Source organism: Oncorhynchus keta, chromosome 5, assembly GCF_023373465.1.
Source record: "Oncorhynchus keta strain PuntledgeMale-10-30-2019 chromosome 5, Oket_V2, whole genome shotgun sequence".
NCBI classification, from domain to species: domain Eukaryota; kingdom Metazoa; phylum Chordata; class Actinopteri; order Salmoniformes; family Salmonidae; genus Oncorhynchus; species Oncorhynchus keta.
In genome coordinates this window covers 18,571,507-18,636,735 of record NC_068425.1, presented here as the reverse complement: position 1 = coordinate 18,636,735, position 65,229 = coordinate 18,571,507, and the positions used below count along the sequence as shown (strand labels likewise).

The window sequence follows — 65,229 nt, the reverse complement described above, 5'->3', positions numbered from 1 at the left end:
ACTCGTTTTACTGTGGATAATTTTGTACCTGTTTCCTCCAGCATCTTCACAAGGTCCTTTGCTGTTGTTCTGGGATTGATTTGCACTTTTCACACCAAAGTATGTTAATCTCTAGGAGACAGAACGCGTCCACTTCCTGAGCGGTATGAATGCTGCATGGTCTCATGGTGTTTATATTTGTGTACTATTGTTTGTACATATAAATGTGGTACCTTCAGGCGTTTGGAAATTGCTACCAAGAATGGACCAGACTTGCGGTCTACAATTTCTTTTGAGGTCTTGGCTGATTTCTTTTGATTTCCCCATGATGTCAAGCAAAGAGGCACTGAGTTTGAAGGCTATGCCTTGAAATACATCCACGGGTACACCTCCAATTGACTCAAATGATGTCAATTAGCCTATCAGAAGATATTAAAGTCATGACATAATTTTCTGTTATTTTCCAAGCTGTTTAAAGGCACAGTCAACTAAGTGTATGAAACTTCTCACCCACTGGAAGTGTGATACAGTGAATTATAAATGAAATAATCTGTAAACAATTGTTGGAAATATTACTTGTGTCATGCACAAAGTAGATGTTATAACCGCCAAAACTATAGTTTGTTAACAATACATTTTTGGAGTAGTTGAAAAATGAGTTTTAATGACTCCAACCTAGTGCATGTAAACTTCCGACTTCAACTGTATATCATTGAAAGAACAGCTCAGCATAGCTCATTCTGCAGAAGGTGATGGAGTTCTAAGGCATCTCCATACCTCTCCCAGTCCCAATGCTGGCTCTGCGTCAGGTGCTTATTCACCTACTCATCTGGCTAGGAACCATTATGATCCAAGAAGCATCCATTGTCCTTGGCACCAGCATGACTGACTTTGTCTTGGCATTGTCCCAACAGGACTTTACATAAAACGTAAACTGGCAGCACCATAGACTACATTTTTCACAGTCACTACAATTGAGTCATTGTATAACATATTAGAGATGACTCGATCAGGCTTTCGGGCATATGTTCAGTGACCTCAAATAGGCTTGTGATTATTTAGGTCATAACCTATGGAGGTCTGTGGTTCCTTCGTGGGACTCTATGATTGAACTGTGGATGTGCCCTGGGTCAAATACGATTCTGTGAGGTGCTGACAGAGCCAATGCACCTTCTCAGCTCACTCAATTTAGGAAATAACTTGATCCTATCCACTCTAGAAAGAAGGGTTCCAAAAGGTTTCTTCTGCTTTCTTCATAGGAGAACCCTTTCTGGTTCCATGTAGAACCATCTGTAGTAAGGGTTCTACATGGGACCCAAAATGGTTATACCTAGAACCTTTTAGGTTCTGGATACCACCTTTTCCCCCCCTAAACGTGTAGCCTAAAATATGCATTCATAAATGCCTGAATAATGCAAAACTGAATCTAATAGGTCGGCCATTTATTGTGCCGTCTATTGAAGTCTTTCATGAAAAGGTCTTTGTGTAACAATATTTTGTAACCTACTATGAAAGGTCATCCCTTTTCAGTCCCTTTAGTCCCACATTGTGCTCTTTTACCATGGAAACAAAACACTTCCCCCAGAGGCAACTCGGCTTAATAGGGACAAAACTCCATTGTATATAAGTGGTGCTATTCTTTTTCTCAAACCCTTTAGCAAAAACGTAATCAAGTTGTCCAGTTTATATTGGCTGGCAGGACCACATGATCATATCACAGTGGCTTTTATGTAACAACTAAGTGTGTATCTTGTTTGGAATCAAACAGGGTAACAATGGCGAAGGGATGCTGGTGGCTTGGTGGCGGTGTGTGTCAGCATTGCAGAGGTCTGAGTCAATCACAGTATTATGGATTCCTCTCATTCTTGTCCCAGTGGTCCTAGAGGGCTCAATGTCATTATTATTATAGGTACAGGCCTTGAGACAGTCTGGCATGCACTGGATGTGGTGGCATCATGGTCTGGCTGCTTCAGAAATGTCAAGTACTTGATGATGCTATTTAGGATTATAAATGAAGGATTATTACATGCAAACATGCCACTGTTGACCAGCACTTCTGTATACAAAATGCTAAGAGATTTATGCCAACAGTGAGAAGAGAAAGGATTCACCTTCTGCGTAATCATGAGGAACGTTTGGACCGGTATTCAGCACGCAGTGTAACTCCAGCAGGCATGCCACTGTTTACATGCAAAAGAAAGTTGGCCTCATTCAGCAAGAATTTACCTAATACACGCTCAACTTGCTGTCATTGTCACGTGTAGAGCTTCATCTGCACTATGGGTTAAGGACTCATCTCTACATTAGATCACTGAAACCTCTTGATTTTAGGGAGAGTGAACTATCCTAAAATTCCTCTTTTTACGAATTGTACTGTTTTGGATTGTTACATGATGTAAGTAAAAGGTTCCCCATCCAACCATACAGTACACTCCCCCTATTGGGGGTTAGGGCACTGCTTAAACTGCTGCCAATTGCAGAACTTAGTGACTGAAACGGAATTAGGCCATACACAAGAATCATGGGAAAACATTGCAAAAATATTTGTAACCTTTATTTAAGTAGGCATGTCAGTTAAGAATAAATTCTTATTTTCAATGACGGCCTAGGAACAACAACTGCCTTGTTCAGGGGCAGAACGACAGATTTTTACCTTGTCAGTTTGGGGATTCGATTTTGCAACCTTTCGGTTACAAGTACAACGCTCTAACCACTAGGCTACCTGCCACCCTGTATGCAGGGGCCATGTGTTCTCAGCCACACAGGTCAACCACAATGGTCAACCCTCAGTCACGACTCATGAGCCTCAGCTGTGGCAGCACTTTCTCTCCACAGGTAGGAATGTGGACTGTAAACTCCACCTAACGCTCAACCACATTCCACTTAACATCAAATGTCAAAATTATGTCTAGCCCTCTACAAACACCATCCTACATTCTAAGAAAATACATTGACGTCATCTGATGTCAGGTGCCCATCGAACATCCGACTGCTAAAACTGCAAATAAGGTTTAGAGGAAGACATTGTAATGGAGCCAAGACAGTCCCCCTTGGGAGACTGAAAAGATATGGCATGGGTCCCCAGATCCTCAAAAACTTCTACAGCAGCACCAACAAGAACATCCAGACGAGTTGCCTCACCGCCTGGTAGTGCAACTGCTCGGCATCTGACCATAAGGCGCTACAGAGGGTAGTACGTATGGCCCAGTACATCACTGGGGTCAAGCTTCCTGCCATCCAGGACCTATATACTAGGCAGTGTCAGAGAAAGGCCAAAAATGGCTCCTTAACAGCTTCTACCTCCAAGCCATAAGACTGCTGAACAATTAATCAAATGCCCCCCAACCTCCACTAACCTGTACCCCGCACATTGACTCGGTACTGGTACCCCCTGTATATAGCCTTGTTATTTGATTGTGTTACTTTTTATTTAAATGTTATTTTATTTAGTAAATATTTTCTTAGCTCTAATTCTTGAACAGCATTGTTGGTAAAGGGCATGTAAGTAAGCATTTCACAGTAAGGTCTACTACACCTGTTGTATTTGGTGCAGATGGCAAATAAAATTTGATTGGATGTAGGAGTGGCTAATGTAATCAATGTACAACCCTTAATCGTAATTTCAACAGCAGAACAGAGACGATTGAAAACAATCTGAGAGCTGAAGTGTTTTATAAACAGGTTTGTGTGATTACATCAATTACATATCATCTGATTACATCAGGTACATGTAATCTGGTTACAAATAAAACTACCTGTAATCACTTACCAGAAAAAATATTGTAATCAGATTACAGATACTTTTGAATAACTAGATAATTACTTCTTGGATTACTTTTACATTCAGAAAGGATATTGGTGGAAAAAAATGCAGTGATACCTTTGTTTTCTTAATGACATTGATGACAAGTTTAAGTTTGTTCCACCTGAGTGAGTCTGACCACAAGTCAGAGAACACGATGATGACACACGTTTGATGGATCATTTTTGTTTTCTTCTAATGCCTCTTAAAGTACTACTGCACTTCCTGATTTGGTCTTGTTATTAAGAAATGCTAACGGTCATGACTAAAGGCAAATGAGAGTTGTCTTGGGGGTGTGGTTTGATGTGAGTGTTTCTTGGGTGTGTCTTTGCCATTCAATCACAACAAACAAGGACATTAGTTAGCCAGTTCGAGTTGAAACATTATTGAAAGCAAGCTGGCAACATACTTGCATCAAACATGTCATCAGGTTTGCTTGATTATGAGCTAGCTAGCTAATGTTAGCAAGGAGGGATCAAACCCAAAGTTATGCAAATCTTCCTCTCACATTACACGTTAGGGAGAGGCTGTATGTTTAGCTAGTTACATCACAGTATCATGGGCTATGCCGCTATGATACTAGGCTATCACATAATGACAAAACTTAGCTACTTAGCAACAATAAACCAGACTCAGGTTTGACGGTTGACAGCCCAAGTAGAAACTAGTTGGATGTAATCAATATCCAGGCCATTCCATTAACAACTTTATGGAAGCCCATTTTCACTAGAGTAGCTATTTCCCAAACAAGGGCAAGAAGTAACCACACGTCTTGTCTGGGGAAGAGGTTCCAGTGGGCGAGTTCATTTTGTGTGACCCGGTGCCCCGGGTGGGTGGGGTTTAGTCATTTTTGACCATTCCATTGGTCCTCCTTAGGAGAGGTTTCCTGCAGCTCGGGGCACCGGGTCATGTAAGTGAACTCCTCCAGTCTTTTCCCAGAGAACATGGTGCCACCACGTGTTAATAGGCAAAAGGGAGAATGAATTGTTGACATAATTGTAATCCAAACCAAAACCTCAAGTAAGTCATGACATAGTCATTTACCAAACTCCGTTTTGAACAAGACTGACTTTATGACCAAATGATCCTATTTATACTTTAAAATCCATTTTGACACTAGAGTTACTGTTTCTGACTCATATAGATGCCACATAGACTGCTTAAAACCAGAGAAGTTGGTTCTAAGGGGCAGTTGACCTTTAAAGGGAAAGTCATCCAAAAGTAAGTAATCAGAGTAATCCGATTACATTACTGAGTTTGGGTAATACAAAAGTTACGTTACTGATTACAATTTAGGACAGGTAACTAGTAACTGTAACCGATTACATTTAGAAAGTACTACCCAACCCTTACACAACCAGCTTAGTGAGGCACTTGTATATTAATAGGAGAAGAATCAAGTTCAAGTTTCCACTTTATTTGTCCCAGAGGTAATACATACAATGCAAGTGCATCAGTCATGGGCTGACAGCCATCAATATAAATATAAACAATACTAATGATCAACATTAGCAGCAGCAGTAGTACAACCTACAACATCTAAAGTATCATACTGTGTAATGACCTATACAATCAGTAATAACAATTACTGTGTAATATACAATCAGTTATAATAATTACTGTATAATAACATCAAATCAGTAATAATTATTACTGTGTAATAACCATACAATCAGTCGGAATAATGTCTTACTTTTCCTTCAAAACAAACTATTAGATGTCTGTTCCGGACAGAACAGTTATTTGATAGGTTACCAAACCATACCTACCGAGAACAATGTTGTAATTTCTTTAACTTCCCATAACCTAATTTGTAGATGACACATTAATAACAGATAAATGTAAGGTCCTGACGACAACAGGTACAGGTTTAGAGCCCTAGGCTGATATATGGTGGCATATTAAATAGTTAATCAGATACAGTATGGATGTAATACCTCTCCGACAAACGTCATTGATTTTAAAGCTCTATTTGTCAGATATGGATTGGGTGGGTAACAAGTTTTTTTGTGAAAGTTCTCTGGAAAGGTGAGCATCTGTGCAAATATCTGTTATTGAAACTCACTGAGAAATATTCTCTTTCCATTCCATGACACACATGTTACACTAGTAGCCCTACATTGTTGGATTTGTTGGCATAGTCTTTCTGGGGTGACCAGCTCTTTAGCTTATGGGCATTGAAAGAAAATGTGTAAATTTGACGTGCCATGTCTATGCAGTGTAATCGCAATTCTATCCATGGAGGGAGACTCAGACTGGAAGTCAGACTTCAAAGGCCCGTTGAAGGAACTAGTTGGGTCAATCTAATTCATCTTTCACTCCTGAGATGAGTGTCTGATCTTGTGTGTGAAAGGAATAGCTGGAACGGAGTCAAACACATTGTTTCCATGTGTTTGATGTGTTTGGTATCATTCCAATGAGCCCGTCCTCCCATTGCTCTTCCCACCAGCCTCTTCTGGTCTTCACATACACGACAGCCTTGGTAAAAGAGACCCAACAGATTTACTTGAACATTTAGTGAAGAAGAAATGTTGTCCACTGAACCTGTTTTTGCTGTTATTCACTGAGTGTACGAAACATTAGGAACACCTTTCTAATATTTAGTTGCACCCCCTTTTGCCCTCAGAACAGCCTCAATTAGCTGAGGCATGGACTCTACAACATGTCGAAAATGTTCCACAGGGATGTTGGCCCATGCTGACTCCAATGCTTCCCGCAGTTGGGTCAAATTGGCTGGATGTCCTTTGGGTGGTGTTCCATTCTTAATACACACAGGAAACTGTTGAGCGTGAAAAACCCAGCACCTCAACCATGCCCTGTTCAAAACACTTCAATCTTTTGCCTCTCTCATTAACTCTCTGAATGGCACACATACACAATACATGTCTCAATTGTCTCAAGGGTTAAAAATACTTTAACCTGTCTCCTCCCCTTCACAAACACAGGTGACATCAACAAAGGACCATAGCTTTCACCTGGATTCACTTGGTCAGTCTATGTCATGGAAAGAACAGTTGTTCATAATGTTTTGTGCACTCAGTATATTACAGTGTTATTCCCCATTTGAGCTGTCTGGATGAGATGTAAAACAGTCCCATCCCAAAAGCTACACATGTACTGAATATAAGATTATATTGTACTGAATATAAGATTGTAACATGACATTATATTGAATGACTGGAAGAATTAATTCTTTCTAATAGTTTCTACAATTATAGAAAAAAGACTAACTCCCTTCATCCTAAACTGAATGTACAGTCTTGGGCTCCCGAGTGGCACAGTGGTCTACTGCATGTCAGTGCTAAAGGCATCACTACAGACCCTGGTTCGATTCCAGGCTGTATCACAACCAGCCGTGATTGGGAGTCCCATAGGGCGGCACACAATTGGCCCAGTGTCGTCCGGGTTAGTGTTTGGCCGGGGTAGGTCGTCATTGTAAATAAGAATTTGTTCTTAACTGGCTTGCCTAGTTAAATAAAAAAAAGAAAGTATCTACCCTGGAAATATAAGACAGTCATCAAAGGCAATTATGTCATTGCTGTCAAATTGTAAAATTGAATTCCAGATTAGGATTGGAATTGATTGAGCATGTTTGATTTGTTGTCTATCTAAGTCAGGGATAGGAAACTCCAGTCCTTGGGCTTGATTGGGGACACACTTTTGCCCCATCCCCAACCGACACACCTGACTTCAATTATCAACTAATCATGGTCTTGCAATTAGTTTAATCAAGCATGATAGCAAAAGTTCTGGGAGAAAGTGTGACACCAATCAGAACCCAGAGGACGGGAGTTGGTCATCCCTGATCTTGGTCTACATGTGAGCTGGTGTCCTTCCAGAACCACATACGTGCGTGGTTTGCTTTCCTTACTCCAGTCTATGAGACAGGAACCCCACTGGCAGCACTTGTAACCATTATAACCATCGTCCAGACTTGGAGAATGTGGAAGGCAACAAGATCTAAGTGTTAGTCATCCTACCGGTTGTGAAAAACATTTGTATGATGTAAAACCAAAATAAAATCCATTATTAGAACTACAAATATAATACATTTACTGTTATTTTCAGCAGATGTCAACACTACAGTTCTGCACTGATAGTAATTAAATTATGTAGACAAAATACTCACCAAATATTATTATATCTTTCAGCTACAGGAGGCTCTAATAACAAGTCTCTAAAGTGGAGTCTCTATGCTTAGAAAACTGCACCTACATCCCAGAACTTCAGAGAGCAGTGTTGAGAAGACTGGACCCTCAATTGGTGCTACTAAGGAGAACGATCCTGAGATCAGATGAACCAAGACTCCCTGAAGTGCCACCACCAACAATGGCTGAGCTGCTACAACTTTGAGGAGATGTCACCACGCAACACAGGACGCAGTTAGCACACCTTTGAGCGGAGAAGGAGCTTTCCCTTATGTCAGACTTGGTGGTTCCCGGGAAAGTGTGAAAACCTACAGAGTACTCAGAAATGCTGTTGAAAGAGGGTGGAGTACAACCAAACATAAATCATATGTAAATAAGGGAAGTCTGTGTGGGCAAAAAAATTGTGTGGGAAACAATATGTGTGCAATCTTTGTCTAGCATATATGCATCATTATTGTAATTTTGAAATGGTTTTAGAATGATTTACTAAACTGTTCTCTTTTCCTGGATATCTATGCTCATATGCACCCTCTTGTAGCAGACCTACAGGAGGGTACATATCCAGAAAGACAGATGGACTACCTTGGTGGAAATACAGTTCAAATTACACAGATGAGGTCAAATAAAGTTGTATTAGGGAGATAAACAGCAATACAAGGTAGTCTCTGTAACCTTCTCAAAATAACAAAAGCACAGTGTAAAGAAAACATTCTGATAAAGTACTGAACTGATATCACCCAGACCGAGGAAGAAATCGCAAAAGAACTACTTCAAATAAAATGGTACTTGTCACATGCTTCGTAAACAAAAGATGTAGACTAACAGTGAAATGCCTACTTACGGGCCATTCCCAACCATGCAGAGAGAAAATAGATATAATAGAAAAATAATATGAGGAATAAATCCACAATGAGTGGATAACAACTACTTTACCGTGAATGTTTGCAATTAAAATGGTTAGAAAAAGACACAAAAATAGCCTCTTAGCAAAAATAAGTTTCTCAAGCAAGAATTTTGCTAGGATTATCTGGGAGTGGTCTGAGTGGGGAGGGGAAAACAGAAAACTAGCTGTTATTGGCAGAGAGGTTTGGAGCATACGTTCTTATTGGTCTAACTAATTTACCACATAGGGACATCACCAGACAGGTCAAAACCCCATCCCACCATAACAGGTTGAAATTTCAGGCGGTCATTTCAAACAGCTCTTACACTAAAAGAGCATTATCATAATTTTCACAAGATCACAGTACTATTCCAACCTCATAGTTTGGAAATAATAATAAAACCCAGGAAAACACATTTTTGGCTGCACAGGAGCTTTAACAAAGATGTTGCTAAATTTAGGTCGGAATTCTGCCAAATTACCCAGATTGGCTACACATACAGTAACTACACTGAACAAAAATATGAACGCAACATGCAAGAATTTTAAAGATTTTTCTGAGTTACAGTTCATACAAGGAAATCAGTCAACTGAAATACATCCATTAGGCCCTAATCTATGGATTTCAAATGACTTGGAATACAGATATGCATACCAGTCAGTATCTGGTGTGACCAACCTCATGCAGCGTGACACATCTTCTTCGCATAAAGTTGATCAGGCTGTTGATTGTGGCCTGTGGAATGTTGTCCTATTCCTCTTAATGGCTGTGTGAAGTTACTGGATATTGGCGGGAACTGGAACACGATGTCGTACACGTCAATCCAGAGCACCCCAAACATGCTCAATGGGTGACATGTCTGGTGAGTATGCAGGCCATGGAAGAACTGGGACATTTTCAGCTTCCTGGAATTGTGTACAGATCCTTGCATTATCATGCTGAAACATGAGGTGATGGCGGCGGATGAATGTCACGACAATGGGCCTCAGGATCACGTCACGGTATCTCTGTGCAGTCAAATTGTTATTGATAAAATGCAATTGTGTTCATTGTCCGTAGCTTACGCCTGCCCATACCATAACCGCACAGCCACTATGGAGCACTCTGTTCACAATGTTGACTTCAGCAAACTGCCCACCCCCCCCCACACAACGCCATACATGTGGTCTGCGGTTCTGGAGGCTTATGGTAGAGAAATTAATAAATTCTCTGGCAACAGCTCTGGTGGGCATTCCTGTAGTCAGCATGCCAATTGCACCCTCCCTCAAAACTTGAGACATCTGTGGCATTATGTTGTGTAACAAAACGGCACATTTTAGAGTGGCCTTTTATTGCCCCCAGCACAGGGTTCACCTGTGTAAGGATCATTCTGTTAAATCAACTTCTTGATATGCCACACCTGTCAGGTGAATGGATTATCTTGGCAAAAGAGAAATGCTCACTAACAGGGATGTAAACAAATTTGTGCACAAATTTTGAGAGAAATAAACTCTGTTTGGAAAATGTTAAGGATCTTTTAGTTCAGCTCATGAAACATGGGATCAAGACTTTACATTGTGTTTACGTTGCGTTTAAATTTTTGTTCAGTATAAATCAAAAACGAGTTTTAGAAGATGCAAAATAGATAGTTGAATTAACTAATTTGAGATTTACAAAAAAATAGACCTTTCTTTTAAGAAATTTGAAATCAGGATTTGTTTCCAACACATGCTTTATCAAATCAACCAAATCAATGCTCTCTGTATGTCCATCTGTCTTCCAGACTGTCAACTCGCTGTGAAGAATGAAAAAGGGGCACTAGCCAATGGAGGAAGCAGACTCTGGGCCCGTGTGGGTGTGTTCAGGGAGAGAAATAAAACATTTTTGTGTGCTGTCCTTATTTGCAATAGGGGATAGTGGGGTATGTTTAGCCAAATTAGTATTATTTCTAATAATTATATCTACATATATTTCAGGATGATGTGTATCCCTGGAAAAAAAATCAGAATTCATGTAAACATTAGTTTTGAAAACACAGCATGTCCAAAACAAATGTATCTCTTGGCACAACTTACCCCAGGAATGGGTGAGTTAAGCCACCTACAAATGTATGTACTGAATGAAATACACTACCTTTTTAAAACCATGTCCATCTATTTCCCAAACACAATACAACACAATCCCTTTTGTATTATAATAATTTTAAGTATCCTTTTTAACATAGGCTTAACATCTGACAAAGACGTTGTACTTTATCGTAGGCCAGGCCCTGTTCTTACCTCATATCCCAACAATAATACCTTGCATAACACATGGGAAACACTTACATTTGCTCATCTTGTCATTGGTTCAACTTACACCATGACCACTGGCTCAATTTACCCCAAGGCAAGCATTTGAACTATATTAGCCCACACAGCTACAACGATGCACTTTCATGCTAGGTTTAGGGCCTCATATTGAAGCTTATAGAGACCCCAACTGATGTACAGAACTCTCTTAAAACGATCTACTTTGGTTACGATACCAGCGTTATGAAACCTCTAACACAAATGCATTTGACTTGCTGAAAATCTTTTGGACCTAACTTGCTTACCATTTTTCCATGTGGATTCTTTCTTCACAGACTCCATGAAATGACCTATTCCTAAATATTTGGTCAAATTATCAATTTTGTCTATGGTTCCTATAAACAAGAGAGGCTCAACTTACCCCACTCACCCCTAATTATCATTGTGCTCATTATGCCACCCTTGTTTACCATAGAATGCATAGGTTGTGGAGCTGCCAACAGCGTACAACAGATTTTACTTTCAGCATCTAGGTTTTTTCTTTATCATCACAAAAAACTCACCAGAAGATGAACTTGCAGAAGCAATGAGCTCGAGTTTCGATCAGATGATTATCCCCTATGTAGTTTTTGTAGGAAATATGCAAATACTTACAGAAGAGTAGACCAGAAAGCACACCCCTTTCATCAAGACCGCCCTCAAATGAAAAGCCTGTTCTTCCCATAGCCGCCACCCACTGCATAAAAGCTGGGAGATTCAAGCAAGAACGCCAAACTTCGATTTGAAGAATTTAGCGATAGAGGCATTAGGTAGCTATGGGAAGCGCTTGACAAGTGATAGCGTGTTACTTGTATGCGGCCGCAAAATGTGACGAATAGTACGCAGATAAAAAAAAAAAATACATGATATATATATATTTTTTTTAAATATGTAGTTTAAAGAAATACGTTTCGTAAAATATTTATTAATATCACCATGCAGCCGTAAACTTCAACTCCTTCGAAGTGGATGTGTATTTTCAGCTTCAACACTTAGTTTGAACAAGATGGAAGTTATCACACCATAAACGTTCTTCGGTGACTGACGAGATGGGAAAATGGGAGATATCAATGGTAATTCCCAATGATATGCATAAGAATTTTGTAGTTGTACGACATGCGTTTAATTTAGAAATTATAACTATCTTATTAGTTTTGCTGTATTTTCAGAACTATAATGTAATGTAGGCTTTTTGAATTATAGGTTATGCACTGTTTTGAACGGAGTCAAATGCGGTTAATAGCCTAATATCTTCTTACACCTGTTGGTCATAAATCAGACAGTGCTGTCTTGTCAGAGGGTTATAGTCATGTGTAGCTATAAATGAGCCTAACGTTACTCCGTATAATCTAAGGACCTTGGCTGCTCTATTTCGAGGTGAATTGGTTATGGCAGCTAAATACTCCATCTAAACGTGAATCGATTCACAATTGCGGTAATCTTTTTAAGAATATAAAACCCTCTTTCATGTCACATCCAAAATCATTCTACAAGTGCAAAATATTGGCTACACTCACTACACAGTTTAAACCGGTTTTAACACAGTTGCAGCAGACAGTATTTTTCAGTGACGGCACTTTGTGGCATCAGGTCTTCGGTTTACACACAGGTCTTTGGAGAAGCAGTTAATTAGCATAGGTAGTAGACTTTGTCTTCTGTCTGTCCGCCGTAACATGGACATATGTTTGTGTGGGAACCCTAACCCCATAAAGGTGGGTAGTAGTATAATATTTTTTTAAAACAACAAAACGTATTTCTTGCTGATATGAAATATATACCTGAGAAGACAACGGTCCTTATCGGAGGAGCAATAAGAGGACTGGCTCATTGTAAAGGCTGGAATGGAATTCATTGAATTGGATCAAACATATGGAAACCACACGATCGAATCTGTCCCATTTCAGCCATTACAATGAGCCTGTCCTCCTATAGCTCTTCCCACCAGCCTCCACTTGTCCGTATGTTTCCTTCGTGTTAACATTTAGAGCGAATGTCTGGGTTCTTAACAAAACTTCCCTGGCCAGAAGGCGTCTATGAATAAGCTAATGTGCAGCTAATGAATAAGACTGCAACAGATTGCCAATGCATGCATCTTGCATGGATGTCCAGTATATCCTTGTATTTAGTGTATGAATATCTGTCAGTGAGACACATATACACTTGTGTTCCCACATGTATTTCCTTTATTGATTTGTTAATAATTTTTTTTACAAGATTTGATCTCTCTCTCAAAAAAGACAAACTGGGGAGGAAGTGTAGTTCGTCACTGGGGGCACACAGTTTGAGCAAAGCTACTACAGTAAGTTATCTTATTTGAAAAATGTTCTCGCTGATATGAAAGATAAGGTGCATATCGGAATGTGTTTTTCGAAAACCGGTTTGAAAGCTATGATTTATGTTTCTTAACATTTAAAAAAGCATCAATTGTAGTTCACATATGGGAAAAAGTGTTTTCAAGAGCTATCCTGATATCATTTGTATCATTATGTTTAGTCTCAATATTGGACAATTCTTGTCTGTTTTGAATTTAGTTTGGTGCACCTAAGACTAACATAAAGATGTTACTGTATTGTATCCTTGCCCATAGAATTAGGATCTCTGTGCCTTGGCCTCATGTAGGCCTACAGATAATGTAATGCAGTATTCCATAAAGGACAATGGTGTGATATTGGTCCCATAACGACACCGATAATAGTGTCTCTTTCTTGGCCTGGTCTTTTATCAAGTGTGTATAATTAGATTGTGACACACGTCTGCCTGCCTTGAACCTCAGTAACCCTCTGTAATTTAGGAGCTGGGTAATGATTATGTGCCTTGAGTGCCCTGCCCACTATACGCATCTGCATGTCTGTCAGATGGCATATGACTTAAAATGCTCTGAATTGCTCTGCTCATACATGGATAATATAAGTGCCAATGTTAAAACCAGACTGTTTAGTTTTGACAGGGACATAGGGGGGAAAGCCTAAATTATATCAGAAAGCGGTGGACAGATATGAGGGGCGTGTATTAGAACAGAGAGGTTGATTGGGGGCTAGCGACAGACTTGTATGGAGGACTGAGTTGGGGGAGTGGGTGGAGGGATACAGTGGCAAGACAAAGTATGTGAACTATTTGGAGATACCTGGATTTCTGCATAAATTGGTCATAACATTTGATCTGATCTTCATCCAGGTCACAACAATAGACAAACAGTATGGTTAACCAATTTAGGTAAGCCAGGTAATTCCAAAGGGTTTGTACTTTTTCTTGCCACTGTAGATTTAATAGGTTACATATTTTAAAGGGGATTATGCTGATTTATTTACAGTTTCTTTGATCATGTCGTTTCAATTATTTGACCCAGGTGCCGTCTCTTTGTACCACATTGCTCTTGTCCTCAATAGGCAAGTTGTGTACCTTTTTCATGTTGTTCTTTGGAATACATTAGTTATGTTCCTTGTCCTGCTAAATATGCAGACTATTGTATGAAATGTTGTAATTCAATTTGAATTCACCCCTTTTGATTTGAACAACACTTTCCATACATATTTGCCCATTGTAGAAGTGCTCAGAAAGTGACTTTTTGGATCTGAATGACAGAGAAAGGTGCTTAAAGTTGGCATATTTTGCATACCATACCATGAGACAACCATGTCTTCATCACAGGAAAATATTTAACCTTAAACATAAAATAATATATTTGTTCAAATTGGCACATGTTGTAGCTTTGACACTATTTGACATAATCTGAGGTTGTGTTGTGCCCGCCATCAGTTGAGACACAACATGCTCTTAAATACAGGGCGGATGATCATTTACGTTAAAGGTTAAAAAATAATCATAACTTGTATTCAAGAAATGATAAATGAGTTTGACAATCCTGTTTAACCATGTATCTTTTCCAATGTTTAAGACATGGATGTCTGATGGTATGGCGGGGTATGCAAAATGGGGAAACTTTGAGCACCTCTATCTCCTGAATGTTTTGCCATTCATGTCCAAAAAGTAACTTGCTGAGCACTTCTTCCATCAGCAAACATGTATGTGGGAAAAAGGGATGCTGTCAAAGTGATTGAATTCATATTTCCATTTCTGCTCAGTGTTTTCTCTAATGTAAACAGTACAGTGTTTCTAAGAGATTTTAATTAAACCTTTTTAAAGCAAAGAAATCTCATCCAAATCTATCTTTGCTAAACCAACGTGTGAATATACTGAGAAAAATCTGTGATAGTGTGTGTACAGATGTAAACATGAGTTTGTCTTTTCACCTGTCTGCTGAATAACTGATAAACCCAAAGCGCTCCCTGTATCACAGACCTCCCAGCTGAATAACTGATAATCCCAAAGTGCTCCCTGTATCACAGACCTCCCAGCTGAATAACTGATAAACCCAAAGCGCTCCCTGTATCACAGACCTCCCAGCTGAATAACTGATAAACCCAAAGCGCTCCCTGTATCACAGACCTCCCAGCTGAATAACTGATAAACCCAAAGCGCTCCCTGTATCACAGACCTCCCAGGTGAATAACTGATAAACCCAAAGCGCTCCCTGTATCACAGACCTCCCAGCTGAATAACTGATAAACCCAAAGCGCTCCCTGTATCACAGACCTCCCAGCTGAATAACTGATAAACCCAAAGCGCTCCCTGTATCACAGACCTCCCAGCTGAATAACTGATAAACCCAAAGCGCTCCCTGTATCACAGACCTCCCAGCTGAATAACTGATAAACCCAAAGCTCTCCCTGTATCACAGACCTCCCAGGTGAATAACTGATAAACCCAAAGCGCTCCCTGTATCACAGACCTCCCAGGTGAATAACTGATAAACCCAAAGCGCTCCCTGTATCACAGACCTCCCAGCTGAATAACTGATAAACCCAAAGCGCTCCCTGTATCACAGACCTCCCAGCTGAATAGCTGAATAACTGATGAACCCAAAGCGCTCCCTGTATCACAGACCTCCCAGCTGAATAACTGATAAACCCAAAGCGCTCCCTGTATCACAGACCTCCCAGCTGAATAACTGATAAACCCAAAGCTCTCCCTGTATCACAGACCTCCCAGGTGAATAACTGATAAACCCAAAGCGCTCCCTGTATCACAGACCTCCCAGCTGAATAACTGATAAACCCAAAGCGCTCCCTGTATCACAGACCTCCCAGCTGAATAACTGATAAACCCAAAGCGCTCCCTGTATCACAGACCTCCCAGCTGAATAACTGATAAACCCAAAGCGCTCCCTGTATCACAGACCTCCCAGGTGAATAACTGATAAACCCAAAGCGCTCCCTGTATCACAGACCTCCCAGCTGAATAACTGATAAACCCAAAGCGCTCCCTGTATCACAGACCTCCCAGGTGAAGTGTCTACATTTTTCTCACAAGGCGGGCATGCCTCTGAATAGACTTACTGTGATGGACTATAAACATCAATCTGGTCTCACAGTTGGTCATTATGGTTTTTAGGATCTGTCCTGTCAGTGGTCTACATGTCTCCCCATCTCATTGTGTGAGTTCCTCCTTTCCACCCAGAACCCAGTGCAGGAGTGGGGTGAGGAGTTTGAGGAGGGGGCGTTGTATGGAATCACCCTGCGTCGGGAGCCCGTCCAGATACCAGCCAGCCCCACCGAGGCCCGGCCATGCGTTGCCTTCGTCCAGTACCGGACCTGCAAGGTGCGCAGGCTGAAGGCAGCCACCCTGAACCGGCTAGTGAGCCACCTCCTGGACCCCTGCTGCCAGGAGCCTGACTACAGACGGATCTTTCTGTCCACCTACCAGACGTTCACCACTACCAGTGCACTCATTGAGCTGCTCTTCCAGAGGTGGGCCATGTCATTAAGTTACAGCACTCATAACTACTATCATGTTTCACCTGACCATTGTCTCAGAGCATAATGCAGAAGCTGTTTCACTGTTAAAATTAGACAGTATAAAATGATGTGAGCAAGTTGTTTGATCTCTGTAGTTTGAAAACACCTTGGCCGTGTAGTTTTACCATCTTCTATCAAATGAATGTTTGGTGAAATGACCTAAAAATGTCTCTCCCTCTCTCTTCTCTCTTTTTTACATATTACGAGTGACCACAGTAACAAATAAGATTAGCCAAATTGGATTCAGAATGTTATGTTGGACACAGATGAGAGGGTATGTCGAGAGTGGCTGTTTTTGAACAACACCTCTTGCTGTGTAAGGTCACTTAGTTTCGTCAGATAGTCATTTTGTGAGGGAAGCAAGAAAGAAAAAACTCAGCATCTTTGATGTAATGATAATAAGCACCCAGCAGGTAGTTAGCCATTACAGGTTTTACAACAACAACATTTATTCACTGAGTTTGGAGTGAGGTCAGTGTCAGGATAACAACAGAGCATAGAGACAGACCAAAGAAAAACAGTCTGAAGAAAAATATGACCAACAGGACAGTGGTCCAGTCACGGTTGAGATGAGTCTGACACTCTTCCTAATTGTTCTCACAGGGACAATGAGGCTTCAGATGTGTACAACAGTGAATGTCACAGGAGGTGAGCTGGCTGCTTTTCCCTTGATCACATTTATTTCCTTGACTCTGAAACAGGGAAGACATTGTTTCATCACGTTGTCTCCTCAGGCGTCTGTTGCCCCTGATCCAGACTTGGTTGGAGGAGTACAGTGAGGACTTCCGGGATACTCCTCAGCACCCCTCCCTAAGGCTGCTGTTGGACCACCTGCACTGCCTGTCCTCCTTCTGTTCACTGGCCCAGCGCTCTGAAACTCTGCTTAATAAGTTCCAGAGAGAAGGTACAGGATTCTCAATTTACTTGTTTTTCCTAACCGTTTCTGTGAATTGCCTTTGATTTTTTATACCATTGTTGAACCCCTTCTGTCATTCCTCTCTCCTTTAATAGAAATGGATACTGGTGGCCATTCTGCCCAGGCTGAGGTTAATCAGGAAGACGAGAGCTCAGGGGAGGAAGGCCTAGAATGGGACAGCCCACTGGATCAGGGTGACATCATGGACTTCTCAGTCACAGGCATCGCAGAACAGCTCACCCGACTGGACGCTGTAAGTGTCAATCATGGCAGATAATTTCTGACTCTTAATATGCGTCCTCAGGAGGGGATCACTAACACTCTTTTTCCATTTTACCTTCCTTATCTGTGCATCTCTCAGGGGCTGTTTAGGAAGGTGGTTCCCTACCAGTGTCTAGGCTGTGTGTGGTCCCAGAGAGACAAGAAGGAGAACCTGTCTGCTACCGTTAGCGCCACCATTGCCCAGTTTAATGCAGTCACCAACCGAGTCATCACCTCCCTGCTCTGCCGGCCCACCTCCAGCCCCACTTCTGTCCTCAGGGCCTCCAGCCCAGCTCAGAGGGCCTGCGTCATTGAGAAGTGGATCAGAGTAGGACAGGTCAGACACATCTAGGGACTTGGACCATTTGAGGGATACAATTTCAAGTCCAAGTGCATCCTTCTTACACAACGTTAACCTGCATCCTGGTTCTCAGTGCGTTTAGTTGTAAGTAGTAAGTTCTAAGTCAGTCTCTAACTTGTGACTGTTTTCTGAAACAGGAGTGTCGGCAGCTGAAGAATTTCTCCTCTTTGAGGGCCATCCTATCTGCCCTTCAGTCCAATGCTGTCTACAGGCTGAGGAAGACGTGGGCTGCTGTGTGTAGGTACGGACTGTCGGGTCATACTGGAAGGGTTAGTTGAGTCATGAAGCTAGAGGGCCAATAACATTGACTGAATATGGCAAAAGAAAATAACAAGGGTGTCCTTATCCTCTGAGAATGTAAGGCTTAGTAAGGAAATGATTTACTAGTAATTGACCTACATTATTCAACTAACCTTAGTTTGTACTTCATGCCATAACTATGCAATAAGCAATTTTTATTGAGTCAGTCAAGAATAGTTGAACAATAATTTTAGGTCATGCCTTACCAACTCTAAATCCTTTTGAAGCTTCAAGGATATCTTTTGTAATGAAGTTGCTAGTGGTGTCTTGTCTGAGTGTTATTTTTGGATTGATTTCATTGGTTTGTTTTTCTTCAGGGACAGCGTGGCCATCTTTGATAACCTCTGTGAAACCTTCCCTGATGAGAACTGTGTGTTGAGCAACAGAGAGATCATTGTGGGGGTAAGAATCAAGTACCTTAAGGAAATTGATTTGAATTCATTTTTCTTTACTTGAGTCTCTGCACAAATGTAATGCAGACGATATGACACTGTTGAAATACACAATATGGAGTGTTTTATTGTTTTGAGAGCAGTTGACTTTTACTTACATCTTAAGGGACCTTGATATTCTACTTTTACGACTTATTAAAACCCATCTTTCTGTCAAGTTAATGCTTAGTGAAATTGCCTTACAATGTGTTAATAGTAAGCCATTGTCCCAAAGCAAAAGAGAGGGTGTTCTATTTTTCTGTCGGCTCTGGGTGTTTGCGTCAAATCTTTGCTAGGTCTGGTTACAGTGAGCGGGCTCTAAAGTAAAATTCTACATATTGTCCAGAATTTCCAAATAACATGCTAATATTAGCATCATTGTCAACAAGCACTACACTAATGACAATTTACCCAGCAGTTCCTTGAGAAACACCTTCATTTGCCTCACGTCTTTATTTAATTGTACTGTATTGGTCCACCCCTTGTTCAATTGAACTGTTCCAGAAAAATAGTTTCAGTTGCTCCCTGTGTCTGCATTAACAGCCTCACAGGATTTGTGCTTTTGACACATGTTCTTATCAAAATGCTCCTTAGCACAAAACTGCTTTTGTTCACATGTTTGCATGGATTTTAAAAGCTCAATATATTGTTTACATAATGTGTGTGTGTGAGGGTCTATTTTAAGAACAACCAATGTGGTGTTGACCCTATAAGCTGGTAAAGTAAGTTCTGACCTAGAACATATTTGACTGACTCTTTGCATATGCTGTAGGTCATTGCAGATGAGTGGACAGGTTGACAATGGAAGGCCATAAATGCAGACTGAATTTAGCTTCTATCTGACCCCGTTTCAGGATGGAAGCCAAACAGCCATGGATAACATTTCTCCCAAGATATCCAAGCGATGTCCTATTGCCAGACAGATGGTAAGCAATGCTTCAGAGAGCGATTAAGAGACATTGCAGACATGATATGTAGACATGAGATATATATCTATCTATATATAGCGGGGGTCAATAAGTTTGAGTTTAGCTTTCACTTCTTTCCATGCAACATTAAATGGACAGAAATGATAACAGAGGCCTCCCAAGTGGCGACGTGGTCTAAGGCACTGCATCACAGTGTTGCAGCTTCACTACAGCATGCGGTTTGATCCCAGGCTGTGTCACACCCGGCCTTGACCGGGAGTCCCATAAGGCGGTGCACAATTGGCCCAGCATTGTCCGGGTTAGGGGAGGGTTTGGCTGGGGGGGGCTTTACTTGGCTCATCGCACTCTAGTGACTCCTTGTGGCGGGCCGGGCAACTGCAAGCGGACTCTGGTCGTCAGTTGAACGGTGTTTCCTCCGACACATTGGAACAGCTGGCTTCCGGGTTGAGCAGGCGTTAAGAAGCGCGGCTTGGGGTGGGGGGGGTCATGTTTTGGAGGACGCGTGAGTCGACCTTCGCCTCTCCCAAGCCCATTGGGGAGTTGCAGCGATGAGACAAGATCGCAATTGGATATCACGAAAAAGGGGCGTATAAAATAGAAATGATAGCAGAATTCTGTGTATCTGAAAGTAAAAAAAATACATATACATTTATTATAAGCTATTACGGGGGGTGGAAAGGGGAGGAAGCATCCTAGTACTGTCTACTCAGTATTTTGCGGTGGCAGTTTCTGCTTCTTGAAGTCACATGTAACCCCCTATCCCCATCAGCTTTTAACCCACGAGGAAAAATCTAGGAGAAATCTATTCAAAGACCGAGAGTGTCATGTGTGGCAAGAGGAAGCCATCCTATCCTTAGCCACTGATGTTTCAAATGGCCACAGATTACTAGGCTATGAAAGGACAGTAATCATAGACCAATACCTTTTCTAGCATCATATGCACATTCTCTAAAGCTGTGTTACTAGAATCCTCTGCTGACATGCTGTCTCTGTACTGTTGTCTCCTCAGAGCACCTCCAATGGGGTTGTTCCTTACCTGGGCACATACCTGACTATCCTCACAATGCTGGACACTGCTCTACCAGATACTGTGGAGGTAAGCAAACAGCCATTGAAACAGACGTCTCAGTTATGGCAGCTACTTTAAGTTAACTCTATATATTGACTTTAGCGGATTGCTATCTTAATGTTTATTATTGATAATAAATATTCCATATTGTCAGGTATAATAGCATGTTGTGCTATTTTTGACAGAGGGACCTCATAAACTTTGAAAAGAGGAGGAGGGTAAGATGTTGCTGTTTTTGTCTTCGATCTCTAAACCTGTTGGGAATAGGATTTTATGTAAAGAAAACAAAAGATGCAGTACGAACATGTCCAATAAATATTTCACCCTTGTTATATGACATGCATTGAATTGGTTGTACACTCACCACCACATTTTAGTGGTACTTTCACATGCCGAAGGGAAAAGTGCACACCTTTATGCTTAAGGATGTTTGCTTACTGCTCTAAATTACTATCTCCTAGCCTTTACTGGAGCCCCATGACTGTTAAAATTGTTGTCAGGTGTTACTAGTTCAGGACACGTTACATAACAACCACATAGCTGACATGGGCTCATGATCTCCCTCTCTCTGCAGGAGTTTGAGATTCTCTCTCAGATCCGGCAGCTCCAAGCCTCCTGCTCTCAGTACAACCTGCCCCATCACACCAGGATCACTGCCTGGTTGCAGGGCCAGAAGCTGCTCACTGACCAGGAGAGGTGAGAACCTGTCCCCCCCACTGCTTTTATTGTAGATCAGTGAGGAGATAAAGAGCTGGTGAGCTTTGTAGGATTGATAAGGCCTAATAAAGTCTTAAAACTATGCCCCTTATAGCCAATAAACCCTTTATACAACCTGAATTGTCTCTTTCTAATATACTGTATACCCAAATGTACTACTCAAATGACATGTAAAACACAATTCCCATAATCCCTACCCTGGTTTTGCCTGTTAAGGAAAATAAATAGAAAACCCATCTAGAGCTGGGGTTGACACAGGGCTGCAGTGTGTTCAGGCTTTTAGAATCAGATGTGTTAGTGCAGGGCTGAAACAAAAGGCTGTATACATTTAGACAAGTCCACCCTGACTTTGGGGCTCATAAGTGTTTTCTGTGTTCTGCCACAGCTATGAACTATCCAGAAACCTGGAGCTTCCAATAGACCTCTGCTCCCCAAGCGCCTGGAGCCACCGTTTGCTCAGCAAGAAACTGTCCTCGTGAGTACTGAACACTTCTCTTAATAGCAGTTGCCATCTTGTTAAGTCTACTCAAGACAGTAGTATTCACCCCATCTCTAACATATACAACTATTGTAACATTGTTGCAAATAAACAAGAACTGTAAAAGAACAATGACAAAATGCAGTATTTAAGGTTTTACTAGTGTACGTTGACCACATTTGTTAATTTAGTGGAAAGTTCTAACTGTGTGTATTTGCAGACTCCTGAAAGTGAGTGAGGGATCCAGCAGGAAAACCCATGCAGACGAGATCAGTGTGTCGTCTTCAGGGTCCAGTGGCTCTGAGATGGAGGATCTCTCCACCCCTCCCTCCACACTCCGACTGCTGGTACAGTTCTCGCCGATCCCCTTTAGAAATGCCTCTGACTGTCTCTCTCTTTCTGTCAGTCATTGCACACCCTGGTTAAAACGGTTTCAAATGTTTTAATAGAACACACTGCACTACAAAACATCCTCTAGTTACACTTTACTAATACCAGTAGTTACACCATGAAGCAATTCAAAAGTAATTGCCATTATATGTCTTTTTCTATAACCTCCCATTCATAACAGTGATCCCCATTGACATCTCATCGAAACTGATGTCCTTGAGAACTGGAATGTCTTTTGACCCGGTCCTCGAAGCCAAGCAGGAGTGGTGTTTGCTTAGCACATGCCTCACTGGTGAAGCATGGCTCAATACTTCAGTTGTCCACAAATGTGCTGAGGTCAATGTCTCAGACAGACAAACTGAAAGACTAATTCATTATTTCCATAGGCACTCATGCATGTACGGTCTCTCTACCTTGTCCCAGTCTCTGTCCAGCTCCTGTCAAAATGTGGCGGAGGCCTTACCCTCCTCCCTGGATGGCTCCACTCCCTCCAGTTGTTCCTCCAGTTCTCAGCCTGACCTCTCTGCTCCAGTGGCTGCCCACCCTAAACCCATGCTGGCCTCTCATCACAAGCGCTCTGTGTCCATGACCTCCCTCCCCCTCTACAACAGACAGGTGGCTGACTCCTGTATAGTGAGGGTCAGTGTGGAGGCTGGCAACGGAAACATGTACAAGAGCATCCTGGTGAGCTTGGGTTGGGATCTGGCGGTAGGGATTATCTTGGGGTCCTGTTATGGAAATGTAAAAGGGATCATGTGTGTAGTACTCTAGCTCTGTACATTTGGTTATGATGACATCTAAGATAAGAACTGCTGTGTTGGTTACATTGACATTCTAGTTATTTGGCAGACGCTCTTATCCATAGCGACTTCGTTATTGCGTTCAGCTTAAGATAGCTAGGTGAGACAACCACATATCACAGTCGTAGTATGTACATTTTTCCCCAAAGAAGTTATCAGCGAAGTCGGGGGGGGGGGTGTTATTTAAGATACTCTGGTTGGTTGAAGGGAGGTTTTGCAGCCAAAGCTTTCGCTACCTCATTACAGCATATTAACTGCTTGTTTGACTTGTCCTTCTCAGCTGACTAGTCAGGACAAAACTGCCCAGGTGATCCAGAGGGCCCTGGAAAAACACAACCTGGAGCACCTGACCTGTCAAGACTTCACCCTCACACAGTTGATCTCCCAGGAAAGAGGTGAGCTAAAACAATCAGTGCTCTTACACAGTACAATGCCCACTCAAAGATGCCACATCACTGTGCAGATCAGTGTTGGTCAAGCAAAGAGTTGTTATAGTTTGGCATTAACTACACCTACCTATAGTAGAAATATTACTGAAGATATTATTGTCCTGGAATGATTGACTTTTTAATAGTGTACACATATACTGTATGTAATATTCTCCTTTCTCATACCAACCGCCACATCTTCTGTTTTTCAGAGTTGCTCATTCCGGACAAAGCTAACGTCTTCTACGCCATGTGCACGTCAGCGAACTTTGACTTTGTTCTGCACCAGTGTCCACTGGGTCAAAGGAAACCTCTGTGTGCTACTTCCAGCCTTGGACGTTATTCAAAGTAGACACCGTTCTATGGCAATGATGAGTAACTGCAAACTAGGACTGAGTTCAAAGGATTTTTTACAGACATTTACCTGGTTGTAGTTTTTGTTTTTAATAACTTTATTTTATGACGAAAATCATGTTTAAATGTTCCATGATGGACAGACCACTGCTTGGTTTGTTGTCAAGTGCGTGCCATGAGAGGAACAGGTGGAAGATGATAGTATGATGGCACGTCATGTAAAATACACGTGTTGTGTGTGTATATACGTCTGTAGACAACAGATTTGGGGCTACATTTTTGAACAGAATGTCCTTTATTTATTGGTGGAGCGAACTCTACATCAATTCCACCATTCAACACTCAACATTCCTACTAGACATCCCTGAGATGCTTTACTTTGTGGGAAATAGTCACATTGGAACAGCATCAGCAGTGACTCTTTCCCTCAGTCACACACCAATATACAGACACGTAATAGTTGTTTCCTCTTGTCTCTTCTCCTCTGAGCAAAACCAGTCACCTATTTGTTTTAATGAGAGACATGACTGACGTTTCCCAACAGGGAGAGACACCCTATGAGCCTTAAAGGGGAATGAGGTCACAGGAGACGGCCTGCCACCTGAGCAGTGGATGGAAATGTTCTCACCCGGATCACTATGTTCCCCAGGGTATCAGCCCGCCGTCATGGCGATACTGATTGGGGCTGTGCGTGTGAAAGGAGGGACTGCCCTGACTGGCTGGATAGCATTCCACATACGCTACAGTCAGCTGCTGTAGAGGGGACACTGACAAACATTTATGGACTCAGACTGTCAAAGTTTTAATGATGGTGATAATGTGTGTGTTAAATGATTCTGTGTTGCATTTCAGTGTTAATACTTAGATTTTTTTTTTTTTCCATTGTTTTCTATTTGTCTCCTATAATGCTCTTGATGATTAGGTGGGCCTCCATGGCTGTGTTGCCTAGCTACCCAAACTACTTGTTCCGGCCAAATGCCACGCCAACGGACGTTAATTTCTCCTCCGCAATGAGTTTGGATCTGATTACCTCCCTGATGATTTCTAGAATGAAAATCCAATCTAGACCGTCTGATTGGTTCCAGAAACCAATGGGTTGAGCCAGAACACGTGGGTAAATGGGCATTTTGAAAATTAGTCATTGGCTTTGATATGCTGATGGGTTAGATATGATCAACCGCTGATGCCTTGTTTTGTACAACACCCCTCATTATGACGTCGCCACAAACGACTTCAATGATCGCACTCTCAGACTGAAGTCTGTTACCAACGATAGAGCAGCGGAAGAATTCAGTTTGAGTCATCAGGCAAGGCTGTGTGCACTTGTCAATTGAATGTAAAGTATACTGAACGAAAATATAAGCGCAACAATTTCAAATACATTTACTGAGTTAAAGTTCACGTAAGGAAATCAGTCAAATTAAATAAATTCATTAGGCCCTAATCTATGGATTTCACATGACTGGGCAGGGGCGCAGACATCGGTGGGCCTGGGAGGGCATAGGACCACCCACTTGGGAGAGTGGCACACACACTGGGGAGCAAGGCCCAGCCAATCAGAATGATTTTTTTTCCCACAAAAGGTTTTTTATTACAGACCGAAATACTCCTCAGTTTCATCAGCTGTCCGGGTGGCTGGTATCAGACGATCCCACAGATGAAGAAGCTGGATGTGTAGGTCCTGGACTGGCATAGTTACACGTGGTCTGCGGTTCTGATGCCGGTTGGCCGTAATGTCAAATTCTCTAAAACAACGGCTTATGGTACAGAAATGAACATGCAGTTCTCGCGCAACAGCTCTGGTGGACATTCCTGCAGTCAGCATGCAAATTGCCCATTCCTTCAAAACATCTGTGGCATTGTGTTGTGTGACAACTGCACATTTTAGACTGGCCTTTTATTGTCAGCAGCACAAGCTGTACCTGTGTAATGATCAAGCTGTTTTAATCAGCTCCTTGATATGCCACACCTGTCAGGTGGATGGATTATTTTAGCAAAGGAAAAAATGCTCACTAACCGGGATGTAAACAAATTTGTGCACAACATTTGAGTGAAATAAGCTTTTTGTGCATATGGAAACATTTCTGTGATCTTTTATTTTAGCTCATGAAATCATGGGACCAAGACTTTACATGTTGCATTTGTATTTTTGTTGAGTTTTTATTCTAAACCATGCCAGGTTTCTTGACTGTTTAAAACTTGCAGATGAATCACCGATTGATAGGCATTTCCAAAATAGTTTTTAAAAATATCAGTGTACGACACTACAGTAGCTCAATTTAGATGTTTAGAAGGACTATCATGCAAATAAGTGTTTGATATATTAAAACTTTCCACTATGATTGAACCAAGTTGGTTATGCAACATTCTGAAAAAAGGTGAAAAGAAATTCAAACACTTAGGCGCTATAAATAACTCGAGGTGCTTTCATCTGCCAGATCATTGACGTAACCCTTTCATCCAGCGCTTGCAAATGGGTCATTTGAACCCTAAGGTTGCTTAGTTGTCTCTTTGAGATGAATAGCGTTGTGTTAAATATATATGACTTGTACAATGCTATGTGAAAATCCTGCAAACATGAAAAAAAATGATTGATTCAAGCAAAAGGACATCTCAGAAATGCCTGCACTTTTACTGGGCTGCCCAGTTTCATTGTCTCTGTGCTCCAAATAAAGTTTCTCTACACCTTCTCTGTGTTTGTCAACATTTCTTATACTGTATTTCCCTTTATCATTCTAAGATTATTGGTTTCCATATCTCTGAATATATAGGCTGACATATGCCATTCTGTAAGACTGGCACTTATATTCATGATGTAATTCAGTGTTCCCCAACTGGTGCCATGAATTTGGCCCACGGGTGATTTTATTTGGCCCCCCAAGTTTTCTGAACAAAAAAAATAATTCACTTTTATTTGTTTTAGTTGTTGGACATAAAATACTACAAACACCAGCAAATCAGGTCCAGGTGATTTTAATTTGGCAAATGTGTTCTAAAGTACTCCCACCCATATTAGAGTGATATACCTGATTGTTCAAAACATTAGGAACACCTGCTCTTTCCATTACATAGACTGACCAGGTGAATCCAGGTGAAAGCTATGATTCCTTATTGATGTCACCTGTTATTGTAGATGCAGGGGAGGAGATGGGTTAAAGAAGGATTTTAAGCTTTGAGACATTAGATTTTTAAGCCTTGAAACAATTGAGACATAGATCCTGTATGTGTGCCATTCAGATGGCGAATGGGCAAGACAAAATATTGAAGTGCCTTTGAACAGGGTAGGTTCTAAAGGTGAAATGAAAAAGGTGCCAGGCGCACTGGTTGAGTGTGTCAAAAACTGCAACACTGCTGGGGTTTTCATAGTGATAGGGAAACAAAAGCTTCTTGATTAGATTGTGTTTAGTCACACGTACAAGGAAGCAGATGTAATTGCAGGGAACAATGAAAATGTTATCCCCGGGATCCAAGAGTGCAGGTAAAAAAATAAGTGAATGAGACAAAATATGGATAATAATAATTAATACAAATAAAACCCTTTTACAACTGTATCACTGATAAATTACCTCTGGATAAATATCCTACCACGGTAACATCTTATGTTTCACCGAGACGTGGCTAAACGAAGATGCGGACAATATAGAGCGGGGTTGGGGGTGTGTGTCTTTTTGTCAATAACAGCTGGTGCGCGATGTCTAATATTAAAGAAGTCTCAAGGTATTGCTCGCTTGAGGTAGAGTACTTTATGATAAGCTGTAGACCACACCATCTACCAAGAGAGTTCTCATCTGCATTATTCGGAGCCGTCTATTTACCACCACAAAGCGAAGCTGGCACGATGACCGTTCTCAACCAACTCTATAAGGCCATAAGCAAAGAAGAAAATGCTCACCCAGAAGCGGCTCTCCTAGTTGCCGGGGACTTTAATGCAGGCAAACTTCAATCAGTTTTACCAAATTTTTACCAGCATGTCACATGTGCAACAAGGGGGAAAAAAATCCTAGACCACCTTTACTCCACACACAGAGATGCATGCAAAGCTCTCCCCCGCCCTCCATTTAGCACATCTGACCATAATTCTATCCTCCTGATTCCTGCTTACAAGCAAAAACTAAAGCAGGAAGTCCCAGTGACTCTCTCAATATGGAAGTGGTCAGACAACGCGGATGCTACATTACAGGACTGTTTTGCTAGCGCAGACTGAGATATGTTCTGCGATTCATCCAATGGCATTGAGGAATACACCACCTCAGTCATTTGTTTCATCAATAATTGCATCGATGATGTCGTCCCCACAGTGTCTGTACGTACATATCTCAACCAGAAGCCATGGATTACAGGCAACATCCACATCGAGCTAAAGGCTAGAGCTGTCGCTTTCAAGGAGTGGGAGACTAATCCAGACGTTTATAAGAAATCCCGCTATGCACTCAGACAAACCAACAAACAACAAAAGCGTCAATACAGGAATAACCCTTTCATGCGTGAGTTCCAAATATCTCAAACGGTCGCACCAGCGTGAGTTTTTTTATGCACATGATGTTAGAACGTTCTCTCCATTCCAGAATGTGTTTGTTACGTAACAGTACATTTAATCCGTGCTCAATTTTAAACGATTTTCTAACAAGTTTTTTATTTTCTAATAACAGTTTGAATTGAGGTGTGTTCCGAATCATTCATTCACATAAAAGTAGTCATTTTTACTTTTGCGGACCAATGACTTTTTGTTGACATTTCTGACCCGGACAGAATTCCCCAAACACTTCACAATTTTTTGTGCAGTTCAAGTCTGCAGACATTTGCTCATCTCCTGTCCTGCATACACGTGTTCACATTTTCCGTATGTTTGCCTGCATCGCAATCGAAGTTGTTTCTGTTACAAATAATTACTTTGGAAATGTGTGCATTCTATCAAAGTAAGTGCCATATTACGTTGTAATACTTTCTGCATGTCGTGTTATGTCGTTTCTACTGTAGCATAATGTTTTTGTGTATATTCCTTATAACCATGGACACACAATGTAACGTTACTCATTTCATAACCTTTATGGTGTTATACTCAATGCTTAGGTAGCTAGCTACAATCTTCTATTAGCTCTGGAAAACAATGCTAATTGAGTCAGAGAAGTATTAGCATGTGTTGTATTTTGAAGCTACCCTGGCCTTATGACTCCCAAGTGGCACAGCGTCTCAGTGCTAGAGGAGTCACTACAGACACCCATCTTCAAATCCAGACTGCGTTTCTATCAAAGTAAGTGCCTTATTCCATTATAATAGTTTCTGTGTCATGTTATATCGTTTCTAATGTAGCTCACTGTGTGTATGGAGCAAATATATATTTGTGTATATTCCTTATAACCGCGGACACGCGAGGTAACGTTACTCATGTCATAACCTTTATGGTGTTATATTCAATCATGCTTATGTAGCTAGTTACATTCTTATATTAGCTCTGTAAAACAATGCTAGTTGCGTCAGAAGTATTGGCTTATTGTATTTTGAAGCTACCCTGGAAAAATAGAAAAATATCTTATACCACTTGGTTGTTTTCTGAGTGCATTCCACAAAGCTGTTTATCATGTCCACCTTATCCACTGCCCCATTTAGAGGTTATAGTCAAGCACACAGTCTGGTTTGATGTTTCTCTGTCTGGTTTGATGTTTCTCTCTCCCGTCAGGTGGTCCATCCTCCCTGTGGCCAACATGGTTGCTGTATGGACAGTGGAGAGGAAATGGACGTCTCGTTTGTCATGGCACTTTACTACCAGCTGTTGACATTTCTTATTTTGTATAACGGATCATTTAGGATGGCAGTAGCGTTGTTGATGAAATGCAGTCATAGCAGCAGAACTAGGAAGCAGTCTTGGGAAAAGAGGGTGGCAAAGAAGGGAATCGCAAACATAGGATCTCTGCTCCATTATTCTCTTAGGGAGTTCTTCTTTACTATCCCGATGAGAAGTCACCAGGAAGGTATACATTCGTGGCCAAAAGTTTTGAGAATGACACAAATATTAATTTTCACAAAGTCTGCTGCCTCAGTTTATATGATGGCAATTTGCATATACTCCAGAATGTTATGTGGTCCTTCTGTAGCTCAGTTGGTAGAGCATGGCGCTTGTAACGCCAGGGTAGTGGGTTCGATTCCCGGGACCACCCATACGTAGAATGTATGCACACATGACTGTAAGTCGCTTTGGATAAAAGCGTCTGCTAAATGGCTTATATTATATATTATTATATTATTATGAAGAGTGATCAGATGAATTGCAAAGTCCAAAGTCATTTGCCATGCAAATGAACTGAATCCCCAAAACATTTCCACTGCATTTCAACCCTGCCACAAAAGGACCAGCTGACATCATGTCAGTGATTCTCTCGTTAACACAGGTGTGAGTGTTGATGAGGACAAGGCTGGAGATCACTCTGTCATGCTGATTGAGTTTGAATAACAGACTGGAAGCGTCAAAAGGAGGGTTGTGCTTGGAATCATTGTTCTTCCTCTGTCAATCATGGTTACCTGCAAGGAAACATGTGCCGTCATCATTGCTTTGCACAAAAAGGGCTTCACAGGCAAGGATATTGCTGCCAGTAAGATTGCACCTAAATCAATAATTTATTGGATCATCAAGAAATTCAAGGAGAGTGGTTCAATTGTTGTGAAGAATGCTTCAGAGTGCCCAACAAAGTCCAGCAAGCGTCAGGACTGTCTCCTAAAGTTGATTCAGCTGCGGGATCGGGGCACCACCAGTACAGAGCTTGCTCAGGAATGGCAGCAGGCAGGTGTGAGTGCATCTGCATGCACAGTGAGGTGAAGACTTTTGGAGGATGGCCTGGGGTCAAGAAGGGCAGCAAATAAGCCACTTCTCTCAAGGAAAACATCAGGGACAGACTGATATTCCGCAAAAGGTACAGAGATTGGACTGCTGAGGTATGGGGTAAAATCGTTTACTCTCATGAATCCCCTTTCCGATTGTTTGGGGCATCCGGAAAAAATATTGTCCGGAGAAGAAAAGGTGAGCGCTACCATCAGTCCTGTGTCATGCCAACAGTAAAGCATCCTGAGACCATTCATGTGTGGGGTTGCTTCTCAGCCAAGGGAGTGGGCTCACTCACAATTTTGCCTAAGAACACAGGTATGAATAAAGAATGGTACCAACACATCCTCCGAGAGCAACTTCTCCCAACCATCCAGGAACAGTTTGGTGACAAACAATGCCCTTTCCAGCATGATGGAGCACCTTGCCATAAGGCAAAAGTGAGAACTGAGTGGCTCGGGGAACAAAACATAAATATTTTGGGTCCATGGCCAGGAAACTCCCCAGACCTTAATCCCATTGAGGTGGGTGGACAAACAAAAACCCACAAATTCTGCCATACTCCAAGCATTGATTATGCAATAATGGGCTGCCATCCAGTCAGGATGTGGCCCAGAAGTTAATTGACAGCATGCCAGGGCGGATTGCAGAGGTCTTGAAAAAGAAGGGTCAACACTGCAAATATTGACTATTTGCATCAACTTCATGTAATTGTCAATAAAAGCCTTTGACACTTATAATTCAGTATTCCATAGTAACATCTGACAAAAATATCTAAAGACACTGAAGCAGCAAACTTTGTGGAAATTAATATCAATATATATATCAAATGTATTTATATAGCCCTTCGTACATCAGCTGATATCTCAAAGTGCTGTACAGAAACCCAGCCTAAAACCCCAAACAGCAAGCAATGCAGGTGTAGAAGCGCGGTGGCTAGGAAAAACTCCCTAGAAAGGCCAAAACCTAGGAAGAAACCTAGAGAGGAACCAGGCTATGAGGGGTGGCAAGTCCTCTTCTGGCTGTGCCGAGTGGAGATTATAATAGAACATGGCCAAGATGTTAAAATGTTCATAAATGACCAGCATGGTGAAATAATAATAATCACAGGCAGAACAGTTGAAACTGGAGCAGCAGCACGGCCAGGTGGACTGGGGACAGCAAGGAGTCATCATGCCAGGTAGTCCTGAGGCATGGTCCTAGGGCTCAGGTCCTCCAAAAGAGAGAATTAGAGAGAGCATACTTAAATTCACACAGGACACCTGATAAGACAGGAGAAGTACTCCAGATATAACAAACTGACTCTAGCCCCCAGACACAAACTACTGCAGCATATATACTGGAGGCTGAGACAGGAGGGGTCAGGAGAAACTGTGGCCCCATCCAATGATACCCCCAGACAGGGCCAAACAGGAAGGATATAACCCCACCCACTTTGCCAAAGCACAGCCCCCACACCACGAGAGGGATATCTTCAACCACCAACTTACTATCCTGAGACAAGGCCGAGTATAGTCCACAAAGATCTCCGCCACGGCACAACCCAAGGGGAGACGCCAACCCAGACAGGAAGATCACATCAGTGACTCAACCCACTCAAGTGACGCACCCCTCCTAGGGACGGCATGGAAGAGCACCAGTAAGGCAGTGACTCAGCCCCTGCAATAGGGTTAGAGGCAGAGAATCCCAGTGGAAAGAGGGGAACCGGCCAGGCAGAGACAGCAAGGGCGGTTCGTTGCTCCAAGAGCCTTTCCGTTCACCTTCACACTTCTGGGCCAGACTACACTCAATCATATGACCCACTGAAGAGATGAGTCTTCAGTAAAGACTTAAAGGTTGAGACCGAGTTTCTGGGGGAAACAGGTACAAAAGTATCTATATCCACAGTAAAACTAGTCCTATATCGACATAACCTGAAAGGCCGCTCAGCAAGGAAGAAATCCCTGCTCCAAAATGGCCATTAAAAAGCCAGACTACAGTTTGCAACTGCACATGGTGCCAAAGATCGTACTTTCTGGACAAATGTCCTCTGGTCTGATTAAACAAAAATAGAACTGTTGGCCATAATGACCATCATTGTGTTTGGAGGAAAAAGGGGGAGGCTTGCAAGCCGAAGAACACCATCCCAACCGTGAAGCACGGGAGTGACTGCATCATGTTGTGGGGGTGCTTTGCTGCAGGAGGGACTGGTACACTTCACAAAATAGATAGTATCATGAGGTAGGAAATTCATTTGGATATAATGAAGCAACATCTCAAGACATCAGTCAGGAAGTTAAAGCTTGGTCGCAAATGGGTCTTCCAAATGGACAATGACCCCAAGCATACTTCCAAAGTTGTGGCAAAATGGCTTAAGGACAACAAAGTCAAGGTATTGAAGTGGCCATCATAAAGCCCTGACCTCCTTGCGTGTGTGAGCAAGGAGGCCTACAAACCTGATTCAGTTACACCAGCTCTGTCAGGAGCCTAAATTCACCCAACTTATTGTGGGAAGCTTGTGGAAGGCTACCCGAAATGTTTGATCCAAGTTAAACAATTGAAAGGCAATGCTACCAAATACTAATTGAGTGTATGTAATCTTCTGACCCACTGGGAATGTGATGATTAAATAAATAACTCTCAACTATTATTCTGACATTTCACATTCTTAAAATTAACTGACCTAAGACACAAAATGTTTACTATGATTAAATGTCAGGAATTGTGAAAACTGAGTTTAAATGTATTTGGCTAAGGTGTATGTAAACTTCCGACTTCAACTGTAATAGGCGTTTTCCGAGGAAAGCCCTCTGCTACCTGCAAGGCAAGCGGTACCAGAGCGCCAAGTCTAGGACCAAAAGGCTCCAACAGCTTCTACCCCTAAGCCATAAGACTGCTGAACAATTAATATAATCGCCACCAGACAATTTACATTGACCCCCCTACATGTCGTGGCAGAATCAGAATTCTTTAGGAAACATTTATAAATAAGATGTTTTATTAATTTTCATAAGCATGCATATGTGGGAAAAAAATACTTGGGCCCAGAGAGGGGACAGGTTGGGTTAGTCTTATCTGTGAATGTGTCTGTAAACTATTCCTAAACCATGTGAAGGGATGGTGTGATTAATGGGGAACCAGTTAGGTGGCTCCACAATGTCTGTGTGCCAGTCATGTCTCTCTGTAAGCTTGTCCAGGAGGGGGTGTATTTGATATATATTCCATTGGATGAGGTAATGTTCTGGGTCTAAGTGGTACCAAGAACGAGATAAGAGCTTTGGTTTAGGAGACCAAACTGAACAATAATTTATAGCTAATGCTATAAATTATGGGATACTCCTTTTTCTGGTAAAAGGTTATTTGTATAATGTTCCTAAGATCTGTTATTCGTCATGTGAGTTTTGATGGGTGTGTCTTGGCTATAAATTACACTAAGGACTGTTTTGTAAGGACTCTCAGAGAATTCATTTATGACACCGAATTGATCTGAGAGTCACAGGGTTGTGATGAAGCTCATATAATTAAAGATGGACTTTATGATAACTCTGACTTGTGTGTGTGGTTTGCCCTCTCATGATTTGGTAATACAGGAAATTTCCACGACATACACTACTGCTACTCACTGTTCGTTTGTTACCTATCACTTCGACCCCACCTACATGTACAGATTACCTCAACTAGCCTGTATCACGCACACTGACTCTGTACTGGTGACCCCTTTATATAGCCTCCTTATTGTTATTCTTATTGTGTTACTTTTTATTATTACATTTTATTTTAGTCTACTTGGTAAATATTTGTTGTCTTCTTGAACTGCACTGTTGGTTAAGGGCTCGTAAGTAAGCATTTCGCGGTAAAGTCTACACTTGTTGTATTTGGCGCATGTGACAAAGTTTGATTTGGGTGGTGGGGGTAGGAGAAGAGTCTGTTTGGGAATCTCCATAGGGGGAGCAGCAGGGGGGAGAAGTGAATGCAACAGTAAAAAATAATAATAATATATTCATATTGAGGATTTCCAACCAATAGTGTCCAAAATAGGTTCATTACTTGAGGCTTTGATCAACACTAGTGGCACCTGCTGGTCAAAATCATTTAGACCAGCAAAATTACACATCACCCCACACCCCGTAGCATGTGGCTTTTTGTCTTCTACCAAACAAACCAATCGGGTGGTTGTTAAATGAAAACAAAGCTTTGGAGTCAACATGGGAGTCAACTTTGGAGTCAACATGGGCCTGTGAAACGCTTTCGACATCTTGTATAGCCCAACGAATTGAGGCTGTTCTGACAGCAAAGGGGGATGCAACTTAATATTAGGAAGGTGTTCCTAATGTATTGTAGGCTACACTCAGTGTTTGTGATCGTATACAAATGTAAGCAAGGTTTGAAATGATTGTTTATGTGAAATAATATCTGTTTACGGTCAATTTGCAGAATACAAATTATTTGTCATTATGTTCCAGCCCCCTGACCATCCACTCAACAACAAAAATCGTCCAGCTGCTGAACCTGATGTAATTGAATGCCATGTATTCACAATGTAATTGGATTCCATGTAATGTTAGCTTTTGAAAGTTTGGATTTACAGTACATTATCAGAGCTGTATCGTGTTACCACAAGTTAGTAACTTTTTTGGAGCACATTATAAATGAACCTGTAAGTGTGTGGCTACTTTAAGAGTCTTGACTCATGCATCAAAGTAATTTAATAAAAAAAAATCCCCATCAGAATTAATACATTTAAACTAGAGATATGTTTTTTTGCACAAGCTGCATCTCAATTCCCCGCATCCGCCGCCTATGTTAGCCTTCCGCATCTGTGGTGGAAGGTGGCCGAGCTGCAGCTGTGTTTGTCAGACCATTGAAAGGTGTCCATGCCACATGTTATGATGACAGACACCTGTCTTGATCAATGAGAGAAGACTTGAAATAGACAAGATGGCAGCGTTCAAATTGTTGGATTACTTAATGGAGCAAAAAAAGTAACTGAACGTTTTCTAAATTCAAACAGACCCCCTTGCAACTGGACACAGACATTTTATGAGACTCCTTTTCCCACAAATTGAGGATGACAGCATCGCCAAGGTTGGTGTAAAATATCGGTTCTACACCAAACAGTACCTTTTCTGTAACTCCCAGTAATGGATACCAAAAATCTTTGGATAAATCACATTATTTGGTGTAACAATCTGTAGCTAAGAGCACTGGTGATCAGCAGATGATGGGAGAGGTGGTCATGATAAAATTGTCATTCCAACTGCTATTCATCTCCTCTTGAGTAATCTTCCGCTTGTTCAATCCATCGAGAGGGATACAGTTCACGGGATACAGTTCTGCTACAATGACACACGCAGGCAAAGGAATTCTGTCTCTCTCCAAGAATACAATCCAGAAAGAAGCCCAGGCACCACATGGTATTATCTGTAAGGCAAAAAATATAATAAATTATACTCCACAGTTTGAATGACAGTTGTACTGTGCCAGCATAACACTATTAGGACAGACTAGTTGAACAGGCATACATGTGCATAGGCACAGAGATTACATTTAGAACAATATCTAGCCTAATATAAATAAATATGGCATAACCCTCAACATTTGCACAGTGACCAGACTGTACACATGTACATAGGTAGGTAGGCAGACAGTATCTAGCTACAGCCATGTTTAACTGCATGCTTAGGCAAATACTTTTTATAGTAAAACCAGCTTATCAGTTGTAGAGATTTACAACAGTTAAATGGTTGTATTGTTTCTCCTCACTCTTAGTCAATTTAGCTTGCTGGATAGCCAATAATTGTTATTTACATCTGTTTGGAATACTATCTAGCATCACGCCTTTCTAAAATCTTCGAAAGCCAAGTTAACAAACAGATCACCGACCATTTTGAATCCCACCGTACCTTCTCCACTATGCAATCTGGTTTCCGAGCTGGTCATGGGTGCACCTCAGCCACGCTCAAGGTTCTAGAGGATATTCTAACCGCCATCGATAAAAGACAGTACTGTGCAGCAGTCTTCATCGACCTGGCCAAGGCTATCGATTCTGTTAATCACCGTATTCTTATCGGCAGACGCAATAGCCTTGGCTTCTCAAATGACTGCCTCGCCTGGTTCACCAACTACTTCTCAAATAATGTTCAGTATGTCAAATCGAGGGCCTGTTGTCCGGACCTCTGGCAGTCTCTATGGGGGTGCCACAGGGTTCAGGTCTCGGACCAACTCTTTTCTCTGTATATATCAATGATGTCGCTCTTGCTGCTGATGATTCTCTGATCCACCTCTACGCAGACGACACAATTCTGTATAGATCTGGCCCTTCTTTGGACACTGTGCTAACAAACCTCCAAACGAGCTTCAACGCCATACAACACTCCTTCCGTGGCCTCCAACTGCTTTTAAATGCTAGTAAAACTAAGTGCATGCTCTTCAACCGATTGCTGCCCGCACCCTCCCGCCCGACTAGCATCATTACTCTGGACAGTTCTGACTTAGAATATGTGGACAACTACAAATACCGAGGTGTCTGGTTAGACTATAAACTCTCCTTCCAGACTCAGATTAAGCATCTCCAATCCAAAATTAAATCTAGAATCGGCTTCCTATTTCTCAACAAAGCCTCCTTCACTCATGCTGCCAAACATACCCTCGTAAACCTGACTATCCTACCGATCCTTGACTTTGGTGATGTAATTTACAAAATAGCCTCCAACCCTCTACTCAGCAAACTGGATGTAGCCTATCACAGTGCCATCTGTTTTGTCACCAAAGCCCCATATACTACCCACCACTGCGACCTGTATGCTCTCGTTGGCTGGCCCTAACTACATATTCGTCACCAAACCCACCGGCTCCAGGTCATCAATAAGTCTTTACTAGGTAAATCCCCGTCTTATCTCAGCTCACTGTAGCACGCACCCCAGCAGGTATATTTCACTGGTCATCCCCAAAGCCAACACTTCCTTTGGCCGCCTTTCCTTCCAGTTCTCTGCTGCCAATGACTGGAACGAATAGCAAAAATCACTGAAGCTGGAGTCTTATAACTCCCTCTCTAACTTTAAGCATCTGCTGTCAGAGCAGCTTACCGATCACTCTACCTATACACAGCCAATCTGTAAATAGCACACCCAACTACCTCATCCCCATATTGTTACTTACCCTCTTGCTCTTTTGCACCCCAGTATCTCTACTTGTACATCATCATCTGCACATCTATCACTCCAATATTAATGCTAAATTGTAATTATTTTGACTCTATGGCCTATTTATTGCCTACCTCCCTGCTCTTCTATATTTGCACACACTGTACATAGATTTTTCTATTGTGTTATTGCCTATACGTTTGTTTATGTGTAACTCTGAGTTGTTGTTTTTGTCGCACTGCTTTGTTTTATCTTGGCCAGGTCGCAGTTGTAAATGAGAACTAATCAACTGGGCTACCTGGTTAAATTAAGTTTAAAAAAATCTAAATAAATGCCTATGATTTTTATAATAATCATAACCAATGTCAATTATGTTACATAGCTAGCTAGTATAACTATGTACAGTTGCTGATGTTACATATTTGCTAAAAAGATACAAACGGGAGGCCTGGTGCATAGTGACAAGTTAGCCAGTGCCAGGCTAACTAGCTAACCAACTCCAGTCATGCTAACGTTGGCTGGTAAACCTAGCTTTATGTGGCTGGTTGTAACGTTAAAGCTTGATGTTTAGTAGCCATATCTACGACTTTAAAGAGAAGAGGTTTTACAATCGAGATACAATAGATCTGATTGTAAAACCTCCAATACTTTTAGTATGAAACGTGGGGTTGAATGTCACCATGTAGCAAACAAATTGCTATATCTTCGATTTCAAGTTGATGATAGGAATTACTTGAAGCCATTACAGTATCCTTCTGTAAACCCTGACGAAGGGTATAAGCCCATTGGTTTTACTGTTAATAATAAATAATCACTTTATCAACTTCCACTGTCCTCCAAGAGTTGCTGAATTCTGTCTCTTCACTTCAGTTAGTTTTAGTATGAGAGAAGGTGGCCTATCATTAATGAATGCCCTGGGGGATAATAAATATTCTTATTATTTTAGAAAAAACAACACAACCTGACAAGATAAGAAAATTGTTTATTAGTCCTTTGAACATGTAGTTTGAGCCATTGTGAATCTAGACTTGATTCTTTCTATTTGTTCATGCATAGGCAAACCATTGCTAAATGGAGCAAGTAGATGGCAATAGACACCTTTGTGCTTCATTGCATGCTCCGGAGCTGGTTGATTCAAATGGAAAAGTGCATTTACAACCATATACTACATGGAAGCAGTAGGATGCCACTGAGTGCTGCGACTCATTCTCTGTTGGATATGATGTTTGAGTACTCACCATGTCAAGGAGAGGATTAGATTAAGGTGCCCTGGGTTGAACCGGGCTATGACCCATCACGTGACCAGGCAAAGCCGGTGAGGGATGCCAGCCCTGCTCAAATCAAATGGTACTCTGCGCCACTCAGTCATATTGTAAATAATGCAACAATTTCTATAAAATGTATATTTGAATTTTGAAAACCTGTTTTCATTGGGAATGCAGATTAAGCGTTGTTATTAAAAAAACAATACATTTCGCATGTGAAAACACGGAATCCTACTCATTACTCCACGTGTTGAACCTACATCACTTGTGTTTTGAGCCGACAGAGCGAGGCTACTCAGTTCTTTATTTTACTCTTATACACTGCTCAAAAAAATAAAGGGAACACTAAAATAACACATCCTAGATCTGAATGAATGAAATATTCTTATTAAATACTTTTTTCTTTACATAGTTGAATGTGCTGACAACAAAATCACACAAAAATTATCAAATTTATCAACCCATGGAGTTCTGGATTTGGAGTCACACTCAAAATTAAAGTGGAAAACCACACTACAGGCTGATCCAACTTTGATGTAATGTCCTTAAAACAAGTCAAAATGAGGCTGTGTGTGTGGCCTCCACGTGCCTGTATGACCTCCCTACAACACCTGGGCATGCTCCTGATGAGGTGGCGGATCTCCTCCCAGACCTGGACTAAAGCATCCGCCAACTCCTGGACAGTCTGTGGTGCAACGTGGCGTTGGTGGATGGAGCAAGACATGATGTCCCAGATGTGCTCAATTGGATTCAAGTCTGGGGAAGGGCGGGTCAGTCCATAGCATCAATGCCTTCTTCTTGCAGGAACTGCTGACACACTCCAGCCACATGAGGTCTAGCATTGTCTTGCATTAGGAGGAACCCAGGGCCAACCGCACCAGCATATGGTCTCACAAGGGGTCTGAGGATCTCATCTCGGTACCTAATGGCAGTCATGCTACCTCTGGCGAGCACATGGAGGGCTGTGCGGCCCCCCAAAGAAATGCCACCCCACACCATGACTGACCCACCTCCAAACCGGTCATGCTGGAGGATGTTGCAGGCAGCAGAACGGTCTCCACGGCGTCTCCAGACTCTGTCACGTCTGTCACATGTGCTCATCGTGAACCTGCTTTCATCTGTGAAGAGCACATGGTGCCAGTGGTCGAATTTGCCAATCTGGTGTTCTCTGGCAAATGCCAAACGTCCTGCACGGTATTGGGCTGTAAGCACAACCCCCACCTGTGGACGTCGGGCCCTCATACCACCCTCATGGAGTCTGTTTCTGACCGTTTGAGCAGACACATGCACATTTGTGGCCTGCTGGAGGTCATTTTGCAGGGCTCTGGCAGTGCTCCTCCTGCTCCTCCTTGCACAAAGGCGGAGGTAGCGGTCCTGCTGCTGGGTTGTTGCCCTCCTACGGCCTCCTCCACGTCTCCTGATGTACTGCCCTGTCTCCTGGTAGCGCCTCCATGCTCTGGACACTACGCTGACAGACACAGCAAACCTTCTTGCCACAGCTCGCATTGATGTGCCATCCTGGATGAGCTGCACTACCTGAGCCACTTGTGTGGGTTGTAGACTCCGTCTCATGCTACCACTAGAGTGAAAGCACCGGCAGCATTCAAAAGTGACCAAAACATCAGCCAGGAAGCATAGGAACTGAGAAGTGGTCTGTGGTCACCACCTGCAGAACCACTCCTTTATTGGGGGTGTCTTGCTAATTGCCTATAATTTCCACCTGTTGTCTATTCCATTTGCACGACAGCATGTGAAATTTATTGTCAATCAGTGTTGCTTCCTAAGTGGACAGTTTGATTTCACAGAAGTGTGATTGACTTGGAGTTACATTGTGTTGTTTAAGTGTTCCCTTTATTTTTTGAGCAGTGTATTATTTATTACCTATGCTTATGTCTAGTCACTTTACCCTGCACGTACATATCTACATCAAATACCTTGTACCCCTGCACATTGATCTGGTACTGGGACTCCCTGTATATAGCTCCATTCTTGTGTATTTTATTCCGCTTGTGTTACTATTTTTCTTTTTATTATGATTTGTAACTCTATATCGTTGGGACGGGCTCGTACGCATGCATTTCACGGTAAAGTCTACACCAGTTGTATTCGGAGCATGTGACAAATAACATTTGATTTGATTCAGCTCACGACCGACGACCGAATCCTGTTCACCTGGGTTTTGTCTGGGGAATTAATATAATCCCCTCATTGGCACACACACACTCCATTGATACTGTATGTATGTAGTTGGTGAACTTTGTCAGGTGACTGTCAGTTAAGGATTACTGTCTAGTGAATGATTTAGCTTGAGGGAAACAAAAAAGGAAAATCCATGGTTATCGAGTCCTCTCCCAAACTCAGCAGTGATGATTGGGTAGATTAATTTGTTAAATCGTCACAGTGCTGGGGTGGGCATCAGGGCTCTACTTTATACTATGGGGTGTTAAATTGAGGAAGGAAGCAGCGGCTAAATGAACTGCTCTGGTCAGCAGATCTGGAGGAGAAACACGATGCGGCTCATACACTTTCATGTACTATGTACGCGAGTGATGATCTGCCACGAGTTTGCTAGTGTGTCGACCAGGAGAGCAGCTCTTCTTGGGATCGCCCCTTTGACGTGACGTGGAAAATAGCTGACTAAATGCATTGTAAAGATTTAGCCTCCACTAGATGGAGCCAGAGACACAATCATTCGACAGAGAATCCTGAGTGTCCTTGAACTGTCTAGTGTTTTGTGTTCTGACTTATAAAACGGTGTGAAATTAATAACATAAGTAATGTAAACATATTGTCAGTCATTTTTGTGCCCAAAATCAGGCTCTGTAGACTTAACCTCTTAAGTCATGGGCCTTACCTGGGTTTTTGAGGAGACACAGAGGGCTGATTATTTGATAGGGAATTATAACACGCGTTTCAAGAATGATGTGAGGTTGTCAGAGAGGGCGACAGTGTGCCTCTACCTTTCTCTTGGCCCCTGAAAATAAACCTTCTCTGTGACTTACATAGCATTGACTTGTTTATAGCCAACTGTTAGGCTTATGTATGCATGCTTGGATCAGTGCATGTCTGGCTATTCTCTAAAACCCCAAGCTTTCTCTTCTCAGAATAGTGTGGCTGGTTCTCTATATGGAAGATTATGTTTACTGCATAGAACCAGAGGAATGTTGGCATGTGTGGAGACTGGGAAAGGGGATACCTAGTCAGTTGCACAACTGCACACATTCAACTGAAATGTGTCTTCTGCATTTAACCCAACCCCACTGATTCAGCGAGGTTGCTGCCTCAATCGACATCCACGTTTCCCGGGAGCAGATTTTTCCACCAGTGCCCTCTGGGATTTGAACCAGCAATCTTTTAGTTACTGTCCCAACGCTCTTATCTGCTTGGCTACCTGCCTCCCTGGACAGTCTGTGTGTGTGTTGGGGTCACTGTTTTCAGCATCATAAATAGATGTACAAGTGCCCTTGCAACCTGTAGTAAAGCCAGTCCAGAGCTGTGTTGTGTCTGCTCTGTATGCTTCTGGTAAACAGAGGCTGGTTCCCTATTCTGAGAAGAGGAAGCTTGAGGTTTTAGAGAATAGCCAGACATGCACTGACCCAAGCATGCATACATAAGCCTACACTCTTAGAAAAAAATATGTGTAAAAGTGTTCTTCAGCTATCTACATAGGAGAACCCTTGGAAGAACCCATTTTGGTTCCGGGGAGAACCTTTTCGGTTCCATGTAGAACCCTTTCCACAGAGGGTTGATTGTGTTCCAACTTCAGTGCCGCTCAGTGTAAACAAACATAACAGTAGGGTTGGTATCTTCTGGCAAGCCTCATATAAAGCTTTGCATATGGATACATTTAGAATCCATATGTACATTAATACATACTATTCATATAGTGTACCTAGTTACACACTAGCCAAATGTTCAGCCTTCCACACTCTCAACGAAGTTATTCCTTGATTCTCCACTACGAGGTGAGCGATGATGATGTTTCTCAACTGAGCTTCTCCTTTTCTATCTCTGCCTCTCTGGTGTGGAGGCAGTGATGGATCTCAGACTGACAGTAGTGAGGATAATATAAATAGTTCTGTAGTGATGCAGGCATGGGGGCTTTGATGAGGAGCCACATCTGAGAAGACACAGGGGAACTGTCAATATTGGCACTGCACACACAACAGTAAATGTAAATTCCATACAACCTCACCCTTTGTTGTGTACATACAGATAACTGCCAAAATAAAGGAAACACCGCCAACATAAAGTGTCTTAATAGGGCTTTGGGGCACCACGAGCCAGAACAGCTTCAATGCACCTTGACATAGATTCTACAAGTGTCTGGAACTCTATTGGAGTGACACCATTCTTCCATTAGAAATTAGATAATTTGGTGTTTTGTTGATGGGGGTGGAAAATGCTCTATAAGGCGTTGCTCCAGAATCTCCCATAAGTGTTCAATTAGTTTCAAATCCAATTTTTAGTTTGAGATCTGGTGACTGACACATACACACAAAACACATAATCCTACTCATTACTCCAACTGACTAACCTACGTCCCTTTTGTTTTGAGCCGACTTCGCCGTCGGCCAGAATGGGGCACCTGGCTCACACCCGGTTACAAATTGAATGCAATTAACACTAACCCGGTTCACGCCCTGGGCATTAATAGAGTCCCCTCACTGGCACACACACACACCATTTAAACCCCTTATGCTCCTTTGACACGCCTCTTTCAAAGTCACAGATCTCTTCTTCTAGCCTTAGCATCCAAAATAATGGGCAACTGGGCATTTTTAAACATGACCCTAAGCATGATGGGATGTTAATTGTTTAATTAACTCAGGAACCACACCTGTGTGGAACCACCTGCTTTCAATAAACTTTATCTTTCATTTACTCAAGTGTTTCCTTTATTTTGGCAGCTACGTGTACTTTTTACATGAACTTTTACACCTCAGTGCTGCGAAGAAGGTAAGACAAAGGGAGGCATTCGGTTGTCATCAGTGTTGGGAATTCTCATCCATTTTTCCAAAGCAGTTTTGCTGCCATTGGGACTGTGCCTCCTTTACCACGGTGTAACTGCAGACTGTTAACTCACCCAGTGTTCCTTTCTCAGCCAATGCAGCTTTTGCCATTCAAGCCTCTGCTGCTGCCACTGGTTGTACAACCCCGGATGCTACATTTTGCCCTTCTGTGCACCGTTGTGAATTTTACCCCAGTGGCCTAAAGGAGGTCTCGCTGTTCCCGTGACAATGCTTCAAATCAGGCTATTCCTCTTCTCTAATCCAGTATAGAGCATGTTCCCGTTCCTCAGTTTTTGTCATTGAAGAGTTACATGAAAATGTTTCCTATCATTATTCTGTCATTTGGCCCGGTGTGTTAATGTTCTCCATTTTCTGACTCCTCTAACTGTGTGTGTGTGAATGGAGGTGCTGTGGCTCCTCCGGTATGACTCATGCTCTGATGTTCACAGCTCCACTTACTTAAAGGCTTGGCCTAAGCACATGGCTCCCAGACAACACACAATCTGACTTCATGTGCTGTCCTTCTCTCCTACTCACTCACTTTCTCTCTTTAGCTCTTTCTCTCTCTCTTTATTTTCTCCCTAGCAACCCACCCATATGCCCCTTTTCTTTCTCTCTGATGGTTTGAGGACAATAGCAGTCTTTCACCCCCGTAACTTATCAGTTCATAACCCATATTTGCTGAAACAGTGAACAAAGAGCAGGATTACTTTAAAGTTCCCTTCTGTCTTCTTTCTGTCACATTGTTTATCTCTCTCACACACACACACTTTGGAACTATTTATAGTACAGAGGAAATATTTGTGGTTGAGATACTTTAACTTGGAATTCCTTACTTTTTTGCATCAAGATTTTCAGTAAAAATGCTTAGATATCATAAAGATGAAATCAATTTGAATGAAACAGTAAAGATAATATCATGGAACTAAAAAGATAGTGTGATGGTTTGGATTAGGATGCATTAACTACGTCCCAGAGGAATAAACCAGATGAGATAGGCCTATTAGTGGAAAGATGAATATCAACTTATCGTTGGAAATGAATGAGTATGAGGACGGGCTTGGAGACTAAAATCCATCTACAGTGCAGTGAGTGTACTCGACTCAATCCAATAGCAACTCGGCAACACAGCTACATAACACAGATCTGTTTACTACAGAGCATGTTAAAGCCTAGCTGTCAACCTGAACCTCAGAAGCCATGCTCACTTTTCTCTTTCACTTTAGTGCTGAGGACACATCCTCTAATCACAGAGATGGGCCTGATACGCTCCCAAGCTTTTACAAGATAATCTCTGGTTTTGTTTACTTGGTGTTTATTTGCCCATGGCTGAACCTCCACCAGGTCAAGTAAAAGCAGTGTGTTTTGACAAGAACTGAGATTATCATCTGAAGAACCTGGGTTTACAGGTTTAGTGGACCTCCTACTCTCTGCCTTAACTCCTGCTTAACCCCTCTCCCTGACTTGTGAAAGCCCCCCAGAAATGTGTTGTGTGTTTCCCTTGTGCTGTTGACTGTCTGCCCTTCTGTGCACCATTGTGAACTTTACCCAGCGCAGATCCCCCCGTCCTCACTGAACCCATGCCTCTGGAGCTGGAGGACACAGAGTCTTTTCTAAAAATACAAATGTTCAATGTTCAAGTTGAATGGTTTCAAAGGCCTTATTTTGCCTTATCTGTTATGGTTATTTATTGGCTTGTAAAGTCGCACAATATCTTGGCCTTATGTTGTACCACAGTAACAACCAGTGAAATATCCCTATGTAATTATTACCCTATAGTAAAGACTGGCAGTTATGCGGTACTTCCGACTCAAGCCTAAACCATAGTATTTTCTTGCGAAACAACATGGTTTAGGAATGCTACATAAGTTATTCCTTTATAGTTACCTTGGACTCTTGCCTACCTACAGACAATTCCACAGTAACAGAGTGATGATGAGACTCTGATTCTTTTCCTTTTAAAATGTATGCCAAACAAAAAACAATGATTGCAAAATTTTAAAAAACATACAACTCTATGCAAAAGGACTACTTTTAACAATTTCCACAGACCAATTTACAATTACTGGTTTTTGGTTGACATGCATTTTAAAGTGAAACTTTGAGACTCACCATCACTCTGTTACAATGGAATCCCCTTAAGTAATGTAATGTTTTCCTAGTCTTGCATTGTATTTGTGTAAATATGATTTGTGAATATTACAAGTTAATGATTGATGCAGCTTATGGTGGTGATCTGTTCAACTAATTTCTACTCCTAGTTCCACAATCTTTTCAGCAATGTCACTAACAAAAATGATTACACAGTTCAGCTAATGTACAGTCCTACTATTTTTGAGAACACAAAGCAAGTTGTTTGATTCTTACAACCAAATATGGTGGCACACACCAGCTGATACATGACTTCTTTGACTTGATGTCACCCCACCAGCTGGCCTGCCGCCCCCTCCCGCGCCCTCCCGTGCCCTCCCGTCCCCTCCCGCCCCCTCCCGTGCCCTTGGCAGTGTGCTGAGCAGGCCCTGCTTTACTTAACCTCCCTGGCTCCAGTCAAGGTGTTACAGTAACACGTTGCGTAACGCTGCATGTGAGCTCCCAGTCACATGGGCCATGTCTTCACCCTTCTCCCTGCCCTCCAGGTGTTTGGATTAGTGGAGTAAGGCAAGAGAAGAACAGAGGAGAGGGAGGAGGGCTGGCCTGTAAACTGGCGCTTCTCCTGTCCGTTTATAGGCCCCTCCTCCCTCACTACTCAAAGGTCCTCACACTTTATTGCTCTGTTTTTGTTAATGCTACTGTCATCACTTTTTCTTCTCTGTCCAGCGATGAGAGTGGCTGTTTGCACTTGGGGCTGCTGTCTCTCTTAATGCAAGGTGAGACAACTGCCGAGTCCTACTGACGATCTGTCAACAGATCAACAGGCACCTCACGTATGTTTTAGTGTCACTGCACCCTTTGACATTCTATGTAAGCTAACCAAACAGAAAGAGCTCATTTTGTCCTGGGGCTGTTCAGTCTCATTCTACAACCAGTAATATCATGTAATCAACCCCAACTCTGTGTGTGTCTTACTCTGTGGAGGATGTCCAGGAGAACAGTGCTCTCGTCTCAGTCATTTGATCTGTATCTGTAAACAGATGAATGGACCTGTTGACACTAATCTACTGTATGAGGTAATGAAGTCAGTGACATTGTAGTGGCACTCCTGAATGTCTGTCCTACTTAATTCACGTGGCATGGCCCATATTGAAACACACACAGTGTGAAACCTTCCGTGCCCCAATGCCAGAAGCCACTCTATGGCTTTATGAGAAGAGCACTGATTTCACCACTTCGTTGTCAAACAAAGGCTCTGGGCTACTCATTAATGAATCAAAGGTTGGAAGCTACCACAAGCCTACCTACCTTGTTGTGTGAGCAGGTATGTAATAGGGGAGCCAGTGCAGTATTGGTGGTGAGAGCAGGAGCGCAGTGGTAAAGGTCAGTGGATTGTCTCTTGAGTGCCCTTGGCAGGTGGGCCTAGTGCTGCTAACACTCTGGAGGCCTGTGGGAACTCCCTCCCTGACTCACATGGGCATGTGAACATCCAGCTGCTCCACTTACACTACACCCTGCCCACTGGGCAGCACAGGGACAGACCGGCATGGCTGAACTAACGCTGCTTGCAAACAATTACATACTGAGTAGTATGCCTCATTAGCCACAGTAGTACACGGTATTTAAGTTACAAATATTTATGGTATAAGATGAAGAGACTGATTGATACAATAATGCCCATTACACAAGCATAAAGAAATAATGTGGATTATTTATATGTAACGGCTGTTGGAAGGAGAGGACCAAGGTGCAGTGTGGTACGTGTTTATATTTATTAAACACTGAAATAACAAAAATAACAAAGAGAACGAACAAAACTGAAACAGTTCTGTCTGGTGCAGACACAAATCAGAAAACAACTACCCACAAAAACTCTGTGGGGAAAAGCTACCCAAGTATGGTTCTCAATCAGAGACAACGATAGACAGCTGCCTCTGAGAACCACACCCGGCCAAACAAAGAAATACAAAACATAGAAAATGAACATAGAATGCCCACACTAGTCACACCCTGGCCTAACCGAAATAGAGAATAAAAGCCTCTATGGCCAGGGCGTGACAGTAACCCCCCCCCCCTCCAAAGGTGTGGACTCCGGCCGCAAAACCTCTAAAGGGGAGGGTCCGGGTGGGATTTCTTTACGGCGGCGGCTCTGGTGCGGGATGTGGAGCCTCGCCGCCAACCTCGGACTGGGGACCCTCGCAACGGGCGCTCGACTCTGGCAGCGCCGGACAGGAGGGCGACTCTGGCAGCGCCGGACAGGAGACAGGTAGAGGACTCACCAGGCTTGGGAGACACACAGGACACCTGGTTCTAGGAACAGGCACAGGACCACCAGGCTGGGGAGACATACAGGCGGCCTCCTCCTTGGCCGAGGCACCGGACACACTAGGCTGTAGAGGCGCACTGGCGGTCTCGAGCGCAGAGCTGGCCCCACCCGTTCTGGCTGGATGCCAGCTTCCACCCGACAAATGCGGGACACTGACACCGAGCACACCGGCCTATGAATGCTCGGCCGAGACACAGTGTGCATCACCCCATAGCACGGGGTCTGACCAGTCACATGCTCGCCCCTGTAAGCACAGGGAGTGGGCTCAGGTCTCCATCCTGACTCTGCCACACTCCCCGTGTGCCCCCCCCCAGAAAACATTTTGGGGCTGCCTCTCGGGCGCTCTTGCCAGCCGTGTGCCCTCGTAGTGTTGCCGCTCAGCCTTAGCTGCCTCCAGTTCCTCCTGTGGACGGTGATACCCCCCTGCCTTCCTCCAAGGCCCCCCCCGTCCAGGATCTCTTCCCATGACCAGGAGTCCAATACATCACGCTGCTTGGTCCTTTGGTGGTGAGTAGTTCTGTAACGGCTGTTGGTGGAAGAAGACCAAGGTGCAGCGTGGTACGTGTTCATATTTATTTATTAAACACTGAAATAACAAAGAGAACGAATTAAACCAAAACAGTTCTGTCTGGTGCAGACACAAAACAGAAAACAAATACCCACAAAAACCCTGTGGGGAAAAGCAACCTAAGTATGGTTCTCAATCAGAGACAACAATAGACAGCTGCCTCTGATTGAGAACCACACGGCCGAACAACAAAGAAATACAAAACATAGAAAATTAACATAGAATGCCCACCCTAGTCACATTGGACATTATGATCAAGGGTCTCATCCAAAGGTTTGAATCAGTCTAGATAGAGCTGCTGTGTGTAGTCTGTGACTGTAGGCTAGATTGAGAAATAAAAATAGTTCATTTTAACAAGTTACATTTCCTCCACTACTACCACGCATGGCTCCCGGCAACCGCATTAAAGACAAAGAAGACTGAAAGAAAAGTTATTTATGTAATTAACTCCTTTAATTTCCAGAGCGTGTTTCTTCAATGTTTTCCCTTCATGTAACCACAGGCTGCAGGCTGTGAGGAGAGCCAATGCAGATAGCATGACTGTGTGGCTGGTGAGAGGGAATGTATGTAGGTCAGCGAGAAGGAGAGAGACTAGGGACACTTTCTGCTGAGAGACAGTTTTGTGTGAGGCCCGGAGACTGCCTGCCAGTGGCACAATAGCACAGATCCACATGGAGGCTCCCCTGGAATTCAGGCCCCCAGCCCGGGCCTTTGTGTTGGTCAGAGAGCCAGCCTCTGGATGGAATAAGATATCCTGCAAGATGTCAATCAGCATGATGTTTGTTGCACCTGCACTCACAGTATTAGACTTAAAACGAATCATCCAGCGATCATACACTGTTTACCAAGGGAGAGGGCTACCGACGTTAAGGCTAATCTGAAGATGTTGCTTGCTAAAGCTAAAACTGGCTAAAACTGGCGGGTGTAGAGAGTATAGAGATACTGTCTCTGCTGCTAAAGCCACTTTCTACCACTCTAAATTCCAAGCATCTGCCTCTAACCCTAGGAAGCTCTTTGCCACCTTCTCCTCCCTCCTGAATCCTCCTCCCCCTCCCCCCCCTCCTCCCTCTCTGCAGATGACTTCGTCAACCATTTTGAAAAGAAGGTCGACGACATCCGATCCTCGTTTGCTAAGTCAAACGACACCGCTGGTTCTGCTCACACTGCCCTACCCTGTGCTCTGACCTCTTTCTCCCCTCTCTCTCCAGATGAAATCTCGCGTCTTGTGACGGCCGGCCGCCCAACAACCTGCCCGCTTGACCCTATCCCCTCCTCTCTTCTCCAGACCATTTCCGGAGACCTTCTCCCTTACCTCACCTCGCTCATCAACTCATCCCTGACCGCTGGCTACGTCCCTTCCATCTTCAAGAGAGCGAGAGTTGCACCCCTTCTGAAAAAACCTACACTCGATCCCTCCGATGTCAACAACTACAGACCAGTATCCCTTCTTTCTTTTCTCTCCAAGACTCTTGAACGTGCCGTCCTTGGCCAGCTCTGCCGCTATCTCTCTCAGAATGACCTTCTTGATCCAAATCAGTCAGGTTTCAAGACTAGTCATTCAACTAAGACTGCTCTTCTCTGCATCACGGAGGCGCTCCGCACTGCTAAAGCTAACTCTCTCTCCTCTGCTCTCATCCTTCTAGACCTATCGGCTGCCTTCGATACTGTGAACCATCAGATCCTCCTCTCCACCCTCTCCGAGTTGGGCATCTCCGGCGCGGCCCACGCTTGGATTGCGTCCTACCTGACAGGTCGCTCCTACCAGGTGGCGTGGCGAGAATCTGTCTCCTCACCACGCGCTCTCACCACTGGTGTCCCCCAGGGCTCTGTTCTAGGCCCTCTCCTATTCTCGCTATACACCAAGTCACTTGGCTCTGTCATAACCTCACATGGTCTCTCCTATCATTGCTATGCAGACGACACACAATTAATCTTCTCCTTTCCCCCTTCTGATGACCAGGTGGCGATCGCATCTCTGCATGTCTGGCAGACATATCAGTGTGGATGACGGATCACCACCTCAAGCTGAACCTCGGCAAGACGGAGCTGCTCTTCCTCCCGGGAAGGACTGCCCGTTCCATGATCTCACCATCACGGTTGACAACTCCATTGTGTCCTCCTCCCAGAGCGCTAAGAACCTTGGCGTGATCCTGGACAACACCCTGTCGTTCTCAACTAACATCAAGGTGGTGGCCCGTTCCTGTAGGTTCATGCTCTACAACATCCGCAGAGTACGACCCTGCCTCACACAGGAAGCGGCGCAGGTCCTAATCCAGGCACTTGTCATCTCCCGTCTGGATTACTGCAACTCGCTGTTGGCTGGGCTCCCTGCCTGTGCCATTAAACCCCTACAACTCATCCAGAACGCCGCAGCCCGTCTGGTGTTCAACCTTCCCAAGTTCTCTCACGTCACCCCGCTCCTCCGCTCTCTCCACTGGCTTCCAGTTGAAGCTCGCATCCGCGACAAGACCATGGTGCTTGCCTACGGAGCTGTGAGGGGAACGGCACCTCAGTACCTCCAGGCTCTGATCAGGCCCTACACCCAAACAAGGGCACTGCGTTCATCCACCTCTGGCCTGCTCGCCTCCCTACCACTGAGGAAGTACAGTTCCCGCTCAGCCCAGTCAAAACTGTTCGCTGCTCTGGCCCCCCAATGGTGGAACAAACTCCCCCACGACGCCAGGACAGCGGAGTCAATCACCACCTTCCGGAGACACCTGAAACCCCACCTCTTTAAGGAATACCTAGGATAGGATAAGCAATCCTTCTCACCCCCCCCCCCCCTAAAAGATTTAGATGCACTATTGTAAAGTGGCTGTTCCACTGGATGTCATAAGGTGAATGCACCAATTTGTAAGTCGCTCTGGATAAGAGCGTCTGCTAAATGACTTAAATGTAATGTAAATGTTCTCCACGTCGGCACCAATGATGTTAAGCATGAAACAGTCAGAGGTCACCAAGCGCAACATCGCTTCAGTATGTAAATCAGCGAGAAAGATGTGTCGGCATCGAGTAATTGTCTCGGGCCCCCTCCCAGTTAGGGGGAGTGATGAGCTCTACAGCAGAGTCTCACAACTCAATCGCTGGTTGAAAACTGTTTTCTGCCCCTCCCAAAAGATAGAATTTGTAGATAATTGTCCCTCTTTCTGGGACTCACCCACAAACAGGACCAAGCCTGGCCTGTTGAGGAGTGACGGACTCCATCCTAGCTGGAGGGGTGCTCTCATCTTATCTACGAACATAGACAGGGCTCTAACTCCCCTAGCTCCACAATGAAATAGGCTGCAGGCCAGGCAGCAGGCTGTTAGCCAGCCTGCCAGCTTAGGGGAGTCTGCCACTAGCACAGTCAGTGTCGTCAGCTCAGCTATCCCCATTGAGACCGTGCCTGTGCCTCGACCTAGGTTGTGCAAAACTAAACATGGCGGTGTTTGCCTTAGCAATCTCACTAGAATAAAGACCTCCATTTCTGCCATTATTGAAAGAGATCGTGATACCTCACATCTCAAAATAGGGCTACTTAATGTTAGATCCCTCACTTCAAAGGCAGTTATAGTCAATGAACTAATCACTCATCATAATCTTGATGTGATTGGCCTGACTGAAACATGGCTTAAGCATGATTAATGTACTGTGTTAAATGAGGCCTCACCTCCTGGTTACACTAGTGACCATATCCCCCGTGCATCCCGCAAAGGCAAATTTCAATTTACAAAAAATTCCCTGACGTTTTCGTCTTTTGAGCTTCTAGTCATGAAATCTATGCAGCCTACCCAATCACTTTTTATAGCTACTGTTTACAGGCCTCCTGGGCCATATACAGCGTTCCTCACTGAGTTCCCTGAATTCCTATCGGACCTTGTAGTCATAGCAGATAATATTAAAATATTTGGTGACTTTGATATTCACATGGAAAAGTCCACAGACCCACCCAAGGACGTCAGAGGACAAAAATCAGTTAACCACCTAATTGAGGAACTCAATTTAACCTTGCGCAATACCCTAGATGCAGTTGCACCCTAAAAACGGAAAACATTTCTCATAAGAAACTAGCTCCCTGGTATACAGAAAATACCCGAGCTCTGAAGCAAGCTTCCAGAAAATTGGAACGGAAACGGCGCCACACCAAACTGGAAGTCTTCCGACTAGCTTGGAAAGATGGTACCGTGCAGTATTGAAGAGCCCTCACTGCTGCTCAATCATCCTATTTTTCCAACTTAATTGAGGAAAATAAGAACAATCCAAAATTATTTTTGATACTGTCGCAAAGCTAACTGAAAAGCAGCATTCCCCAAGTGAGGATGGCTTTCACTTCAGCAGTAATACATTCATGAACCTCTTTGATGAAAAGATTATGATCATTAGAAAGCAAATTACGGACTCCTCTTTAAATCTGCGTATTCCTCCAAAGCTCAGTTGTCCACACACTTTTGCCAGGACAACTCTGCCAGGACAACTCTGCCAGAGTCTGCACAACTCTGCCTGGACCAAGGATCAAGGGAGACACTCAAGAGTTTTAGTACTATATCTCTTGACACAATGATGAAAATAATCATGGCCTCTAAAACGTCAAGCTGCATACTGGACCCTATTCCAGCTAAACTACTGAAAGAGCTGCTTCCTGTGCTTGGCCCTCCTATGTTGAACATAATAAATGGCTCCCTATCCACCGGATGTGTACCAAACTCACTAAAAGTGGCAGTAATAAAGCCTTTCTTGAAAAAGCCAAACCTTGACCCAGAAAATATAAAAAAACTATCGGCCTATATCGAATCTTCCATTCCTCTCAATAATTTTAGAAAAAGCCGTTGCACAGCAACTCACTGCCTTCCTGAAGACAAACAATGTATACGAAATGCTTCAGTCTGGTTTTAGACCCCATCATAGCACTGAGACTGCACTTGTGAAGGTGGTAAATGACCTTTTAATGGCTTCAGACCGAGGCTCTGCATCTGTCCTCGTGCTCCTAGACCTTAGTGCTGCTTTTGATACCATCGATCACCACATTCTTTTGGAGAGATTGGAAACCCAAATTGGTCTACACGGACCAGTTCTGGCCTGGTTTATATCTCATCTGTCTGAAAGATATAAATTTGTCTCTGTGAATGGTTTGTCCTCTGACAAATCAACTGTAAATGTTGGTGTTCCTCAAGGTTCCGTTTTAGGACCACTATTGTTTTCACGAAACATTTGACCTCTTGGGGATGTCATTCGAAAATGTAATGTTAACTTTCACTGCTATGCGGATGACACACAGCTGTACATTTCGATGAAACATGGTGAAGCCCCAAAATTGCCCTCGCTAAAAGCCTGTGTTTCAGACATAAGGAAGTGGATGGCTGCAAATGTTCTACTTTTAAACTCGGACAAAACAGAGATGCTTGTTCTAGGTCCCAAGAAACAAAGAGATCTTCTGTTGAATCTGATAATTAATCTTAATGGTTGTACAGTCGTCTCAAATAAAACTGTGAAGGACCTCGGCGTTACTCTGGACCCTGATCTCTCTTTTGACGAACATATCAAGACTGTTTCGAGGACAGCTTTTTTCCATCTACGTAACATTGCAAAAATCAGAAACTTTGTGTCCAAAAATGATGTAGAAAAATTAATCCATGCTTTTGTTACTTCTAGGTTAGACTACTGCAATGCTCTACTTTCCGGCTACCCGGATAAAGCACTAAATAAACTTCAGTTTGTCCTAAATACGGCTGCTAGAATCCTGACGAGAACCAAAAAATCTGATCCTATTACTCCAGTGCTATCCTCCCTACACTGGCTTCTTGTTAAGGCAAGGGATGATTTTCAATGTTTTACTGCCAACCTAAAAAGCATTACATGGACTTGCTCCTACCTATCTTTCCGATTTGGTCCTGCCGTACATACCTACAGTACAATGCCTGGTTGATTCGGTGGTGATACAGCACCAAGCTCTACTGTCATGACCATCTGCTGGATCAGTATCGGCTTCCTCTTTTCACACACACAGCATTTTAATATTTTTTTATATTACATTACATGAGATTGACTTTCAGTCAAGCCTCTCGAGTTTCATACTGGTATCTCACTATGGGATTATATTCTCCATTGAGGTAGGCCTATCTTGAGATCCTCCTTCCTCCCAGGGTATCGTATTCCATCTGTAAACCACGGCTGTGCTGGTGTCTGCTGCTTTGTATGGCACTTCTGTCATCACTTCAATATGATTAATGCTTGTTTTTATTGCCATTTGGCTCAAGTTCCGGGCTGAAATTAGACACTTTGTTTTGAGTGTTGATGAACAGTGGGAGCAGTACATCGATGAGCTCAGGTCCTAGACAGGTTCTAAATCGTGACTGAATCATAAAATCTAGATTTTGTTGCACCCTTCAGTTTAAAAAAAAAATGGTGATCAAATCAAATCAAAGCAAAGCCTGTGCCTTTGCTTTATCCTCGTCAATCTTGAACTGCAACAATTTCTTTGAATTTGAGAATCACATCTGATTGAAATTGAAATACTAGTGACACACAAGTCATTTTGCACAATTCCTCAACTGTAAATATTTCAATATCTGGTGAAGCATGCTATCAGCAATGTGTTGCTTTCCTTATTTGTGTGTGTGTGTGTGTGTGTGTGTGTGTGTGTGTGTGTGTGTGTGTGTGTGTGTGTGTGTGTGTGTGTGTGTGTGTGTGTGTGTGTGTGTGTGTGTGTGTGTGTGTGTGTGTGTTCCTGTGTGCGTGCGTGTGTGTGTGTGTGTGTGTGTGTGTGTGTGGACAATTTTGGTCCCCACAAGAATAGTGAACAAAGAAATATTTGATCAACTGGGGACATTTTGTTGGTCCCCACAAAGTCAAAAATCTATTTCTAGGAGGTTTAGGGTTAAGGTCAGAATTAGTGTTAGGGTTAGAATTAGGTTTAGGAGCTAGGATCAGTTTTAGGGATAGGATTAGGAGCTAGTGTTAGGGTTAAGTTTAAGGTTTTGGGTTAGGGTAAGAGTACGAGCTAGTTTAGAGGTTAGGGAAAATAGGAATTTGAATGGGACTGAATTGTGAGTCCCCACAAGGTTAGATGTACAAGACTGTGTGTGTGTTTGTGTATTTTATCAGTAAGACGGAGACAACCGTTGACCACCGTATAGTCGTACAGCATTTCTTGCAGCCTGCCATTTATATGATGGTGTGTGTGTTTTCCCAGTACCTATGATGGTATGTGTCTGTATATGAAACTCTTTGACCTGGCCTCAAAGTGGAAGTCATTCACCCACTCCCTGACAGTCAGCTGCCAGCAACCCCAAAGTGGCCTGCTCACATTCCACCCTTGGTGCAGGAGGTTGATTTTTCTCCTCTTCTGACTCACCCCTCCCCTTCAATAAATCAGACTCAAACGCCCCCTTTGTTTTTATCTCCTTAAAAGGTTACCTTGTTATACCACTTTCACATTCCCAAAAGACAAACAGTTATGGCACAGTATCAACACAACGGAAAAATGAAACACTGTTGAGAGATAATGGGTGCCTTGCCTGAGAGAGGCCACGACAACACATTCTTCTAGTACACAGAACAGAACATGCATATCGTTAAGCCTGTAATCCGGGGGCTGTATATGGTCAGGGTTCCTGGAGAAGGGAGACCATAGACCAGTTCCTCAGAAGTGAAGAAGACAAATCGGAGGGGGTGCAGGCATTGTGGGTAGTGTCTGCCGTGGCCTATTTTGCCTGGGACCCCCCTTTACCCCCAGCTAGACAGGCCACAGCTGCGTTGCCATGGGGAGCGGGTTCACTCAAGGTTCTGCTGGTGAAAACTTGTTTTGTGGTGGCATGAAAGGTGTGGCCTGGGACAGGGAGGGTGGAGCTGACCTACATTCTGCCTGGGCCTGCAGCAGCACTGTACTGTACTGTAGCAGATACTCAGAAAAAAACACAAAGAGAGCAGGGCTCCCCTTAACAGAAAGTCTCTCAGACGGAGGTACATCCAGGACTCGCTGGAACTCCAACACACACACACAACACCTGTTGCCACAGTGAAAGGGCAGATGGCTGGGCCATTTCCAAAGTTCCCACTGGGCACACACTGGTTGAATCAATGTTGTTTGAACCAACGTGGAATAGATGTGGACTTGACGTCTGTGCCCAGTGGATGGGCAAAAATAACAAAATGCAATTACAAAATACAGACTACCATAAAGATCAGGTCGGAACTCATTAGAATAATACTCAGCATGCTTTGCAATTGTTCATTTTTACATATACATTTATATTTAGTTTATTTGGCAGATGCTTTTATCACACCATAGTGCTATCAGACCTCTGATACCAATGCAGGGTGAAAGGGGGGCAACAAAATGTGAACCGCTATGAACAAATGTATGGAAAAGTATTTTGTATTTTGAAAATAGAAATTACAGTATTTTGAAAATACTAAATATATTGGAGTGTAGTTCAGCCCAGTGAAATTCAAATGACAAAATACTAAAATAATTAAAATATGTATTTTAAACCGTCATTAGGTGTTGCCTGAAAACAGTAACAGACACCCTCCCCACCCATAAGATGATGTGGCCACTAATATTACGCAAAGACCTGAAGATGAGGACATGCTGGCCGGTTGTGAAATGTTTGTTGGCAATGTTAAGCATTCTCTCTCTCTCTCGCTCATATACACATTACATGTGACGGCTGATGCAATATTTTGCGCCACAGATGAGGAAATAAAAACAAAGGGAAGGGAGGGTAATTTGCTTTAAGCCCGCCCTCATTCACACATGTAAGGGGCATCATGCACCCCGAAAAATATGATGGGGTACAAAGCAAGTGAGGATGGATGTGGGATGGCCCTGACGGGGGCAGACTCCCTGGGAATTTAGCACACCTGAAACAGCTTTTCCCTGCAATTCCTGCAGTCATAATCATTATGCTTAATTCTACGTAAAAAACGATGTATATTTTTCTGCGTATCTAAGCACACAGACAACTCATGTCTGTAGCCTCCTGACTAGTGGATTTAAAAAAAAAAAAAAAAAAAATATGCTTCTCTACATCTCAGCTAAAATCTGGGTAAAAGACAAAGGAATTTGAGTCATATTCAGTACATGTACTGTAGTTATTGCTTGCTTTTCTAAAGCAGGAGTCTTCAAACTTTTCTTGTAGCTACAACATACCTAATACATACAATACAGCTTTAGTGACACCCCTGTCTCAAAAACGAATGGTTTCAGTTGCTTAAATTTAGTAAATTAAGCTTTTCCTCCCAACTGTGCCGTTCTGCTTGTAAAATGATGACTAACTTTACCACTTCATGTAAAAATGGAAAACTGAAATTGGTTAAACTATATCTATTTGAATATAAAGTTGAATCCCCCTTCTCCTAAAATGTATTAAGACGATTATGACGATTTATATATTGAATATATATATATGAAAATTGTGCCATTTGCTAATAGCAGTTGTTTTGCTGGTTAAACAAAGTTTAGCAATGTGCTGTGGAAAGATTTGCGCTGGAGGGGATGGCTGCTGTTTTATGGGCTGTTAACCAACTGTTGTTTTCACATTGTTTGTAACTTATTTTGTACATAATGTTGCTGCTACCGTCTCTTATGACCGAAAAGAGCTTCTGGACATCAGAACAGTGATTACTCACCTTGAACTGGACAACAACAAAAATTTTTTAACTAGTCGGTTGAGAGGGATTTACTCAAACACCTGAACAGGCCCTCATCCCCGTCATTTGCAGGAGACGACGGTATTGCGGAAGGCGATCGGGGTGCCTTGTGAGGATCCGGCGATGAGTGGCTAATCTGCCTTTGCAATCGATACTATTGGCCAACGTACAATCGCTGGCTAATAAAGTGGACGAACTACAAACACGTATATCCTATCAAGGGGACATTAAAAACTGTAATATCCTATGTTTCACCAAGTCGTGGCTGAACAACGACATGAATAACATACAGCTAGAGGGTTATACACTGTATCGGCAGGATAGAACAGCAGCCTCTGGTAAGACAAGGGGTGGCAGTCTACGAATATTTCTAAATAACAGCTGGTCCACGATATCTAAAGAAGTCTTAGTCTTAAGGTTTAGCTCGCCTGAGGTAGAGTATCTCATGATAAGCTGTAGACCACACTACCTAGGGAGTTTTCATTGACATTCTTTGTAGCTGTCTATTTACCAACACAAACCGTTGCTGGCCACACTCAATTAGCTATATACAGCCATAAGCAAACAGGAAAACGTTCATCCAGACGCGGCGCTCCTAGTGGCCGGGGACTTTTATGCAAGAAAACTTAAATCCATTTGACCTAATTTCTACCAGCGTGTTAAATGTACAACCAGAGGGAAAAAAACACTAGACCACCTTTACTCCACACACAGAGACGGGTACAAAGCTCCCCTTCGCCCTCCATTTGGCAAATCTGACCATAATTCTATCCTCCTGATTCCTGCTTAAAAGCAAAAATTAAAGCAGGGCGCATCAGTGACTCGGTCAAAAAAAAGTGGTAAGATGAAGCAAATGCTAAGCTGCAGGACTGTTTTGCTAGCACAGACTGGAATATGTTCCGGGATTCTTCCGATGGCATTGAAGAGTACACCACCATCAGTCACTGGCTTCATCAATAAGTGCATCGATGACGTCTTCCCCACAGTGACTGGACGTAATACCCCAACCAGAAGCCATGGATCACAGGCAACGTCCTTACTGAGCTAAAGGGTTGAGATGCTGCTTTCAAGGAGCGGGACTCCAACAAACCATCAAACAGGCAAAGCGTCAATACAGGATTACGGTCTAATCGTAATATACGCGCTCGTTGGATGTGGCAGGGCTTGCAACTATTACAGACTACAAAGGGGAGCACAGCCGAGAGCTGCCCAGTGACACAAGCCTACCATACGAGTTAAACTACTTCTATGCTCGCTTAGAGGCAAATAACACTGAAATATGCATGATCGCACCAGCTGTTCCGGAAGACTGTGTGATCATGCTCTCCACAGCCGATGAGTAAGACCTTTAAACAGGTCAACATTCACAAGGCTGCAGGGCCAGACGGATTACCAGGACGTGTACTCAGAGCATGCACTGACCAACTAGCAAACGTCTTCACTGACATTTTCAACCTCTCCCTGTCCGAGTCTGTCATACCAACATGTTTCAAGCAGACCACCATAGTCCCTGTGCCCAAGAACACTAAGGTAACCTGCCTAAATGACTACCGACCTGTAGCACTCACGTCTGTGGCCATGAAGTGCTTTGAAAGGCTAGTCATGGCTTACATCAACACTATTATGCCAGAAACCGTAGACCCACTCCAATTTGCATACCACCCCAACAGATTCACAGATGATGCAATCTCTATTGCACTCCACACTGCCCTTTCACACCTGGACAAAAGGAACACCTACAGTGGGGCAGTGGGGAGTGTGTGAAAACTTTGTGAAGACATACAGAAAACATTTGACCTATGTCATTGCCAACAAAGGGTATATAACAACATTTACATTTACATTTAAGTCATTTAGCAGACGCTCTTATCCAGAGCGACTTACAAATTGGTGCATACACCTTATGACATCCAGTGGAACAGCCACTTGCATCTAAATTTTTTTTTTTTGGGGGTGAGAAGGATTACTTATACTTACCCTATCCTAGGTATTCCTTGAAGAGGTGGGGTTTCAGGTGTCTCCGGAAGGTGGTGATTGACAAATTATTGAGATAAACGTTTGTTATTGACCAAATACTTATTTTCCACCATAATTTGCAAATACATTCATTAAAAATCCTACAATGTGATTTTCTGGATTTTTTTTCTCATTTTGTCTGTCATAGTTGAAGTGTACCTATGATGAAAATTACAGGCCTCTCTCATCTTTTTAAGAGGGAGACCTTGCACAATTGGTGGCTGACTAAATACTTTTTTGCCCCACTGTATATGAGAATGCTGTTCATTGACTACAGCCCAGTGTTCAATACAATTGGGCCCTCAAAGCTCGTCACTAAGCTAAGGATCCTGGGACTAAACACCTCCCTCTGCAACTGGATCCTGTACTTCCTGACGGGCTGCCCCCAGGTGGTATGGATAGTTAACAACACATCCGCCACGCTTATCCTCAACACGGGGGCCCCTCAGGGGTGCGTGCTCAGTCCCCTCCTGTACTCCCTGTTCACTCATGACTGCATGGCCAGGCACGACTCCAACACTATCATTAAGTTTGCTGATGACACAACAGTGGGCCTGATCAGCGACAATGACGGGACAGCCTATAGGGAGGAGGTCAGAGACCTGGTCGTGTGATGCCAGGACAACAATCTCTCCCTCAACGTGATCAAGACAAAGGAGATGATTCTGGACTACAGGAAAAGGAGGACCGAGCACACCCCATTCTCATTGATGGGCTGTAATGGAGCGGGTTGAGAGCTTCAAGTTCCTTAGCGTCCACATCACCAACAAACTAACGTGGTCCAAGCACACCAAGACAGTCGTGAAGAGGGAACGACAAAACCTATTCCCCCTCAGGAGACTTTGGCATGGGTTCTCAGATCCTCAAAAGGTTCTACAGCTGCACCATCGAGAGCATCCTGACGGGTTGTATCACTGCCTGATATGGCAACTGCTCAGCATCTGACTGTAAGGTGCTACAGAGGGTAGTGTGTACGCCCCAGTACACTGGGGCCAAGCTTCCTGCCATCCATCCAGGACCTATATACTAGGCGGTGTCAGAGAAAGGCCCCAAAAAATTGTCAGACTCCAGTGGCCAAAGTCATAAACTGTGGCAAGCGGTACCGGAGCGCCAAGTCTAGGTTCTAGAGGCTTCTTAACAGCTTCTACCCCCAAGCCATAAGACTTGTGAACATCAAATGGCTACCCAGACTATTTGTACCCCCCTCACACATTCACTCTGTACCGGTACCCCCTGTATATAGCCTCATAATTGTTATTTTGCTGCTGCTCTTTAATTATTTGGTACTTTTATTTCTTATTTTTGTAGGTATTTTTCTTAACTGCATTGTTGGTTAGGGGCTTGTAAGTAAGCATTTCACTGTAAGGCTGTTGTATTTGGCAAATGGGACAAATAAAATTTGATTTGACAAAGGTTAATGTCCAAGTTAAGAATGCTTGCCAGCAGCCAGAGTACTCGCGGTTACAGCAAGTGTAATTAGCTCAAATTAGTGTAATTTGCTCAATATTAGAAGATATCTGGGCTAGCTAAAGCCAACTTCCTAAAATTGCTAAGTGGCTAGTAGCCTTGTATTACAGAGAGAAAAAAGCTGTGTAAATTTTTACACAGGGCAAATCTTAAGGGGGCACATGCCCCTGTGCCCCTTATGGGCATGACGCCTATGCACACATGCACACACACGCTGCACACATGCACATGCACACAACCATCACCAGGCTGAGGAACTTTGTTCTGGGCTTCCAAACTGAGCCATATGAATGGAAAACAACACTATATAACACTTCACACTGAAACACAGGGCCCTGTGTTACTCAACACACAGTAGCAGGTTGTTTAATACTCCCATAATGTTTTCTACACCAGATCAGTAATCCCTTCATAAATTGCCTGTTCACAGGCATATTGCACACATTTTTGGAGGATTGCCAAGGCCCCACTGAAACTAGGTCTGGCGTATGCCCTGATCTCAGTGACAAACTTCATATCTGGTTGATTGCCAGTTGTTGTTGTGTCTGGTTGCATAATAAACCATTCTACATTACCGGTTATCCCTGACATTTTAATGTGTATTATAAACTATTATGATGACCATAAAGTATATGTTTGAATGAGATGATCAGAGTCCTGTTTATGACTTTGACTACTTTTATAGTGCTGCTTGCCTGCTTTTGTTTTTGTCAGTTGCAAATGATCACACTTTAGACTAGGACGTGATTGTGACAGTTTTAATATTGTCTCAGAAATGTCTACTAATGTACTAATAGTATCTATTAGTGCTTTTCAAGATAACTTTTGAAGGTATTCAACATCACATTTGTTTTTGTTGTGCATAACAAGTTGTGTCATATTGACAATGCTGTACTAGTTTATGTAGCAAAGTGTTACAGAGCTAGCTATCGTTTTAATCTGTGATTTCATCACATTGAAAGTGTCTGTTTGCAGTGATAAGCGATAAGCACATCTTCTCTGGAGGGGAATTCCTTCCCAGTATAAAATGAGGCCATGGAGGAGAGAAGCCCTGTCATGAGGCCCACAATATCTCCATTGTCCCCCTGCTAAGGGTAACCCAAACAGCAGAGATCACCTGGCTGAGAGGGAGGTTTGTTTGGGTGGAGCACCACCACCTGTTAGGTGACGCATGGCTTCTGAGCTTATGTAGGAAGCTCTCCTCTGGTCCAACAGGAAGGAAACTCAGGAGGAAGAAACACAGCCAGCTCTTTGTTATTACTCAGACTTATGCTCCGCTCCATTACTGCCCCTCCTTTCCCTATTTCTCTCTCTCTTTCTCTCTATTGTTTAAACCATTTCTCTTTCTCTCTATTGTCTAAACCATTCCTATCTCTTCTCTCCCTCGCTTATCCCCTGATTCCCCATGTAGGCCTCTCTCTCACCCTCAGTTTCCCACATGTTCCCCTCTCTCTGTTATATATTCTGACCTACTTTCTAATAAGAGCTACATTATATGGTTACATAAGAGCAAGACTGTCTCTGCAGTTGATACCCTGATACCACAGCTCTGCTGTGTTCTGTCTCACAGAGGGGGTGCTGGCACTGGAAGACACCACAGTGCCTGAGGCTACATATTTGGGAGCCCATAGATCCTTAGTGAGAAATGATAGTCAAGTGTGAGCTCTTATTCCTTTGTCATATCTCCAGCCCTTACCTGCCTACCATTCAATTCCAGGACTCCGGCACTCGACTAAAGTGAAATTAAATAAATGAACACCCCAACATTTCGTTGAAATACTTTTGCCCTCAGAACAGCCTCAATTCGTGGGGCATGGACTCTACAAGGTGTCGAAAGCGTTCTACAGGGATGCTGGCCCATGTTGACACCAATGCTTTCACCTGGTCAGCCTACATCTTGGAAAGAACAGATCTTAATGCTTTGTATACTCAGTGTATAAACCATATTGTTTATCTTATTTACATTATGACACTCCTCCTTATATCACATCAATAGACACACCTATGTAAGTGAAACTTGTGATTGGAGGTTGGGTTGTAACTGGAGAGGAGTGGGTCTGAACGCAGGGAGGGAGGGGTTAGAAGTAGACCTTGAGATAGGCCACTCCCCAGATCTATTCACTGAGCCACTCTGGACCAGTTTGAGGGCTGTTATGTTGCGTAACCATTATGTAACAGAGTTTAATGGGACACAAAGCCTCTCATTCCCTCCCCCCTGCCTTCCACCTACTCACGTTTTTTGCACAGTTCAATGTATGTCTATTGCAAGGAATGTTTTGAATCTTTCCATTCAATTCCAATGCTCTTTTGATTTGATGCAAACAAATACCAGGATATTAAAGCATGAGCCATGTAACCTTTGGGTACTGTTTTCAAAACAGAGATTTGTATAAGTGTATGTTTATTTAATAGTGATGTTCATTCCATCCGTGTATGACAACAGCCATGCTAGAGTTTTTTTTTCAAATAATGAACTGCAAGGAATTGCCCCTTTTAGGTCATGTCTTG

General features: G+C 42.9%; 1 protein-coding gene and 2 long non-coding RNA genes across 6 annotated transcripts; 2 read left to right on the top strand and 1 right to left on the bottom strand.

Annotated features, from left to right (window-relative positions):
* The first annotated feature begins 11,853 nt into the window (after window positions 1-11,853).
* Window positions 11,854-27,100, top strand: LOC118384616 (ral guanine nucleotide dissociation stimulator-like 1). 2 transcript variants are annotated; one of them, XM_035771296.2, is made up of 17 exons: window positions 11,854-12,195; window positions 16,640-16,929; window positions 17,581-17,625; window positions 17,712-17,881; window positions 17,989-18,146; window positions 18,255-18,491; window positions 18,653-18,756; window positions 19,133-19,217; window positions 20,101-20,172; window positions 21,185-21,271; window positions 21,430-21,462; window positions 21,819-21,940; window positions 22,347-22,436; window positions 22,660-22,786; window positions 23,253-23,513; window positions 23,910-24,024; window positions 24,270-27,100. In XM_035771296.2, exons 1-17 carry the CDS (start codon window positions 12,172-12,174, stop codon window positions 24,407-24,409), a joined length of 2,160 nt encoding a protein of 719 aa, XP_035627189.2. In that variant the 5' UTR covers window positions 11,854-12,171; the 3' UTR covers window positions 24,410-27,100. The 2 variants fall into 2 exon arrangements, with proteins under 2 accessions (XP_035627189.2, XP_035627188.2); XM_035771295.2 differs by lacking the exon at window positions 11,854-12,195 and adding an exon at window positions 12,207-12,834.
* On the bottom strand, window positions 15,302-16,312 carry LOC127930037 (uncharacterized). Of its 2 annotated transcripts, none has more exons than XR_008136583.1 (4): window positions 16,214-16,312; window positions 15,863-16,009; window positions 15,471-15,666; window positions 15,302-15,421 (listed from the first exon to the last, which is right to left on the bottom strand). It is a non-coding gene; the product is annotated as an uncharacterized LOC127930037 (long non-coding RNA). The 2 variants fall into 2 exon arrangements; XR_008136582.1 differs by lacking the exon at window positions 16,214-16,312 and adding an exon at window positions 16,067-16,183.
* Window positions 15,475-16,611, top strand: LOC127930038 (uncharacterized). 2 transcript variants are annotated; one of them, XR_008136585.1, is made up of 3 exons: window positions 15,475-15,624; window positions 16,074-16,367; window positions 16,417-16,611. It is a non-coding gene; the product is annotated as an uncharacterized LOC127930038 (long non-coding RNA). The 2 variants fall into 2 exon arrangements; XR_008136584.1 differs by having other exon boundaries at window positions 16,221-16,367; window positions 16,417-16,610.
* Window positions 27,101-65,229: the final 38,129 nt, after the last annotated feature.

Excerpts from the sequence above, each read along its gene's own strand:
- LOC118384616 (XM_035771295.2), top strand. The coding sequence starts at position 12,796 with ATGGACATATGTTTGTGTGGGAACCCTAACCCCATAAAG. Across the intron at positions 20,173-21,184 it reads GTCCTATTGCCAGACAGATG|AGCACCTCCAATGGGGTTGT; the intron begins GTAAGCAATGCT and ends TTGTCTCCTCAG. Across the intron at positions 23,514-23,909 it reads ACATGTACAAGAGCATCCTG|CTGACTAGTCAGGACAAAAC; the intron begins GTGAGCTTGGGT and ends TGTCCTTCTCAG.